At 36.1% G+C, this 68,323-nt stretch overlaps 10 protein-coding genes, 2 long non-coding RNA genes and 1 pseudogene across 21 annotated transcripts; 6 read left to right on the top strand and 7 right to left on the bottom strand.

The window, feature by feature from the left end:
* The first annotated feature begins 447 nt into the window (after positions 1 to 447).
* On the top strand, positions 448 to 3,371 carry LOC144557722 (THO complex subunit 4A-like). Its single transcript, XM_078306289.1, has 5 exons — positions 448 to 758; positions 840 to 986; positions 1,370 to 1,438; positions 2,285 to 2,514; positions 2,949 to 3,371. The coding sequence occupies exons 1-5, from the start codon at positions 594 to 596 to the stop codon at positions 3,127 to 3,129; spliced, it is 792 nt and encodes a 263-aa protein (XP_078162415.1). The 5' UTR covers positions 448 to 593; the 3' UTR covers positions 3,130 to 3,371.
* A 1,312-nt stretch (positions 3,372 to 4,683) lies between these two features.
* Positions 4,684 to 9,324, bottom strand: LOC144557693 (uncharacterized). 4 transcript variants are annotated; one of them, XM_078306260.1, is made up of 7 exons: positions 9,192 to 9,324; positions 8,294 to 8,526; positions 7,439 to 7,528; positions 7,100 to 7,207; positions 6,293 to 6,601; positions 5,863 to 5,952; positions 4,684 to 5,467 (listed from the first exon to the last, which is right to left on the bottom strand). In XM_078306260.1, the coding sequence occupies exons 2-7, from the start codon at positions 8,518 to 8,520 to the stop codon at positions 5,362 to 5,364; spliced, it is 930 nt and encodes a 309-aa protein (XP_078162386.1). In that variant the 5' UTR covers positions 8,521 to 8,526; positions 9,192 to 9,324; the 3' UTR covers positions 4,684 to 5,361. The 4 variants fall into 4 exon arrangements, with proteins under 4 accessions (XP_078162386.1, XP_078162380.1, XP_078162395.1 ...); XM_078306254.1 differs by lacking the exon at positions 9,192 to 9,324 and having other exon boundaries at positions 8,294 to 8,795; XM_078306269.1 differs by lacking the exons at positions 5,863 to 5,952; positions 9,192 to 9,324 and having other exon boundaries at positions 8,294 to 9,024.
* A 1,544-nt stretch (positions 9,325 to 10,868) lies between these two features.
* Positions 10,869 to 12,449, top strand: LOC144557801 (ATP synthase). Its single transcript, XM_078306402.1, has 3 exons — positions 10,869 to 11,070; positions 11,506 to 11,548; positions 12,210 to 12,449. The coding sequence occupies exons 1-3, from the start codon at positions 10,950 to 10,952 to the stop codon at positions 12,211 to 12,213; spliced, it is 168 nt and encodes a 55-aa protein (XP_078162528.1). The 5' UTR covers positions 10,869 to 10,949; the 3' UTR covers positions 12,214 to 12,449.
* Positions 12,450 to 13,852: 1,403 nt separating this feature from the next.
* BSH (transcription regulatory protein SNF5, putative (BSH)) lies at positions 13,853 to 17,035 on the bottom strand. 5 transcript variants are annotated; one of them, XM_078306381.1, is made up of 11 exons: positions 16,839 to 17,035; positions 16,661 to 16,749; positions 16,289 to 16,383; positions 16,081 to 16,152; positions 15,959 to 16,006; positions 15,782 to 15,865; positions 15,423 to 15,461; positions 15,245 to 15,318; positions 14,812 to 14,877; positions 14,633 to 14,719; positions 13,853 to 14,093 (listed from the first exon to the last, which is right to left on the bottom strand). In XM_078306381.1, the coding sequence occupies exons 1-11, from the start codon at positions 16,889 to 16,891 to the stop codon at positions 14,054 to 14,056; spliced, it is 747 nt and encodes a 248-aa protein (XP_078162507.1). In that variant the 5' UTR covers positions 16,892 to 17,035; the 3' UTR covers positions 13,853 to 14,053. The 5 variants fall into 5 exon arrangements, with proteins under 5 accessions (XP_078162507.1, XP_078162514.1, XP_078162481.1 ...); XM_078306388.1 differs by having other exon boundaries at positions 16,289 to 16,377; XM_078306355.1 differs by having other exon boundaries at positions 14,633 to 14,877.
* A 1,292-nt stretch (positions 17,036 to 18,327) lies between these two features.
* LOC144557754 (SEC14 cytosolic factor family protein / phosphoglyceride transfer family protein) lies at positions 18,328 to 23,050 on the bottom strand. Of its 3 annotated transcripts, XR_013512782.1 has the most exons (8): positions 22,907 to 23,050; positions 21,727 to 22,111; positions 20,964 to 21,100; positions 20,610 to 20,702; positions 19,967 to 20,223; positions 19,375 to 19,595; positions 18,443 to 18,999; positions 18,328 to 18,405 (listed from the first exon to the last, which is right to left on the bottom strand). XR_013512782.1 is itself a non-coding variant. In XM_078306334.1 (7 exons), the coding sequence occupies exons 2-7, from the start codon at positions 22,033 to 22,035 to the stop codon at positions 18,631 to 18,633; spliced, it is 1,386 nt and encodes a 461-aa protein (XP_078162460.1). In that variant the 5' UTR covers positions 22,036 to 22,111; positions 22,907 to 23,050; the 3' UTR covers positions 18,377 to 18,630. The 3 variants fall into 3 exon arrangements, 1 of the variants encoding a protein (XP_078162460.1); XR_013512788.1 differs by lacking the exon at positions 22,907 to 23,050 and having other exon boundaries at positions 21,727 to 22,114; XM_078306334.1 differs by having other exon boundaries at positions 18,377 to 18,999.
* Positions 22,421 to 23,554, top strand: LOC144557769 (uncharacterized). Its single transcript, XR_013512789.1, has 3 exons — positions 22,421 to 22,792; positions 22,912 to 23,189; positions 23,276 to 23,554. It is a non-coding gene; the product is annotated as an uncharacterized LOC144557769 (long non-coding RNA).
* A 228-nt stretch (positions 23,555 to 23,782) lies between these two features.
* Positions 23,783 to 27,485, bottom strand: LOC144557677 (vacuolar protein sorting-associated protein 2 homolog 1). Its single transcript, XM_078306253.1, has 5 exons — positions 27,347 to 27,485; positions 26,928 to 27,081; positions 25,733 to 25,863; positions 24,390 to 24,494; positions 23,783 to 24,297 (listed from the first exon to the last, which is right to left on the bottom strand). Exons 2-5 carry the CDS (start codon positions 26,962 to 26,964, stop codon positions 23,899 to 23,901), a joined length of 672 nt encoding a protein of 223 aa, XP_078162379.1. The 5' UTR covers positions 26,965 to 27,081; positions 27,347 to 27,485; the 3' UTR covers positions 23,783 to 23,898.
* A 6,029-nt stretch (positions 27,486 to 33,514) lies between these two features.
* Positions 33,515 to 39,657, bottom strand: LOC144565989 (uncharacterized). Its single transcript, XR_013515096.1, has 5 exons — positions 39,429 to 39,657; positions 35,759 to 36,541; positions 34,288 to 35,707; positions 33,799 to 33,864; positions 33,515 to 33,672 (listed from the first exon to the last, which is right to left on the bottom strand). It is a non-coding gene; the product is annotated as an uncharacterized LOC144565989 (long non-coding RNA).
* Positions 39,658 to 41,768: 2,111 nt separating this feature from the next.
* Positions 41,769 to 45,405, bottom strand: LOC144556253 (uncharacterized). The gene is made up of 2 exons (XM_078304714.1): positions 43,794 to 45,405; positions 41,769 to 43,036 (listed from the first exon to the last, which is right to left on the bottom strand). Exons 1-2 carry the CDS (start codon positions 45,403 to 45,405, stop codon positions 41,769 to 41,771), a joined length of 2,880 nt encoding a protein of 959 aa, XP_078160840.1.
* A 239-nt stretch (positions 45,406 to 45,644) lies between these two features.
* On the top strand, positions 45,645 to 48,394 carry LOC144557661 (heat shock cognate 70 kDa protein 2-like). The gene is made up of 2 exons (XM_078306252.1): positions 45,645 to 45,852; positions 46,459 to 48,394. Exons 1-2 carry the CDS (start codon positions 45,828 to 45,830, stop codon positions 48,195 to 48,197), a joined length of 1,764 nt encoding a protein of 587 aa, XP_078162378.1. The 5' UTR covers positions 45,645 to 45,827; the 3' UTR covers positions 48,198 to 48,394.
* Positions 48,395 to 53,931: 5,537 nt separating this feature from the next.
* Positions 53,932 to 55,894, top strand: LOC144557612 (dof zinc finger protein DOF3.6-like). The gene is made up of 2 exons (XM_078306213.1): positions 53,932 to 54,130; positions 54,353 to 55,894. The coding sequence occupies exons 1-2, from the start codon at positions 54,080 to 54,082 to the stop codon at positions 55,364 to 55,366; spliced, it is 1,065 nt and encodes a 354-aa protein (XP_078162339.1). The 5' UTR covers positions 53,932 to 54,079; the 3' UTR covers positions 55,367 to 55,894.
* A 1,915-nt stretch (positions 55,895 to 57,809) lies between these two features.
* LOC144556140 (uncharacterized) lies at positions 57,810 to 65,166 on the bottom strand (annotated as a pseudogene).
* On the top strand, positions 64,930 to 67,100 carry LOC144565982 (uncharacterized). The gene is made up of 3 exons (XM_078315844.1): positions 64,930 to 65,034; positions 65,478 to 65,879; positions 65,981 to 67,100. The coding sequence occupies exons 2-3, from the start codon at positions 65,491 to 65,493 to the stop codon at positions 66,846 to 66,848; spliced, it is 1,257 nt and encodes a 418-aa protein (XP_078171970.1). The 5' UTR covers positions 64,930 to 65,034; positions 65,478 to 65,490; the 3' UTR covers positions 66,849 to 67,100.
* Positions 67,101 to 68,323: the final 1,223 nt, after the last annotated feature.

The raw sequence follows: 68,323 nt of genomic DNA, 5'->3' as shown, positions 1-68,323 counted from the left end.
AAACGGTCGATCCGAACCGTTCATCTTATTCTCCATATTAATATCTGCTTGGAGACCAAATTTTATAATTTTCTGAATTTTTTTACTATTTATTAAGCCACTTTGAAAATCGCTAATCCAACGGTTTTACTGTTTTGTGCAGCCACCGTTGGATCAACAATTTTGTAAAATACTTAATAAATAGTAAAAAAATTCATAAAAATGTAAAATTTGGTCTCCAAGCAGATATTAACATGGAGAATAAGATGAACGGTTCGGATCGACCGTTTGGATTTTGAAAACTCGAATATTGAGCCGTAGCATAGAGGCCACTATGCTATCCATAGCAACCCAGCCTAACTCATATTATTATGGGCCGTTGGGTTATTGGACCGGTAGGCTGTTGGGCTTTTGGGCCTAAGTGGAGTGAAGAGCGGTATGAAATATGAATGTAGATGAGTCGAGACTCGTTGACGCTGATTTTCTCTCTATTCGGTATTCGCACTCGCAGTGGCAGTCTAACCCTTCCTCCGCCTCCTCCGCCTTTTCTTCCTCCTCTGCCGCGCCGGACTCAAGGCAAGAGAGGCAAAGAAGCAAGAGACAAGAGAGCAAAAATGACGAGCAACCTCGATATGTCGCTCGACGACCTCATTAAGAAAAGCAAAACCCCCACCACCACCAAGCCCAATACCTCCTCCTCCCACCGCCCCCTCAAGGACCGCCGCCCTCTTCGCCGCCCCGCTCCCTACCCCACCTCTATCCCCTCCTCCTCCGCCAAGGTACCCCCTTCCTTCTCCTCCTCTTTCCCTTCCAATTATCATGCTTCTCTACTTACTTCAAACCTTCTTTTATAATTACAGTATGGTGTCTACAGTGAGCAGCACATAGCAGCAGCTGCTGCCGCCGCAGCTGCCGCGGCTGTAGCTGGTCGATCTGGCGCAATTGAAACTGGTACCAAGCTTTACATCTCTAATCTCGATTACGGCGTCTCCAATGAGGATATCAAGGTTACCTTCCTTTCCTCGCTCTTCCATCTCTTTCTGTTATTTCTTATTATCTCCTGTATCTGCTTTTGTATACGAAATATATATAGTTACTGTTGGGTCCTGTTTATGAATTGCTATTCCAAACATCTTATACTTTAAACAACATTTCAAGGTTAGACATGAATGTACTTCTTTGTGGATCGAAATGGTGTTGTGGCTTAATTAGCAATTGAATCCATCATAAGGTGTGTTCCTGCAGAAATTTGATTGTTTGTTTATTGGGCTTAGCTTGATAACCTCAATTAACATCCCAGTATTCATCCTCTGAGAGTGCTCTTTTGTACAGTTTATCTTCATATTCTTTCTCTTCTCTTTTTCTTCCTTCTTAATATGTTTATTTACAGGAGCTCTTTGCAGAAGTTGGTGAGATAAAGCGTTACTCGATTAATTACGACAGAAGTGGGAGGTCAAAGGTATCTTATTGACTGCTTTATATTTTGATCCAATCATTATAGTAGGCCGCATCTTCATTTCATATTTGCACTTGTACCTTTTCTTTTGCCAATGTCGGTATTGGATTGAGATTATTGAAAGGATTAAAGTTCCAACTGAGTTTCTGTCAATTAATACCATCCAGAGCTAACAACCAACCTTTGGTCTACTTGCGAAGGGCAACACCCTCCATGTGGGAGGTCCTTGATAGACATTAAAAAAAATGAATTTGGAAGGTTAGACCTCCATCTTTCTATCTCAAATTACCATCCAAAGCTAAAAAAAAAAATTTGCTCAAAGAAAGGGAATTAAAAGAAGAATATTAAGTTTCCACGGGTACCTGATGACTCAGGTATAATGCTATGATAATTCTAGATTGATATTTTTCTAGGTGCACCAACTATATATAACTTGCAAGTCATCTGACATTTCTGGTATGATCTTATTTGAAAGTAACGAGCAGCATATATTTGGTTATTTCTAACATCAAACTGTCAAAACAATGTTTCAAATTGGCTAGCACCCCTGACTTATTCATAATGAAGCAACTGAAATCTAGTTCACATGAACCTACATTCTCAACATCAGTTCGGCTTAATCTGAGCTTTTAGTTTCGTATGTTCTTACAGAAAGACACATTAGAGTCAGATTTGCTGATATTTCTTGGAACATGACTTTTATGTGTTGTTGGGTGCTATTTTGCAAGTGATCTGTATCAGTTGAAATGAAAGAGAAATACATTGTGTTTTTGCAAGTACAATAGCATATTTGGTTTCGGTTGTTCGAACCAACTTTTAAAACACTAAAAAACTGTCAAATTTTACCAGGGAACTGCTGAAGTGGTGTATGCAAAAAAGGAGGATGCCATGGCAGCCATTAGGAGGTACAACAATGTGCAGCTGGACGGAAAGCCAATGAAAATAGAGTTCATCGGAACAAATGTCGAGGTGCCACCGCTACCACCTGTGCTTCCGACTCCTCCGCCTCTTTTGCAGTCGCCGCTCCCTCCTTTTGCCATGAATTGGAACCCTGTACTTCTCAATGGCATGCCCAAAAGGTACTGCAATCTTTTTAGGGAAGTTCCTGAGAGGCCCTAAATCCCATTTTTTAGTTATCAATTACCAATTTATTCCCAAACTGCTAGTTTTGGTCTTTAACAATAGTTTATTTTTTCACCTCAGAATTATTATTAACTATGAGAAAATTTAGTTAAAATTACCACTTGTGTCCCTCAGTTTTGCTTTGAATTTGCTTCCTTTATTACTCTATGGCGACGAAAAGGATGGCGTCAAGAGAAATCCTTTTCATATATTGGTGTGTACTTGGGAAATCTCTTCTGCTGTTTGTTTTGCATTTTGAATCCAATTGTACCCAGTTAATTTGTGCCATTGGTTTAACTGAGCATTTGCTTAGCACTTGGTTATTTCAATCTCTATGAAATCATCTAGTGTCTATCTGGAAGTTGCATGTAATGCTTTGGCTTACTTACAGTGGCCCTGGAAGAGGGATGTCAGCTGGTGGGCCCCGTGGTGGTGGTTTCAGTGGACGAGGGAGGGGACGTGGCCGTGGAAATGGAATTGGAAATGGAAAGGCTCGTGGGAAACCAGTTTCGGCTGCTGACCTGGATGCTGAGCTGGACAAGTACCATTCTCAAGCAATGGATGACAACTGAAAGCATCCACTGGCCCTGATGAGAAAATTGAAACAGAAACAAGGAATTTGGCTTAGAAATTTTTGTGCAATCTCGTGTTATCACTAGTAGTGTTGTTGTCGAATTTGTCTTATTAGTTTACATAGAAGTTGTTATGAGTGTACTTGGATTTCTATTTTCTCATTCTTCTTCTTCTTCTACTTAATTTCTTTCTCTTTGGTTGTAGAGATTATATATTCATCTTATTGACTTTTGTGCCAGAACTGGAGAGAAGAGTTGCTGCTACTATGATCGGATCTGAATTATGACTTTTGACAGTGTTATATATTAATACTATCTTTTGTGCTTATCATTCTTTCTCCTAGTTCTTATACGAAGCATGATATAACATATATTCTAGATAATTACGATCAGATAATTGATAGCAACATCAGTTATGTTCCATTTTCTGTTTCCTGAGTGGATTGATCAAGGAAGTCTAGTGTAAGAGCAGGCATGACTTGAATTAAGTACGATGATATGCTCCCATGTTTTAGTATTCTGTGAACAAAAATTAACAATAACCTAATTTTTATAATATCACAGTTCCCAGGCATGCATGATTTGAATCATCCCAGGTACGTACATGAACCCTGTTGGCCAGATCTGGGCCATTGATCTGCGTCAATATTCGCACCTTCCCGGATGCCGATACAGATGAACTGCCTTAAATCATACTAGTAACGTACATCTCGTATATGCTTCTCTGGAAAGGCTTTATTTCATCTCGACTCTTTTTTTTTTCTCCTTTTAATTTAAGGTTTTGCTGGGAGATTTAAGCATTTCTTTCTCCTTTGAGTTTGAATCTGTATGGAATTTAATGAACCTGGCACGAATCTTAAAGACCCCATGTGTTCCACCTCTGACCCGAAAAGAGATACTGTAAACGTTCATCAGGGTGTTTGAAATCCAAAAGAGACAGAATGTAAACAAAATAATATAATTTCATTGCATGAAACAAGTTCAATACGATTACAATTAAGAGAATCACAAGCATGATACCGCATTATTTTTCTATTACTTAAGAAGGCAGCAACGCAATACAGAGACATAGATAAGTAATTAATTACTGATTATAAAACAGAAATCGATCATAGCAGCCGTGGGATGTGCACAGATCGACTGAGACGGACCAATATTACCGTTGTAATTGGGGCTATAAAAGCTTCAATTCACACAAAAATGACGGAACCTATCAACCCAATCAATAGCAGCAAATACCCACCATGGAAGTATATTATATTACTGTAAAAATTACAAGAAAAGTAAGTGTAGCCCTCTTTTGAATTCAACAAGCACCCCAACTTTTTTCTTTTCTTTTGAATTCTTCAAGGAAGCTATCCGCATGTGTTTCTCTAAGAACATGAGTAGTACCGACCAAGTGCTTGTACTTTATTCTGTTTTGTCTATGAAACACAATTGAAATTGGGAGGAATCCAAATCCATGGTGCACAAAACAATAGTAAATCCCTTGTAATATTCATTGGAAATACCCCATTTTCCGGAGGAAACATGGAGATGAAGTCTCATCATAGGTTTAAAACAAAGTGAGGTTTGGTAGACATAATTTTGCTTTAGAAAATGGACATACAAAATCGTGAATGCATCGTAGTATTGTTTGTTTACTTTTGTTTTTATTGCCTTGACACGATCGTAGTCAGAATCTGAATCAACTGGGTTTGCAAGGCAGCTGATTCGACCTTTTGTGCAGTTAAATTCTCTGCAATCAAACAAGAACTAATCCTGAATTCCTGATGCAATGGAGATGAGAGCTCTCGCTAGGGTATATAACACTCAACCAAAGATCAAAAGTCAAAACATCAAAGTGCAAAAGCATTATCAACAAGAAAATCATTGTAAACAAAATGAGAGCATTTAATGAGTCAAGCATTCCTATTTTCTTAAGTCAAATATTCACAAACAAAGAGCTACCTAACTTTAGAAGCAGATCCATCTTTAGTTAACTTTTCAAAGCTAAGATCTTATGTCAGTAAACAGTGAGGAAAAGGATTGGTCCTACAAACTACCAGCAATTTATAGCCGCTGCACCAAAGGCTAGCAAGAACATCCAAAATAGCACCTAACATTTTAACATTTCTAAAATTTTGAAAAGATAGGCACCTCCTGCTTGCAAGCTTAAGAGATGTCTACCATTATCGATGAAGATTTATACAAGAGACTGAAAAGTTAAAAAGAAATTAAGACAAACAAACCCTAGAACCTGCGATACCCATGAAAACGATCCACACGTCTTGCAGATGGGCACTCGTATGACATGTGGCCCCAGCCGTCACAATTGTGGCATACAACATTTGCTGACCTGCAATAAAATCAAAATTCATTTACTCATAGGAAATTTAGCTGATAAGTGATAGTTGCGATTTTGAGGCTCACAGTAATAATATGTATCGCTGCTTTGATGCTGACTATTGAGCAGTAATAATATGCTGATATTTTAGAAGAAAACTATTAGCTGTTTCAGTCAGTATCCAGTACCAACCTCTGTTGTTAAGTTAATATTTTATTAACTTAAGTAGCTATTGCAGATTCATTTCTTCCTCTCCCTTCCTTTTTTGTCACCATTCCTTACATTTCCCAAAAAGCTCGACTATCTTTATTCAATAAAATATTTATCTTCAACTTTTGTGTGTGTAAACATTTCTGACTATCAACTGTCTTCATTCATTTTGTATTGAAGTTTACAGTAGTTCTTACCGGACACGGCTGATGCAGTCAGGCTCGCCACCTGTACGACACTGATTACCATATGTGATCGTGGTGCTCTTCTCGGCATAGCTCGAAATGCTGCAGAAGTTTGCACAATACATCATGGTCATGGCACACTCCCATACCTTGTGGTGCCACTTAGGGCACAGTACCTATTACATATCATTTATTTTTGTTTGTTGTAATGTGGTTTTATTTTCAATTACATTTTTCACATCGGTTCTATTCTTTTATACCTTCTTGTTTTTGTGCCGGAAGATGTGGGTCTTTATTGTATTTCCTAGAAAATCTGAAAAATGGTAGGCAGCAGACATTATGCCCACCAGAATGTAAGTCTGTCTTGATTTTGATCAAGAGTTTCTCAAGGTTGAGACAAAATCGAGCCCCGTTTGTAATCAGTTTAGTAAAGAGCACTCACCAATCCCGGCTGATGTGGCCAGGCTGGCTGCAGAGACGGCACCAGATATCGTGCTGGGCCCCGCCATGGACCTCAGAGGCAATCTTGGTCTTGGGACAGCTGCGAGCCATGTGCCCAGAAACGTTGCAGAGGTTGCAGACTGGGTCGTTGGGGCACTCCCGGGCCAGGTGCCCTGGCATGCGGCAGTTCTTGCAAGCCGTCTCATTCGTGCACTCTGACACAACATGCCCAGGCATGCAGCAGTTGTTGCACATCTTTGGGTTTCTCAATACACTAGCATCAGGGCAGTCACGCGCCACATGTCCATACCTGTATTATTGTTTAATTTCTGTTACTCTTTTTATGTTATTTTTGTTCACTACTCGCAGTTATGCATCACCAATCATAGTGAAAAGCTCCCAGTTCATCAAGCTAGAAAAGGTTTTTTGTTTTTTTGTTAGCAAACTACACTCAACTTTACATTTCTTACAGAAAGCTCTTCATAAGCAACCAAATGAAACTAGGATCCGGATACCCAGCTTGATTTTAGTTCAATTTTGGAGATGAAACTAGTAAGCCTGTTAGAAAGGATAAATTGTCAAACATTAAGCAAATGAGTGTTGTATGAAAAAAGTAAAAAAAAAACAATTGGACCTGGTTGGAGGTAATTTTGGGAAATGCTTGCAACTGTTGATTATTATTGGGTGAAATTTGCGAAAGACCGAACCAAAATACCAAGCCTCTAATAAGCAAACCAAAAGCCAAAACTCAAAGAAACTGCAAGCTAAAAAGTCGATCAAAGGAAGCAAATAGCTTATATGACTGTACCCGTTGCAGGTATGGCAGAGGGTCTTGTTGGTGCACTCGTTCGCCATGTGGCCATACTCCTTGCAGTTCCAGCACAACTTTCGTGTCGGGCACTCAGCTGCTATATGGCTGTTTATAATAATTTCAAACAGCAGCATGTTACATATCACCATACAAACCAAGGATGGCAACTTCAGCTAGTAATTTTGCTGGAGCATGACCTGCCCAGTCCAAAGCAGTGTCTCATGCTAGCATGCACCGACAGAAAGCAGTATTCTCCTGGTATAGCAATCTTTGTTTAAAAGAAACACTTGCTATTCCAATTTAAGAAATTAAAAGAGAGAAGCAGAGGAGCCATACCCTGTAAGAAAACACTTGTTGCAGACACCTTCATTGGGACATTCTCTTGCAAAGTGTCCAGGCTGCTTGCAGTTTATGCAGTTCAAATCCCTGAATGAATTTCAAAAGAAAAAGGAAAAAAAGGTCGTGAAAATTACATCATAAAAGGGCACTTTGACCATTGAAGATACTTCAAATTCTATTTCTGAGTTATCAGTAACAAAAGACAATTACGCCAATCTTATGGTAGCAATTTCAGCTAGATTTCTGATAACTCCAAGAATACATACCAGTATAGACTAGACAATAATGGGACCCATCGTTTTGAATGTGCAATCAACCTTTAGCTTCTGTACAAAAGCTGGCACTCCGGCATACATCAATTATTATACTTGACACTAATTGTGACAGAATTCTATGTTTTTATGATTCTTTTCAGTATTTACACTATGGAATTATAAAAAATAGTTCAAATAATCATATATTTTATGAACCAATAGTGTTGCAATAACACCGCTATCTGCAATCTGGTATACAAAATGCTCACCTGCTACAGACCCGCCATCCACTATTTAAACCTTTCTTAAAAGTGCAAAATAAGCACAAAAGCTGGAAAATAAAAGAAAAAGAAGGCGGAAAGAGCAGTCAAAGCGGTATGTGTGTAATATAATGCGATAATTCAGGTAAAAAAGAAATGCATTTGCCATGAAAAATGCAAGTTGTTACCAAGGATTTCCAGTACTGGTGCGTACCAGCCAGCACACCAGCAGTTTTCTGCTGCTAAAAAGAACCGCTGAAACAGTATGTACCAGTTACTCTCCAATAAACCTAACCAAACATATATATTGAAAGACTTGACTTAGCAAAGTCATGTACCTGTACTGACGGAGTCTACTTGTCTCGGCACGGGGATTGTAACGGTAAGTGAGGTGGCGGGGGCTTCTCCTGGTACGCTGCCAGGAAAGCGAGCTAGGGCTTCTACTCTTGCTTCTGCTCCTACTCCTTATAGGGCTTCTGCTAAAACTTTGGCCCGGGCTTCTATTCCTATTCCTGCTAATGGTCCGACTGAAGCTCCTAATTGGGCTCCTGCTCCCGCTCTTCATCTTCTCCTGCAGCATCCACAGTTAAACCAGAACTTGGACTTACTGTTCAAGGTCTTTCAACAGTACATAACATATCTAGGATATAACCAAAGTTAATAGCACCATTTGACAGTACAAGCAGATGTGTTCATCCTTGTAAACAAGTTTCTTTAGACTTGGATTTTAAACTGATCAAACCAATGATTGATCCTAAATATTTTTCCTTACCCTTGTTTAACATCTAAAAAAGCACTTCCAGATGAAAGGAAGAGTATTTTTTATTATTATTATTTTTTTTTTTTTGCATCAGCTCTCTCTTGAGCAAATTTGCAGCTAGCATTACATTTCTACAGGAGAGAAACTGATAGCAGGAACAGGAACAGGAACAACCAAACAGAGGCAACACTTAACACCTGTTACCTAGATGTACCAGCCGCATGGTTATCACTTACAACTTGAAAAAGAAAATAAATGATAGCACCAAAACACGAGCATCTCAGATAAATATTACCAGTAAGGTGACAGTATTTGATTATATTTTGTAAAAATTGGGCTTAGAAAATCATCCTAAAGTGTTGCTAGAATCTTGATATTCTTGATTCGATGGATCAGTTTTAACTCGAAAACAGTAGGAAAATTCGCTCAAAAATTAAAAGACAATAATGGAAAAATAAAAATACGATGGAGCTTACAACTTGAGACGGTAATGGTTTGTTAGGCACGAGAGAGAGAGAGAGAGAGAGAGAGAGAGAGAGAGAGAGAGAGGCGAGGTTGATTTCCAAATTGAGACAAAAGCTTTGAAGCGAAGGGGTTTTGATTCCCAAATTGAGGCAACCACTGTAGTTCTAGTTTTGTACGATAACGAGAGGAGACCATGCCGAGTGCATGAGTCCATCTCTCTGAGGTAACATGATATTTCTGTTTAGATCCAGACTGTCTGAATGCACACGACCCCTTTTATATTCGTGCAGATTATGATCGACGCTTCAGATCAAAAAATAAATATTATCTTACTTCTGTGATGTGATGTGATTTTCAAGTGCATGCCTTAGGCGTGCAAAAATTATTTGGCGAAAATTATAAGACTTTAGTAAAAACGTCTATTTTTTTTTTTTCCATTTACAAGAATTAGTAATCTTTAGCATGAAATTATAAAGACAAATTCAGGTAATATTATAGCAATTTTTGTTGAAGATGATTAATTCTTGTAATTTTCGTCTAATTTCATGCAGAAGATTACTAATTCTTGTAAATAGAAAAAGAAAAAAAACATTTTTACTATTCTTTTATTATTTTCTCCAAATTATTTCAAGGAATTTTTTTTTAAAGAGACATAAAAATTACCACCAAAAATTATTTTATTTGATATGTGATGAAAATGATCATGTGTGGTCGAAATAGGAATTCACTGTCGAGTTCAAGGAATATTGTGTCTGAACTAGTGTTGTAAAAAACGTCTGTTTAGGTTGATTAATCGGTCGATTAGTTATTGGCGATAATCAAATCATTATGGATTTTTCCAATCAATCAGTCAATTATTCTCGATTAATCGCTTGATGGTATCTTGTCCATCCGATAACAACATACCGTTATTTACAACACTGGTCCGAACCTGAATCTAATCCAGGTTAAGTTACAAATTATGTTTTGGATTTTAGTAGGTTAGCCCACCAAATTTTGGAATGCAAATAAAAAACTTTGGAGGTTACTTGGAAATAGGGGTGTTCAAATGGTTCGGTTTATTTGGTTTTGAACCGAACCGGTAAGATTCGGTTTAAATGGTTCGGTTGTTCGGTTGAATTGGTTCGGTTCGGTTGATTTTGTGACTTAGTTCGGTTTAAATGGTTCGGTTCGGTTTTGATTTCTCAAAACCGATTAAACCGAACCGACCGATTTTATTGATAGGGTCAAGACTTCTAGTATTATTTTGGTTCATTAATCAAAACCGAAGTTTAAATTGGTTCATTAATCAAAACCAAAGTTTAAATTGAGTATTATAGATGTATTGAGTTTTGATTTTTGAGAAAGTTCGGTTCAACCGAACAAACCGAAGTTTAAATCGGTTTAAATGGTTCGGTTTAATTCGGTTTGCTATTTTAGTTCGGTCGGTTCGGTTGGATTTTCAAACTTCGGTTTGATTATTTTAGTTCGGTTTAAACCGAACCGACCGTTTGAACACCCCTACTTGGAAATACATATATGATATATCCAGTCCATAGTCCGTACTAAGAAAAGAAAATAAAAGAAAAGAAAAGAGAAGGCGAACACCGCACAGCCACAGGAAGCGGCACAGAGGTAATGGTTACACAGAATCTCAACCCATTTTCTCTCTAACCCTAGAATTCAGAATCTCAACCCAACCCAACCCAAGCTTCTTCTTCCTGCATTTCTTTTCTTTTTAAAGTTTTCGCAGCAGAGAGAAAGAGAAAGAGAAAGAGAAAGAGATAGAGATGAGGCTGTTCGATCCATGGCCAGTGTTCTTCAAGCGGGAGTTCAAACGGACATGGCCTTTCCTCGTCGGATTCGCCATCACCGGCACTCTCATCACCAAGTTCACCGCCAGTCTAACCGGTAAACCCCTGCCCCCTTTTTCTTTCTCTCCAATTCGTTTTCGATCAGATCGGATCCGCCCCGCAATCAATCGCTACTCGCAACTTCATCTCCGATACAGATTGCTCTTGCAACAATACTATGCCCTGTCAGATCAAGCAATTCCTGTGCTTAATTCTCTTTGCCACAATTGTGTATCTACAGTCGTCAAACATCTCTATTGACACAAAAGTCATATTGCCGTTGTATTATAATTATTCTTTCATTTATTACTTCATTAATGTTGTGAATTACAATACAACGATTTATTCTGATATCACTACATTGACACCCTTTGAATTTTTGCCAAATTATTGTACTGAATTTTATTTTTTAATCTAAACTATGCCCCAAGCAAGGGGTACCTGCACAATTTTGTATGATAATAACCATTAATTTTTTTTGACATGATTGCAGAGGAGGATGCCAAGAACTCCAAGTTCGTGCAGTATCACAAAAAGTTAGACTCTCATTTCTTTTGTTTTATCTTTTCATTTAATTTTTCTCTTTTATGCATCAACATTATGTTTACCACTTTGTAGTAGAAATGTGCATTACATTGGTTACTCAAAAGTAGTTAGACATCATCAGGGAAATAAAGCAAATTTCTCATGGAATGAGGATCCATTTATTTATATATATCAGGGGGAAATATCAACTTTACAAACTTTTTTTTAGGGTTTTGAATGGTATTAACCTATTCACCATTAGGCACCATCAATATTTTAATATGCTGTGGTAGGTATTTTTGGGAACCCTTTATTTGCATATTTGCTGAAAATTGTCCTTCCTGTAGTCATATTGGTTAAATTAACTTTTTGGTGATTGAGCTGATTGCATACAATCAAGTATTATGTGCTAACTTTTTAATATAAAGTCTAAGATCTTCGAAGTTTGCGAAATCAATAGCTGTGGTCAAAATGTTGCAGAAAGCTAACATGCCCAGTGTCTATTTTGTGAAGTGAACACGCCCAGTGTTTATATTGTGAAGTATTTCGTACCCATTCACAAACTATATACTATGCGGAATAAAACTTTATTGCAGGTCTCTTGTGCACGTATTAATTTCTACTTGTAAACATTTACCTCAAAGTAATTTATATCAACTTTTGTTGTTGCAGGTGAACTGAGTATGGCAGCTATGGATGAGCTGTGAATGATTTAATAAATTTGGCAATTCAGTTTTTTTTTTTGTCTTGACTTTTGCAAATTAGAGTTGATATGTGCCTTGATTTGGCAGTTGAGTTACTTTCTTGAACGCAAAATAATTAATGGGTACTTAGTGCACATTACTTTTTAGTTTTGTTTCATATATGATACTCATTTACTGAAATTTCATTTGCTATGCGTCAATGATTCCAGTGGGTGTATTTATGAGTTTGAGCGGGCTATATTTGCAAATTGCAACTTTGCATGCTGTGTTAGTTTATTTTCTTTATTTTGATTCTTAGTCTGAACCATTTAATTGACATAGTTAAGTAAACTCAGCAAGTTCCAATCCAACCTTTTGTTACCTGTCAGAATATATCAAGGTTCTAAATAGCGATTATAGCGGCATAGCGGGGAGACAAAAAAAAAAAGCTATTGCGAATAGCGTAGCTATAGCGGAAGCTATCACATATAGCGATTTTCCCTTTTCAAACTTTATATTATATATTTCTACTAATTATCAACATAATCAATATTAGAGAATTGATGTAACAACTAAATGACAACTAATCTAAGTCTATACTTTTTATCAATTACGCAAATAAGAATGAAAAAAAATCTAAAAAGTAACATTATTTAATAGTTTATACTTCATGGTATTACATATTATAATAGACAAAGAGCAATTAATTTTATAAGGTAAATGAAGTCAATATACATATTTAAACATTTTATAATTATAATAATAATCAAAATCAGCTTCCAATTGAAACGAACGATAATAATTTTACAAACGAATACTATAAAAAGAGTAATAAAAATGAATAATTAGTATTTGAATATTTCTCGATATAGAATGATAGAATAAATCACAAATAAAAATAGAAGCATATAGTTTGGTTTAGTATACTTATCGTAGAAGACCATGTAGCATTAGAAATAAGAATAGAAGTACAGAAGTCCATATAAATTGCAAAAAAAAAAACATGTAGCATAGCGGTAGCTATAGCGGGTCTCATATAGCGGTAATAGCGGCCAGCTATTATAGCTATAGCGGTCGTAGCTGAGTTAGCGCAATTTTATCTCATAGCTTAGCGTTTATGGTCCGGAACAGCTATAGCGTAGCTATAGCGCCGCTATAGCTAGCTATTTAGAAGCCTGGAATATATTGATGTAATTGTGTTTTTTTTTTAAATGCTGTGTGTATAATGATATCAAATGCTAAAAGTATGCGTGATTGTAAATTGCACTTTGCTATCTTGGTATATCAAATACATATTTTTTTTTATAGCCATGATATGTGAAGGGTCATGTCTTTAATGTTGGATTTCAAATTAATTTGTAAGATTGTCAAAATATAAAATTGTCAAGTGATCTCTACTGCCATTTTAAATGTAGAGAAAAATGATACATTAATCATCCGATTAACATGAAAGGCAAAATAAACAAATTAGACAAATGAGAGTTGAGAAGATGTGATACAGTTGAATTTTTTATGTATTATAAGTTGTGTACTTTAATTCGAGAGAGAAGATGAAAATTGTAGAGTAGTGCAGTTCAAGCTTCGTTTAAATTGGTATTTTTGTGCATGGCTGCTTGGGTGCAGCACAACATGAAATCAAAATTAAGTTTCGACATTGATAAGGGTTGCTCATTTACATCAGAAATGAAAGGGAAAATGAAAAAGAAAACAGCAATTAAGCAAATGTCAACAATTCTGTTACTCTAAAACAACAGCAAGCATCATAAAGGCATTTAAGCTGAACAAGGCAGGTGGAAAATATAATCAAGCTTTTTTCTCCATCCCTAGTCCCTACTAAAAGCTGTCTTCTTTCTCATCAAGCTTCCTTTTCAACCTGTTGTTCAAAAAGCAAAGATATTTACTGAAGCACCGGAAATGAAGCTTGGCCTAAACATTATTTTCACATTGTTATTACTCTAGCAAAAGGAATTGCACCAAGTTTTATATCATTTGCTTTTATACTCCCAACTAGTTTAAGGTTTGAAAGCCAACCTGACCCATAATATAATTATTGGTTCAGGTATGGGCCAGAAATGCTGACGTGCTGGTCGGTCCAGTCAGAGCCGACTAGTTAATGCTTTGTTTTAACTTCTGATGATAAAAAGACGGCTGAGCACCACCTCAAACAAAATCAAACCTTTTCAAGCAGGTAGGATCCACATATAAATTATAATCCAACCAAAACTGATCCAGATTCTTAACTATCTAATAAAAGTTATAAAATTAAAAGGCAAAACAAGCAAGACATTTTCATAGGTCAAGTTACATATATCATAGAAGAAATTTGAGTGTTATCTCTATGTTCCGAGCTTAAAGTTGCGCTGATATCCTAAACATTTTATATGAAAATAACTTTGAACCAAATGGAATTACCGTGAATTAAGCTCTTCAAGAGTCCCAACTTCCTCATTTGACAGAATATCCACAGTTGGCCCATTAATGTACCAGTCCTTCCTTTTTCTGATATGATTATAGTAAATAAACAACTCCATGTGAATTCAACAATACTTGCGAGAATAATGCTGATACAACAGTAAAATAAAAAATAATACCGAATTACACCACTTCCTTTGCTCCCAAAGTACTTGGACACATCCAGGGCATTGTTACCTCCTTTGCTGAAGTACAATTTGTTTTGAAAGAAAATATAAAGATTAGAACAAGAAAAAAAAACACAGTACTGTACATATATATAACTTTGAATGGCCAAATTAAAAGGTTATCATTTAAAAGAGCTAAATGAGCATGTAGGCTGAAGCACAAATGATGGGTGTTTCAGCCCACATGCTCATATTATTTACTCAGGGAGCCAAATGAGCATGTAGCCTACATGCTCATGATATATTTATCATACCGTTTATGAGAACTCATGTTTTTCAGTTCATTTAAATATAAGAATATTATTCTATTATGGGTGTTTCAACAGTTCAAGAGTTTTTGGAACAAAAATATAGCAACAGGACAACAGTTGATCCAGAGAGGTACCTCAAATCGTATGTGCGGCGCCCCTTCTTACCGAGTTTAGCTTCTCTTACAGCAGAGACACTCTGGGCTGCTATCTGTTTTTTAATTATTATATTAATATAAAAATTACAATAACAACAAGCACTAATATTTCAGAAATTAAGCTATTTTAAAATAGAGGCATAAAACAGCAACTGACCTCAAACAATTGCTCTCTGATAGAGACAGCGATTGCTGGCTGTTAAAAAATACAAAGAAAACCAATAAATCAGCATTAAGCCGGCTTCCAATGTGATGCTATGCATAGAAGGTTCTTTATTTTTTCCTTGAAAAAGTGGCAAGCCACTGATTTCTTTTCTTCAGAAACAGCAACAAATTTTTACAAACCACCACAGTTTTACTTATCACTACCGATCCAAGTATCTCCGAAACATGGTACCTACCTAGATCTACTGAGTCAATCTAACTGCACATGAATCAGGATTTCTGGAAGCTATAACAAACATAAAATTAAGAGAAAAAACTATAGAAAAAAAAAGTTAGTTATGAATATCATACCGCCACTTCAGGATCTGCAACATCCAAATCATTGCATAAGGTTCTGGCGAACTCTTCTGGGTCGCTTTCAAAATTGCTTATGTCCTAAAAAATTGCACATGCATCAAAATGTACAAAAGTTGTTGAAAAAAAAATGTTTCTTTGCCATTGGGGAACTTTAAAGGCAAGTGCACGTACCCATAAGAAATGATCTCTTATTACTGTGTTATTTACCCGCAGATCTACCTGCAAGACGACATTTGTTAATTCTTACAAAATTGACGCATGTAGGGGGAGAGAGAGAGAGAGAGAGAGAGAACCTTGAGTGGCACAATTTTCTCCCTAATATACATATCTTGACCTCCATAAGAACGGAATTCTGCCAGTTGGGACTTAAAACCAAGGAAAATACAGAAGCATTATTCAAAAGAAAATGAAAGCATAAGAAACGATGAACAATATAAAATAAAACATAAGAACATAAAATTGATTGATGATGAATAACATAAGTTAATTATTTGTTCTTACCTGAATAGATTGGGAAATCTGGGTAACAAATGTCGGAGGTAATTTCAAATCCTTCACAGTCCGTTTAGCAAAAGTCAGAACTTCTGAATCTGGATCTTAATCACAATTGAAAGAACAAAAATCAAAACAATATTATACAGGATAGCTTAGTGGGCACATTAGTCGCTCCTATATTTCAATATCAACAGAGTCGTTGAACAAAATTTGGCCGGTATTGGTACCAAAACAGTACCAGTAGCGAACTCTACTACTGGTCCTACCTAATATCCAAAGAGTATCAGTACCATAATGGTACCAGTACTGAGCAATACTTGTGGTATGAATTAATTGTGAAAAATAAAGAAAGGAAAGAAAGAAAGGGGATGCAAATACCATCAGGATTCCAAGTGAAGGCATCTTTATAACGATGGCCATCCACATCAAGGTCCAGACGTATCGGTATTAGACTTTCTCTTGTCGGCCTGTTCCCAATTAATCAATTTAATTCAATTTAATTAGGGTGGATTAAGGTGTGATTAGAGAAGGGAGAGGAAAAAGGGGAAAACCGCACATGCAGAACTTGATGGATGCTGCTTTGGAAGTGCTACCCGCGAAGGACTTCATTTCATGCTACTATGATTTCTTTCAAAAATTTGGATTTGAATTTGAATGGGATGCGATCAGTGGCGAAGCTAGGAATTTTGTCAGGGGTAGGCGAACATATATAGTTGCAAAGAAAAAAATTCATCCCCTGTACTGGTCCGCGCTCGCATTCTTCCCTATCACCAGCCTGAAGTTTCCCGTTGTGTTGGTCTCTGTACAAACAAGAATAGAAAAAATAAACTTGAGTTTATTACGACAATTCTGGTACCATAACCATCCCATCTCACTTTCTCCTAGAAGTTCATGTATAAAGAAAGCAAATTTAGTGCCTAAACTGTCCGAAGGGCTTTGAAACAAGGCTTTTCCTTATCCAAAGCTGGATCCAAACCACCCGATCGACATCAAAATTCACGCGGATGGTTTAGATACATGAAGCCGTTTAAATTTATTAAGTTCCAGTAGAATTATAAAGAAAAAAGACTATGCAAAGATAAAATCAGTTTCGAAGTCGTGACTTTTTCTTGAAATAATTGACAAATTTACAGATAAAAGAATATAACCCAAGATATAAACAAAAAATGGATCCTCGAATTTGTATATGGCATTACAGTCTGCAATTAGCTGATACATACTACTCATTCTTACGTATTTGATGAGTTATGTGAGCAGTACCAAACTAAAGCTTATCATTTAAACAAAACAAAACAAAACAAAACTAATTGGACCTTTATTGGACAGGTACAGATTTGATACAAGACAGTCAAATTCATACTTGTAACTATTCTAGAGCTCTAATAGCATGTGATTCACAAGCAACACTGATTCTGAAATTGGTATCGTACCAATAGCAATTTAGGAAAACAACCTCAATTTCAATTTCAGCAGAGAAGTCTCTTGATTTCGGAGGCGGAGGCGGAGGCGGAGGCGACGCACAGGCGCTGCCGCGCTGGTTCTTTTCTTCTTCGCGCAGGGGCTGCTCTCAATAGCGGAGGGTTAGAGAATTTTTTTGTTTTATCTGGGCTCTGAACTCTGGGGACTGGGGTAGGACCAGTAGTCTAGTGGGCCAATGCACTAGCAGCCCAGCCCAGCCCAGCTCAGTCTAGTGGGCCAATGCCTCGCTTTTTCTACTCTTACCTTCTTAGTCCTCGGACCTCTATCACTCTGAGTCTCTGAATCTAACCAACCAACCAACCAACCATTGCTAGATGTGAATTTAACAATTGATTTAGCATTAGATGTGAATTTAATTGCTCCAGTGTTTTTTTTTTTTTTTTTTTTTTTTTTGCGTAAAAAGTTGCGAGGAGAAATCAAAATCTCAATATTTAAGTAACCAATAATTCTAAAACTTTTTTCCCAACAAATTGTACTGCATCCCCTTTCTAATTGCTTTAGTGGAAATCATCAAATTTCTGGCTTGCACCACCAAGTGCAATACTAATACTGTCTCTGACATAATATAAAGCAGAATCTCTCTGCACCGGATTTCATGCCATATGCCACTTCATCTCATACCAAAATTTCTATGAACCAAACAACTATACTTACAAAGCTTTTACAACTTTTATTGATTACTTGTACTTACAAAGCTTTTACAGCTTTTATTGAATACTTGTACACGCATTCAAAAAAAAAAAAAAAAAAATACAAGAGTCACATACCAAAATTCTAGATGAATCACAACACGGAAACGTAATTGCTAAGAACATAAACTACATATTATACATGCTCGACAAAACTGATCAGTAATCACCTCACTGAGGCTAATATAGCGCATCAGGTTCATTTATACCGGCAAGAAAAGCAATCACAATCCACAGCATCAGAAGCCCTATTATAAAAGCCCTCAACACATGGTTGGAATCATTAACCGCAGGAAGTTCAGTTTCAATCAGGTCAATACACGCTGTGCCGTCAAGCTCCAACTGCAGCTCTTTCTGACGAGGTTGCATTTTGCTACTAGTGCAGATCTCTTCTATCTTGGTTTCAACCTTCCCTAGAATCTTACGGCATTGTGGGCAATTGCAATCCCCCCCAAGAAAAGCTGGTATTGTTTGGAGAAATTCAGTTAGGGTTTTTTGGTATCCTTCTCCTTCGAACCTCAACTTTTGCCGAGTTGCTGGCTTCAAAACCTACAAATATACACCGCATATAAGAATGAAAATACTACAATAAGTGAACAAAAGAAAGTGCATACAGAACAGAAGGCAAAAGAAATAATTACTGAGTTCAGTAACAGTCACACAAATGTGCACCTTTAAAAAAAGAACCACACATCAGATGGTCATTCCAAGGCTGTAGCAGCACCACATACCTTTAGATAAGATGGCTTTCTTTGCTGGCCTAACTTATGGCCTTAAATTCAAGTATTCAAATTTATTTCTTTTGAGAAAATCTATGATATTAAAACCAAAAAGAATAATTACCATCTCCACCTGCCTCATATAACACAGTACTGTGCCAGATAGACATAAATAAAAAAAATAAAGGGCTTCTCAGGGTTGTACCTGCATGAAAGTCTGAGCAATAACTCGAACAACAGGAGGGAGACGGACGATGAGCAATCGACTGAGTCGGTTGGGGTAGTTCTCCTGTACAAGAGTCGTCACAGATCTCAGCATCTGCATTGGGAACCTGAATGGAGACACCCCTTTGCAATCCATCAGAACTGAGATTGTTGGCTCCTCTTCTTTCACCAAATGCGTGACCCCATGTTCAATCTGGGAAACTATGAAACAGGTAAAGACGTCTTTTGAGTATGCTTCAGAGCAATTAAGTCTCTATGCAATTAAGCCGAGACTAGATATTCAACCTTTTTCCTTTCTTCTATACTGATGTAAGGGATAGGGTAGTAGATAAGATCATTGTATTCAACCATTGTTTCGTTAATGAAACAGATAGCTTGGCCGAAAAAAAGTCTTGACTAAGAAGCATTGAGCTAGTTATCATGGAATCAACTATCTATCTCATACCTACAATTTAAAGCCTTGATACATCCTAATTTCCTAGACAACCACAAACTAGAGGGGGGGAAAAAAAAAGTACAGAAAATGAAAAACTACTACGATAAATCAACAATAATGACAAAACAGAATATACCAATTGCTTGGGCAAAACGCGGCCGATCCTTGGGGGCCAAATGAGAGCATGCAAATCCAAATCTAATGACAAGACATGGCCGCAGCATGACATCACAACCATGCCAAAAAACAAGGTGGGACCACCTCTCCAGCTCTTCAAGCGAAAGTATGTGGTAAGTCTCCCTCCAACGGATTGTCTTCTTGAGTGATGACAGCAAAACAGAAAGGTCGCCATTAGCTGCACTGTAAAATCTCTCGAGTTCACCCTTGTCAAACCTGAATTTTTATTGAGACCTTAACGTTAACATGTAAATTTTGTTGCGTACAAGTTCAAATTTTGATTTTCGTATTGGGGTTCGACTTTCTTGTGAGCCTTTTGATCACTAATTTATTGAGGCCTTAACATTAACATCTAAAACCTAAAAAAGATAGTAAAAAAAAAAATGAAAAGAGTAAACTGTGCACTTGAGCTGATATCTTATAGTGAAACCGATACCTCATGAACTATGGCACAGTACTAATATTTTTATTGATATTTGTAATTTTTATATTTTGGATCTTGCACACAGGCAACTTACCCTTCTATAGCATAATACATTGTTTAGTACCATACTGTTCGCAAATCTAATTGTTTCGTGTACAAGAAGAAATATGTTTAGTACCTTTCTGGCAAAGTAATGCATTCTTTCTCTAGCTCTTTGAAAAGCTGCACCAACCAATTTTCAGCTACCGTATTCTCAATAGTTTCCTCAGATCTGGATTGACAAAAGAGTACATTTCTTCTATACTAAGTTATCCAAAAGCAATGATCAACATTCTCCTAAGATCTATTCATGAAGTCCCATCTTTTATACCTAAGATGACCCTACAAGAATTGAAAACTAATCCTACCATGCCACTAATATTCCAAACATATGTTAATTGGTAATACAGATTTGTTAGGCTCATGATAATGTGAAGCATTGTTAAAAAATCAGTATATTATCACAGGAATTCATAGAAATGAGATTGCTTACCCTTCTGTGTCTAAATGCAATGAAGTTGCTGAAGTTGAAGTAGCATTATCTCCCATCTCGTTAGGTTGGTCAACATGTTTTGAGTGATCAACTAAAGCAGTTGTAACAGAGATAAGCAATAGAGGCTTCGAAATGTTCTGCATACATATAAGTCCGACAGCATTGAAAGTATTAATTACTGAAGCCATTGACTACCTCTCAAAAGTATCAAAACATGACATGGAGACCTTTCATGAGAATTCATGCAGACCTTGAAAACGAGGAAAATAAGATGCATTCTACGCTTACAAAAATATGAACAACATCATTGATGTTCCTCGCTTCCCTGAATTCTTCAAGGGGCAGTTAATTTACCACTTGTTTCTTTTTGTTTCTCATGGCATGCTGAGGGGGAGTGGAGGGCTAATTCAGGTACTCTTTTTCTAATAATCAGGAGAGGAGGAACATGGTCGACATTCCAATATTTTTAGGCACATAGAGTTATCCTCTCTTTTCAAGATTATATGCATAATAATCTTGTGCTTTTAGGAGTGCACATCAAATTTTACCCACCAAATATGCACAACAAGAAAGAGATATAGGGACAGTGAGTAAGAGAAGCAGAATATTTAGGGCAGCTGAGGTTAATTAGGGCTTAAGTGAGATTTCTGGCAAAGACATATTACAAATACGATTAACAATGAGACTGAAGAATCGAAAATAAAATTCAAACTTATGGACACTCCAGTACACTCAAAAGTACAAGAAGTTTGGTTTCTTTTACCTGAATTCCTCTGATGAGAAAACCAAGAGGAGTCCAGCGCTGAGCCAACTTGAAAGGAAGGTAGCTGAGAAGTTGTAGAGCCTGAACCGCATTCCACATGACGGGGCACCGGGCGCTCGAGATCCTTCTCGCCACCTCCAAGGCCGCCACTTTCGCCAAGAAACAAACCGCCTCATTCGCTCCTGTCCCCAGCTTCAGCTGTCTCAAAGGCAGTACATGCTTCAGAGGCGCCAGAACCATTGTTGGTTTCTTTTCATTTGACACTTTCATTGATGCATGCAGGTTCTTACTTTTGCTCGATCTATCCATTCCCGAGTCAGATGCAATTTCAGAAAGCCAATCTGGTGCAAGACAGGCTATATGTTGTTTTGTCTATTTGTCAAATCTGCTTTTTAAAATGAAGGAATGAAGTTAGCTCCCATATGAAAAAGAAAGAATAATGAAAATAAGACAATTGTTCATACTGCAAATAACCATATGTACTTTTTCATACTTGCTCGAACTACATTTCTTGTATGTGCAAGTAACACCCAACAATTCTTGACATATTTGTAAACAAAAACTGAAGGAATTGCGATATTGACAATTTAGCCCCTAGGCCCTAGCTCCAATTAGGTCCTCATTTACTGAAAGACATGAAACTAAAAGTTGAAGCCTTGAGGGCTGTAGGACCTAGAATTAGATGCAAACAAATACAAATTAAATTGCGAGTTTTGTTCTGATTACTTTTTTTTTTTGATGGTCAACTGGCAAGAGCCAAGTTAACAAATATATTATAAGAAAAAGTTTTTTACAGAATCACAATTTACTTTTTGTTCTGATTACTATTTTAATGTTTATCTCCAGTTCAATTATTTGGGATACCCAGACAAAAAATCCCAAGTAAACTGACATATGAGTTTAAAAATGGAAGTCAGGGACCAATGGTTAAAGAGGCGATGCCACCGTAAAGAAACAAAAATTGAACCTGAGAATTGGGGTTTAGACCCTGTCAAAAGCAAAAGCACAAGCACGGGGATTTAACAATAACACAAGAGTTCGATGCAGAATGAAATCGCAATTACAAGTAATTTTCAACTTACAAGTAAATGTTATTTCCAAAAATGAACCTGAATTTGAGATTTGAATATAGAAGAAGAGCGATCAACAATCTAATTAAGTTTGCTCAATATTTGCTTACCGCAGTGAAAACCGAAGAGGAATTTGATGCTGGAACCTTCAGGCGATTTAATGGATTATTTTATTTCATGGAAGAGAAGAGAAGAGAAGAGGGAAGTAACTGAAGGCTATAAAATTTTTACTCGAATAGAAAGAAACAGAGAGAGAGAGAGAGAGAGAGAGAGAGGGGCGAGTAATTAGGTGGATCGGTTGGCAAATACGTATCCTCTGCATTAACTCAGATTTTGAGCTAATTATTTTGACCGGGCAATCAGGATCCGGACCAATCCGGCTCGAGGTGGAAGGTACGGGATCTCTTTAATATTCGTGCCAACATGGATCGGACGGTCCGGATTCATTCTTTATTAACTCAAATTCTAAGTTAATGCAGACGAAACGAATTCTTGGCTTGCTTGAAGACTTGACTTAAATGAGTTAAAAGACCTGGTCCACACGAGAAGATGTGATGTCAACAAAAAAGTATAATATGGGTCCCATCTGTCAGTATCCTGGTGTTAGTTTGTCGGGTGTATGTAACATTAAATGAGTCTCATGACTCATGTGAGCAGTCCACTCCTTACCCCTAACCTTACAAGTAATCCCTGTTCCACTGTTGTGTTGGTTGTCTCATCTCATCATCTTAAATTAATTCAATTAATTCCTTTGAAAATGAGATTTCATTTTTATATAGGAAGAACTTCAATGATCGATTATGATTTATGAAGCGTAAAAATAACTTTTACTTGCTTTGTCGCGGTCATTTTTGCTGAATTATGGAAGCATACATTTCTGATGTCATACATTAAAGTTATATAATATAGAGAACACAAATAATCTAGCACAAGAAATAAAATCTCTCACACACCCAACAAAAGCGAACTAAGTGAGAGCAGAAGCATCAGTAAAAAGGATTTCCATGGCATCCATAAATTTACAAGAAAGAAAAGGATATATTCTCTCAAGTTGAAATGTTATTATAATTGTCATAAAATAATTCTACAGGTGCGTGTTACACTACATCTTTCTCAGGTTGTCCAGCCGTGCCTGTAGGTCGGCGTCAATTCCACTATCTGCACCTGATGCGCCTTCGGGTTGAGCAACCTTGCTCGCAGCTGCTGGTGTGCTGACAGCTGTGGTGGGGGCCTTGACGAGCTCCGAATTGATGTCGATGCCAATCTCGTCGAGGACCTGGCTGACGAGTTCCTCAGTCTCCTCCTCCTCCTCGTCACCCTCGAGGGCGTCGTCAATAGCATCGCCCATCATCTCACTCGTCATCTCCATGCGCTCGTTCTGCCTCTCAAACTCCATCATTATGCGCTGCAGTGCTGGCAGGTTCATCTGTCGGTTCATCTGCGACATCGCCTTTGTCACCCCCTTCATCGCCTCCCCCATCGCTTGCGTTGATTTCAGTGTCTATTAAATTATATGTAAAAAAATTTCATTTCCTCCTTTCAATAAAAAAATCAAACTAAAAGATAGAAGGTGGTGCATGGTGGTGTGTGTACCTGAATTCTCAGAGACACTCCTTGGAGCTGTGACTTGAGTGCATAGAACTTTGTGATTTGGTGTCTTGTGCGAATCAAGTCCTTTGCCATTACCTTAACTGCCCCCTACAAGACCATAAATCAACAGAGAAATTTACAAGATTAAGCCAACTTGCAAGATAGATAGTCTACCTTTTGCATAAGGTACCAATTTTAGTTTTGGTTAGTTTAATTTTGTTAAAGACTTGTTAGCCGAAAGTAGGGTTTAGTTGAATTTCTAAACATGTCAGCAAACACTTAATTAAAAAAAAAATTGTGAATAAGCCAGATGGCTTGTGATATATCAGGGAAAGCCTGAACAGTACAACTACAGTAAAAAAATAAGCTAGTTTGATTAACTCAGAAGGAAGAAAGGCTTGCTAGGTCTATTTCCTAAAGGGTTATTTGGTGAAAATGTTGTATCTAATGTTAGAATATGAACTAATAACTCTATCCTTACATCCTAAATAAGTCAACAAATAATAAGCCACCACATAGTTTTGATTTGGAGGTTCTGAAACAAGCACTGTTAAAATACTCTAGTAAATTGGTTTTGTACAATGTCTTTAATATTGTCTTTAACAACGGCTGAAACCCAAAACATGCCAAAATGTAAGGGAACTGCAAAAGTAGAGATAGGTCAGGCACCCATTTTTTTTATAAACCATCATAAAAAAAATAAAAAATCGGAAACCAGGTTTGCCTACTTTTTTACAAAAGCCATCAATACCGAAAATCATTTTCAGTACCCACTTTTGATTCCGAAATTCAATTTCAGTATCCAACCTCTCTACCCGGTTCTCCTCTATTCCTCTTTGCCTTGAATTTCGGTATGAGGCTTGGAATTCTGTCTCACACTCTCTCCAGACTTTAATTAAATAAACTTGGATTTTAAAAAAAAAAAAGACTTCAATGCAACACGTAAATTCAAGGCAATTGGAAACTTAAAGACTTCAATGCAATGTCAAACTTCATTTTCGGTATGGAAAATTCAAACCAAAAATGAATTTCAGTATTGGCTTAGAAGAGTTGGAACGGATTGTATTGTGTGGCCATTTGTGCAAAGTTGTATACCGAAAATCATTTTCCATGATTTTCAGTATGAAAATTGGATACTGAATTTCATTTTCGGTATTGATCATTTTTGTAAAAAGTAAGCAATAAATCCAGTTTCCGGTTTCCGATTTTTAATTTTTTTATGACGGTTTATAAAAAAATTCAACAACATGGGTCATATACGGACTGATATGCGCACTAAAATCAGAGACTAATCAAGTTAGCAATGACCAATTAGAAAAGATTCCAAACTCAAAGAAATAAAATACCATTTGGCCTTCTTTAGCAGTTTTCTTGATCTCTGTTATAAGCTTTTTCTCTTGGGTTTGCAGTCCTTGCCTCTCCCTTTCTATTTCTCTAATGGATCTGTCTAACATCCTCTTATTCTCTCTTAGTAACTCTGCAGTGCAGACAAGAAACAGAAAATGTGCTAAGTTTGTTACAAATCAAACCAAAAATAAAAAAAGCAAAGAAAAAGAAAAAAAGAAGCTGCTGATATGGCTCAATAATGATGTTTGAAAACTCATCCTTAAATTTGTTGTTAAAACATGATATTTGGTTTAATCACCTACACCAATTGTCTTTTATTTTTATATTAACATCAGTGCATGTCAGCAGAAATGAACATTACATACCAGGACATGCAAATTTGTAATAACTAAGGCATGAATAAAGATATCCAGTTTTCCAAAATACCAAAACGAATTGATTCATTAACCTAAATAGAACAGGTAGTTAAATAATCTCACAATAAATATTAAATAAGAATCAATAGATCAATCAACAGTAGGAAGGATAATATGTGACATTTAGCATTATTTTATTTAATAAAACTGACACTATCCAGCAGCCTACACACAAATTCACTATAGTACACAGAATACAGCAGTAAACATCATCTCTCATAAAATTTACTGTTCAGGAGTCAATCTACATACTTACAATTGATAGAATTTACAATAACTGTTATCTTACGGACTTGATTAACAATTAAAAATTGCATAAAAAAAGGGAAAAGGAAAGGAAAATGCTCAATGAAGCATGCCAGTGAGAAAATGTCAAAGTAACCAAATACCAATTTACTTGAAAAAACCAATCAGAAGCTAGTTGAGTAATGAATGACACATTAGCACTGACTGAAGTAGAGCGAAGTTATACCATACTACAATTAATGTAATCAAACAACTGATCCGATCACACAACAAGGAAGCATCTTGAAGCTTAACAACTCAATTAAGTTCTAAGAGTTGCTTTTCGTATTTTCTGTGAAGGCCAATTTGTATGGTATGCAATGAATTACAGTATTAGATGGGAACCTCTTACCTCCCTAAAGGAGGTATTCAAGTAGTTGGTAATGGATCATGTCTTCAAGCAAATAATTTGGATGCTCTCCAATATAAAAAGAAAAAAGAAAATGTAAAGAGGAAAGGTCAATTTGAAGGAGATTGGTGATTAAAGCGTTACCAGCAGGGGTTTTCTTCTTGCCGAAGAGAAAACTCATCTTGAAATCGCTTGGAGACCTTTAAATTCGCAAAATTGAAGAGATTGAATCGAGGAATCAATCGGATTCAAGCTCTCCCACTCTCTTCTTCTATTTTATGTTCTGTCTCTACTAACACTGTGATCGGAAACAAAATAAGTAAGAATTCAATAGCATAGAATAGCCATGATTTTAAATTGAAATTTTAAGATCAGCTAAACTATTTTCTCAGAACGAATTCATTCTCAGTAATGATATAACTACCCGCAAACCTCTTTCAATTTACAAATAATGCCATCAATACCTAACTTCTAGGGTTGAAGTTTGTAAAAGAAAGGAAACCAAAATATTTTTTTTGACAGTGAATACGAAGAAGAACGGAGGAGAAAAAGTAGAAACACACCTCGTCGGAGCAAACGGAGAGAAGGGGAGTGGATTTCTCGACGGGATTTCGAAGGAGAAAAGTCGCGCGAAATCTTCTCGTTTCCTTCCTCGCCTTCGCTTCCGATCAGAGCGTTACGTCTATCTGCTTTTCGTTTTTTTTCCTTTGCGCCTTCCCTTCCCTTCCCTTTCCCCAAAATAAATAAAGGAATATTAATATTTAGTCTCCAATTGACTTCTCCCGATATAATCCGAATCTGGTTCCCACGCGCTTTTTGTAAAGTAACTTAACTCCTCTCTTTTTTCAGTTAACACTGGAGACTGGAGAGCTCTCTTCTCAACAGTCAACACCGACCCAACGTCAAAATCCGGTTCGGATCGTAAATACAGTTTTTAACCCAAATAGATCCAAAAGCAAAAAGTTCCCGAGTATAAAGCGTGTGTAAATACGGCCCTCTTCACGTAAAAAAAAATATACTAGTACAGTATCCGTGCGTTGCAACCGAGTTATATTATAAGATTGAATATATAGATAAATAATAAATAGCAGTAGAAGATAGCATACACAATTTTTTTTTCAGAATTATTTGCAACACAAATAATCCATGTATACTAAATTTGAAGAAGGAACAAATAATTGTTTTATTTCTTCATTCAACGTTGAATACATCAGAAATACCCTTCTGCGACCGGCCAAATGGGTCGCAGATGGGTAAGGCGCCTGTAGTGTTAACACTGATGGTGAAAACATATTCTTATTTATTTATTTATATCAAACAAGTATTGGTTATTAAAACTAACTTAATAAAGATGAACATAAATTGTTGTCAAAATAAAATTAGTGAAATTATAGTAAATTCTATCATTTTCTTCAGATTATTTTATTGCATTGCGAGATTTTCAATCAAGACCCCTGCAATAAACTTAATTTGCTTACCAAATGATATGGAAAGAGAGTTGATTCGCTTTTTAGAGGACTTAATTTTTTCCATTATGCCGTAGGGATATGTATAGAAACAAATAAAGAGAAATAATAATGGAAACAAATAAAAGTTCAATTATATACAAAAAAGGTGAAATAAGAAAACATGAAAACTAATAAAAAGTCACTAAAAGGCAGTGTATTTAATTTTAATTGTAACATATTGTGTAGTTATATGTGTAGTGAGTATATTTTTAACTAAATTTAGACTTCTACACGTAAAAAATATGTATTTAATCAAAAGAAGACAAATTATTTGATTGGAGAACAGAGATTAAATATGAAATTTCATCTTTCAATCATGGCCGTTGGCAGATCGGACACCCAACGTGCTTAATAATAGAATGAAGAAATGAAGATATCACTTGAACTGAATATTTTTTTTCTATGTGAACAGTAAAAAATAGTTTAAAAAATTTTCAATTCCATTCCTATATTCATTTTTATACATTCGTCGAACAGGGTCTAAGTTTTAGTGATATGCAAATGGGCCAATCTAGTGCGGCCTGGTCCAAAATTTCTCGGTCTATGGGTCTCTTCAAATCACAGATTCTCTCGATTTATGGGTTTGCACAGTCTAAGATTAGACGGACTAAATTTGGAGAGGATAATCCAAATTCGTACCAAGAACCATGGTCCAGATTCATACAGGTTCGTCCGATTCATAATTCGGTCAAGTCCGATCTATCCTGACAAGTTTGGATTGGTCTAGTCCAACTTTTTTTATTTTTATCAATTGTTTAAAAAACAGTATTACTTTAATAAAAAAACGCCGAATTACTTTAAAAAGAATTGTTTTAATCTTTAAAACTGAATTATTTTAATCTATATATAATTTATATTTTTATGGGTTTCTAACATATAATTCTAATTTTGAAGATAATTAAGTGCTAATTAAAAATAAATCTAAATTTAAAATTTAAACTAAAAATATAAATTTAAAAATAAATCTAACATATCTAAGTTTCTAACAAATTAAATCTAACATATAGTGTTATATAAAAAATAGATCAAAAAAAGAAAGAATGAAAAGATCTCTTCAATGTCTCGGGTTAAAAAAAAAAAAATTCTCCACACTTCAATTTGAGATCTATTTTAATCTAGTTTAATATTGTTGCTAGAAATACTATAATGAGTACATCTATATACAGTTTAGTTTGCATTTTTATTGGTTTCTAATCTATTTAATTTAAGAATAATTAAGTTTTAATTAAAAATAAATTCGAATTTAAAATTTAAGTGTTATATCCCGAAATTTTAAAACATGATTTATTAAGCTAAATTAAAATTTTCTCTCAAGTAAATTTTTTATTAACTTCTTAAGCGATCGATTAGAATATATATATTTGATTAGGATAAAAACAAAAATTTCGAGATATAAACGTGTGTTTGAATTTATGAAATCCAACCGAGGAATTAGAAATATATTATATAACTTATAATAAATTATAATTATCTGTGACATTCGTATATCGAAAGTTCGTCAAGTTTAGAAAAGAAAATAATTATTTCGTGTAAATAAATAAATAAACCGAGTTTTAAATTATAACATAAAGGTACAAACTACAAACTACAAACTCTCAATACACATAAATTATAAGAAAATTATAAATCTCGTTCGTTCGTGAATTTTAGAAGTTTAATCTGATAAATAGATATATGTATATATAAATTAATACCAAATTAATTGTTCAAGGTTGTGAAAATTTACGGAAACTCGATTCGAATTTTTATAACCATAACGGAGTATGAAACAATAAATGGGAACCAAAGTAGAATTTCAGAAACTTGTAAACCATTGATCTTGAATTTGCACGAATTTTGAAGCCATCTCATGCCTTGATATTTGAATTGGATTTGAGGAGAGGAGTTAAACTCATTTAATAAAAATTTCGGGTCCATTTCCTCATTCCCTCCATTTCCTCTCCTGTCTCCCTCTCTCTGTCCGTGGAGCACCCGAGAACGCTATTCTCTATGGAACTGTGCGGAGTTTTTAATCTGGTTTGTTCGTTTTGATCGGACGGACCAAATCAGATCTCAAAATTTAAGCCCCCTTTGATCTGATCCGTCCAATCAAAATGAACGGACCAGATTAAAAGATCCGCACAGCTCCGCAGAGGATACTCTCCCGGAGCACCCGATCCCCTCTCCTTTCTCTCTTCTCACCATCTACTTCCCCTCCGTTGAAAACCCTACTTCGCCCCTCTCTTCTCTCTATGAAACGCGGACCCCATTGCCGAGATCCCCTCTTCCTCTCTCGTTCCTTCAAGGAGAAGGATCCGGATTTAATTTCCCCGCTTTCTCTCTCTCTCGCGCGCTGTCCCATCGAATGTCAGAGCACCTACGCCGAATTTAATGCGAAACGACGAAAGTCGCCGCTGTCTTTCCTTTGTCAGCCGGCCGTACTAGCTGACCCCTGTTGCGTATGGTTTCTCTCTTATTTCGGGTATATAAACCCTCCCCTCTCCCCTTTGGTTGGTTGCTCTCTCTTTCTCTTGCATCTCTCTCATGTGTTGAGAAAAACCCTCATTTGAATTCGATTTTCTGTTGTGATTGTGAATCTGTGCTGTTGGTTGTTCTTGAGGCATTTCTAAGAAATGGGCATTTCAATTGTGCGAAAAAATTGATTTAGACGGGCGAGACACGAGCCGTGCTTGGAACCGACTGTTTTTCTTCTCCATCTCTTCCCTTACTTAATCGGGTAAATTCTGAAATGCTCGTTTATTTGATCGGATTTTGTTCTTTGCTTGAGTTGTTGATTTTCTCGACAAAGTTCTGACCTGGGGCTGTGCTGCCTTGTCCCCATGACCGGCTGCCTTTTTTTTGTCTTTGCTGGCTCTGTCTTGTGTGTTGTTCTTGTCCCTGCCTTGTATGTGTGTTGTGTTGCTTTGGCTTGTGCCTTGCTATTGCCTTGTTGATGCTTGTCTTGTGCATTGTTGAATCTGTGGTGTTGTTCTAATTACCCAAAATTGGTACTGTGACTAGGGATAGCAATAGGCCTAGCCCACGGGTATTTTGCCAAGCCCAGGCCTGGCCTGCCCGTAAAAAATTAATGGCCCGCCTGCCTGGCCCAGTCTGACGGGCTTGAAAATCTAGGCCCGGCCTGCCCAATGGGCTTTTCCTCCAGGCCTAGGTCTGCCAGTGCCTGCCTGCCTGTGCCCATGGGCTGCCTTACCCGGCCCAGCCCGGCCATGCCCAATTCATTTTTTGAGGCCGAATTTCTCCAACTTTTTATTTTCTTTCTCATAAACTATGGCCTGTTGCACTATGCATTAATTCCAAATACAAGTATAACTGTAAAGATATTTTTTACGACGAGAAAATTAGAGACAACTAAGGCAGAAGCAATTACACAAATAAATAATGCTATCAAGTAACAAGTCAAAATAAAAAGAGAAAGGCTGGCACAATTTGTTAGATTTGTGTTCTAAAAGTTATCATTTGTTGATTATCTTTTATATATGTTATATTTATGAATTGAATGTGATTTACATTTTGTTCCATGAGTTTTATATTTATATTTAGAAGTGTTCAAGAAGATGCACTTGGTCTTGAACTGCAGGACTTTAAGTAAATAAATATACAACACTAAAATGTTCACAGGTCTTGCATATTAGCAGGAACACTAATATGACATATAAGACTGTCGTGTTGTTTAAAAGTACGTTGTAGTTCTGCAAACGTTGATAAAAGATTATCATTTAATAACACGAATATATGAAATGCTTCATATATTGAACAGACCTAATAGATGAAACATTATATGGATTGTGTTAGTGTCATTAATGTTTTCATCGTGTCTCTGATTTCAAGATTGAGACATATATTGTTTTCACATGAGGATTGTACAACGTAATTATTATTAAAAGCTACTTGCAAGAAGTGGTGATAAAAATAATAGTTCTTTATATGTAACTTGTGCGGGAAAATGATATATGTCAATAGCATCATTGCCACTTATTAATAATGAGAAATGATATTTTGGGCCCCTTGGTAAAGTAGAATTATAAATGGATCCAATATAACTGATGTGCAGTTATAATTTTATAATTTGCTTAATAGAAATCAAGAAATGATTATAATACAAAGATGACACAGTCCTACTTTGTATATTAATCAGAATATCATAAGGCAAGAAATGGACACAAGTAATGACAAATGTTACATTACTGTAAGGATCGCGTTTCGTAAAAGGATTACTAAACGTCTATGTTATTTGGGTAGCTGTAATGTATAGCTAGAATACCGCTTACATTTTATGAAATTAAATATTTTATTTCATTGCCAACATAATATAGATCCTCAATATAGGTCACACCAACTGAACGGAAAACAAGAAATAAATATTATGTCACATGATGTGACTGACTAGCAGGGAAATAAATATATATTGTAATGTGCATATTATGAGAATAATATTCGTTGCACATATCATAATATGTGAATATTATGAAATATAAATTTATTTCAAGCTCAAGCCCAAGCCCAAAACATATTTTAGCAAATTGAGAAGAGAATAAGCCCAAACAAATATTGATTATGACCATTAAATTCGGATTACAAAATGAACAGATTTTAAGGCAACTTTGAATGAGCATTTGAAGGGGCAAACATTAACCAATCTGGGCATATGATCTATGAATTCTATAGCCCTTCGAATCTAGAATCCAACGGTGAAAGTTTCAAGTCGTTTGGAATTCCCTACAGAAAGTTATGATAGTTTTAGTAACAAAAGGTCAGAAGTTGATGTGCTGTTTCGAATTCTATTCATGTTTTAATACGAATTTAAAGAGTCTAATTATATTTTTAATGGCTGTAAATAATAGAACTAAATATATACATCAGGTATGGCTTTTCTCTCTCTCAAGTGAGTTTAGAGTTTTTCTTCCAAAACATTTTGCTAAAATATATATCGATTGATTATACAATCGATTAATAGATGGGTGAAAAGCTAGACGCGGAAGAGAGTTCGCTAGCACGAATTCGACACCGTTCTTGTTTCGGATTCAAGGTGAACCTCAGAGGAATCAAGCTACGTAAAAGATCATAGGTATGATATAAAATTCCCTCTTGTAGGAATATGTATATGATTACGACATGGATAAATTAGCAATAATAGAACGATCTTAGATGTTATCGGATTAATTTTTATTTTATTTTATCCGATTCGCATCATGAAATCCTTCACAATTACACAAATAAGTCTAATTTAATAGCAAAACAGCAACAAGATGTAATTTAACATAACAAACAACATAGTTTTCCATAATTCAACAGAGTATAATTTAATAATAAGATAAAATAAAAATTTAACACAATTACACAAATAACAATCGCTCTTCATCTAGTACTTCTCTTGCTCCAACCTGCTTTGTCATATAATGCAACAAGCAGTACCAATATCATGATATAGTACAAAATGCTAATTACTTTACGGTTTTACAAATTATAAGAAATGTATAGTTTAGTAGTTCATAAAAGAAAAAAGTTACCTCAACATCATTGGTAATAACAAAGCATTGAACCCACTACTCTTCCTCTTCTTCTATTGCTCTCATCTGCAATAATTAATAAAAAAAATAGCACCAAAATAAGTTTATTTATACTAAACAGCACCAAAAAACAGCACATTTAATAACAACACCAAAAAAACAGCACCAAATTAAAATAAGTTTTATACTAAACAGCACCAATTAATAAAAAAACAGCACCAAAATAAGTTTATTTATACTAAACAACACATTTAATAACAACACCAAAAAAGCAGCACCAAAATAAGTTTTATACTAAACAACACAAAAAAAGCACCACCAATTAATAAAAAAAACAGCACCAATTAATAAAAAAACAGCACCAATTAATAAAAAATAAGCACCAATTACTAAACAGCACCAATATATATATACCCTAAGAGTTATATATCTATACTTATCCAATTTTTTAATAACATCAAATTAATAAAAAATAAGAAGAAGAGTTACCTTAGCATTTACATCTCCATCTCCATATAAATCATCATAATATGTCTTAAATGGATTACCCTCTCTCAAATTTGAAAAAAAAAGACAACTCATAGTTAAATGAAAATATGAGCATATTTAATTAAAATACTACAAAAATGAGACTATACGATATTATACCTTCGAAATCAGCCCTTAACCAATTTTGTGCGCATGCTAGAGCTTCAACAAGTTGAGGATGAAGTCTATTTCTTTGTGGACTAATTATTCGTCCGCCCATGCTAAAAGCTGATTCGGATGCAACTGTTGAAACAGGTATTGCATATATGTCTCGAGCAATGTTTCGTAAAGTTTGAAATTTGTATCCATTAGACGACTTCCACCATTCGAGCACTTCAAAGTTGTCGTCGTCAGTTGGAACCAAGCTTTCTTCTAAGTAAAGTTCCAACTCCATAGTCATGTTGTAATCCTTCTTCATAGTTTCGGCAAACATGTTGTAATCCTTTGGAAAACCAAGTTTTGGTTTCTTTGCCCTTACGATTGTTGGTTCCTCAACTTGTTGATTCGAATCTCTTATTTGATACTCCCGAAATAATTGACGGCACGAATCAAGAACTTTTTCAACTTCGCTCGCATAATTATTATCATAAATCTTCTTATAGTAATAAGTTATGAGAACTGTCTTAGACCTTAGATCCAAAAGAGTGGCAACCCCCATGATACTATGTATGTTACCCCAGTATTTCTCATATTTTTCATCATTCTTGATGCCATAATCGCAATGGTTAGGTTAGAATCTAACATTCAATTTCGCAAAGCCAATCTTATTTCACAAATGTTTGAAAAATAAAGGTTGGCTCTTGTGTATTTTGTCCTGAAAAACAATTCTGTTGTAGTGTAAAAAATCTTTAATTTTGCACTTATAATCCTAGCATTCTCCCAATCTTCGTCCGACAGCACGGTTTTGTATTACTTATCACATATTTTCAAACGATGGAAAACATCCTTGTATGTTAGGGCTGTTTCTAACATATTATAGGTTGAATTCCATCGTGTTTTAACATTATAACATAACTTTTTGGTACAGCTGATTTTACATTGCCGTGCCGTCTCTTCAAAAATTTCTATTTTTTTAGGAGTAGAGGACCAATATACACAACTACCATGAATTTTTTCTAAACTTGGACCAATTACATCTAACCCATCCTTTACGATTAGGTTCAAAATATGTGCGCAACAACGCATGTGCAAACAAGACCCACCTAGTAAGAGTTGTTCACTTTCTAATTTATTAACCAAAACCTCAACTGCTCCATCATTAGTACTACAATTGTCAACCGTTATAGTTGACAACCTACTATCTAAATTCCAATCTAAAAGAACATTTATTAAGTGCTCCACGAGTACATCTATAGTGTGGGGAGAATGTATGTATTGGAACCTACAATTAATACTTAATTTCAGCACATAAGTAAATAACAATTTTCAATACCTTAACAGTCGCTGCTGTAGATGTCATGAATCATCCACAAAATGTGCAGTAACCGCCATATAGGACTTCTTTTGGTTGTCCGCTATCCACATGTCGGTTGTAATTGCCACTCTCCCTTCATTATTCTCTAATTGCCACATGACTCTCTTCATTCGATCCTTATAAAGTTTAAGAACATCACTTCTCACTGTGTTATGGGTTGGAATTTTGAACAATGGTTGCATGCTATTGCAAAAAATCTTGAATCCCATTTGGTCAACAAGCAAGAGAGGATGCTCGTGCAACACTACCATCTGCACAAGATCTTTCCTACAAACTCCTTGATCAAATTCATAATTTGATAAGATAGTTTTCCCTTCTGTTTTTTAGTGACTAACAATTTTTGAAAAGCTTGAGGAAATTTTTGTTGTCTTTTCTTTAAACAAGACTCTATATGGGATCTGAGATGTCGTGTACCACTGCTGACACTTGCTGCATAATTGTTATTACAGTATTTGCATACCGCCCTCATCTTGCCACCAACCATCTTCTTTGTCATATGCTCCCACACTTCATATTTCAGTTTGGATGTATCAATAACATCCGGCTGATTAGGGGTACTTGATGACGGTGTTGCGGTTGCAGCAGCACCTGATGCCGCACTTGTTGCCGGAGTTGTATTTGCAGCATCACTTGTTGGTGGTGTTGGAGCAGAGCCCTCTCCAGGAGTAGAGGTTGTTTCCTCTTGATTAGTCGGTTCTTGCGGGGTTGCCATGATAATATCTATAGGGGTTGCCATTTTGCCTATGATATCACCATATTTGATCTATTGTTCTGACCAATTCCCGTACCAAAATCTGCATTTTAAACCATCAAATAGCGTCTATTACATTGAATATCTATAGAATGTGGTACTGCTACACTTTCATTCTTATTTTGCAGAAAACGGGCGAAATCAGGGAAGTTACTGAATTCTGAGACTCTGCACGCGACCCTCATCAGACTCGATGCGGGTAGCATCAGACCTGACGCGGGTAGCATCAGACCTGACGCGGGTAGCATCAGACCTGACGCGGGTAGCATCAGACCTGACGCTGGTAGCGTCGGACTTTTCCAGAAACAGAAGACGGAGGCCCAATGAAGGCCCAATGAAGGTCCAATGAAAGAAAGATCATTTGGAAAGGCTATAAAAGGCCATTCCCTGCCACAAACAGAGGGGGATTCTTCCACAAGCTTCTACTCCCTTGTGGAGTAGGGATCAAGAAAGGAAGTTGAGAAGGGAAGATTTTGGAAGATCATTCATAGATCCATCTACATCTTCGGTTTTATCATGATTTCTTCTCTTATCTCTTTCTCTATGATGCTTGAGTAGATCTATCTTGTTTCTAGGGTTGATGTAATCTAAAACCTTGATTGTGATGTATTGAATTTGAATTTGAGTTGTTCTTGTGTTCATTTGATTGAGTATTATTCTTCCATTGCTTGATTGTGATTGTTTGATTGAATCTTGTTGTCTATTGTTGAATGTTTCTTGCACTTCTTCTAATATTGAGACCTTGATATTTCTTGCAATTTGATCAAGTACTTGAGGTAGGTCTTGGATCTGAAAAGATAGATCAATTGAACCGAGAGGTGAGATTTCCATCTATTGAGAGATATTGGATACCTTTAGCAAACCGATCAAATGACTTAGATTGAACACTTGTAAACGAAAGTTTGAGGTTGTAGATCTAAGAAGGTGAAATTGCAATTCCTTACTAGGTTCATTAAGCCAATAAACGAGAGTTGAGGTTCAGGAACTTTAGGTACGGTCAATAGATCCTTACACAAGTAAATACCTCAGAAACGGGTTCAATGCTGCATTCACTCGAGGACCACGTGGGTCGCATGGGAGACCATGCAGGTCGCGTCACAAGGGTTGCATGCGAGAGCATGCGAGTCGCGTGAAGGTCCAGAGAGGCAAGGTTGAGGATGAAATCTGAACCCTGGAAACTTCATTTTAAAATCAATTTAAACAAACATTTACTTTCTGTTATCCTCTGTTATTGAATTTAGAAAATTGAAACAAACTCAAACCAAACTCTTTACTTCTAGTACCTAACTAGGATAAGTAGTGATCTAGACTCGAATTGTACTGTCCCTGAGGATCGATACCTGATTGTACCATTGGATAAATGTTGTGCACTTGCGACCTAATACGAAAGCTCAATCACGGTTTAAAAGGGTACAGCTAGCTGTACCTGAAACTTTGTGTGCACGCTTTTGTGTGAACAGCCTACAATAAGAAGAGTATAGTATTAGACCAAATTGCATTCATTTAACACAATATAAAAATGTAAGCTTGCCTAAGTATACAATATAAACATAAAATTTGCCAATTTTGCAAAAATCACAAAGATAAATGATGTTACCTTCTAAAGATACAATTCTCTCTTGTTGCCTGTGATACGGGCTATCTGGGGATAATGGGCCGTATGCTGAAATGGGCTTAGATTAGGCTCGTCCTGCTTGGAATCGCAGGCCAAGTAGTGGTTGTGCTTGGGAGATCTGAGGACGATCTCTGATCTCGGAAGTTGCAGGGGGGCTTCGGAGACTGAGGACGGTCTCGAATCTCAGAAATCAGGGACTGACCTCAGAGACTGAGGGAAGATCTTGGGGATATCAGACTCTAACCTGTACGATATCTTCTCCGAGGTGGTGCGCTTGGCCTCTGATGTGTTAGAAGCTAAGGAAGAGGATGACCTCGGGTCCCCAAAGCAAGATGAGAACTTGGGAGCCTAAGGAGATCTCAGAAATGATTTAACTCTAACCTGTCTTATTCCCGATATGAGTGTGTGTAAGCTTGAGCAGCTTGAAGTTCGCATTTTCCCTGTGGAAGGAAGGGCCTTATATAGTATGACCTACATACCGCCTTACCCCTGCCAGGGTAAGCCAGAACGTGGGTTAGTTCTAAGGTCATGTGATCGTGGCCACGTATGATCGTGTAATTGTGGCTGTATGGGCAGCGGCGAGGTCGATAGCCGACGTGGCTGCTAGTTATAATCGGTTATTGACTCAGGGGCGACTTTGTGCTTTATGTCCCGAGATGTAGGCTATCTTGACCGTAGCTGGGCCGGCTTATTATGGGCCTCAATCATGGACTTTGTATTATGTCCCGGATTGGCCTCGCAAAACGAGGTCCTAATCCTAGCTTTGTTCATGATCCAGATTAAGGCTATGAGGGCCTTGGGAACACAACCTTATCAGCCTGCTTATTTGATCGATTAATATCAGCAACTCACTCACACATTTGTTTTTAGCCTAGTCCTGATTAAGAAAAAAACATAGTACCTAAACATATTAAGGGAATGAAAACTAGTAGTAAGAAGGAAATATGAGCATATTTATTTCATCTATAAACTTTTTACTAAACATAATAGTCTCTATTGCTACATTGAAAAAAATTCAGCACAATTTCATCTATAAAATTTAGCACAATTCAATTGATATACTCACTTTAGCACAATTTTTATATGGATGTTGGAACAAATTTCAACACAATTCAATTGATATACTCACTTCATCAACAAAATTAAAATCAGAAAATTAAAATCTATGCTTACCCAAATAGTATTTAGCACTTAAGCAACAACCATAACACCAAGTTCAAAACTGGTACGGACACAAATAAAACAAGGAACCAACTTTGTACCTGAATGCGGCACTAGAATGTTGAGGCTGTGAGCAGTGAGCTAGACTTCTAAGTTCAGGTCCTCTAAGCTAGACTTCCAAGTTCCATCTATCATGAAAAATTATTAAGGAAAAAGAATTTAAGTTCTTATACTCTGATTCTCAAGTCTTGAAAATGTGCACATAGATAAAGCAGAATAATTTTAGCACCAAGTAACAGTCAACTTTAAAAAAAAAAAAACAGATTTGACTCCACTACTCGGCCTGCGATTCCAAGCAGGACAAGCCTAATCTAAGCCCATTTTAGCATACGACCCGCTATCCCCAGATAGCCCGTATCAGTTTGATTAATTAAAATTTAGAAGGCTAATGAGAAATTCAGTGGCTGCGCGGGTTTGTGACAAATAAACTTGAATAAGAATTATATAAGTAAAATATATAATTTGATATTTGTGTCATTTTCTTTGAATATATTTACAAGAAAAATTTATTTCTCTCTTACATCCCAAATTGTGAGGAAAATCAATTCTATTGATTACAATAATGCAAGATTAAATCATTTATCTTATGTACCATTCACCTCCGATATACTTTTGTCAACCAAATACAATTCAAAAATATTTTTTTATTACCTCCCTTTCTCTACTCTACATCCAAACAAGATGATAATCTTAAGTAATGTATATTATTTTGTTTAGTCAAAAGTCAAAACTGATTTAAAATTCATTCGTATTAATTTTTTCAATGTGTTGAACCCTTTGTAATTATTATTTCCATTCAGTGGTGGCCAGAAGTTAGGATATGTTTGAATTGATAAAGGAAGAAAGAAAACTACATTTTATTTGCATTCAAATAAGAAAAACAGCACTATTTCTGATTCGAGCTATTCTTATATATATTCTTAAACTGTTAAGTAATTCGTAACAGTAAAATACTAAATTAAAATGACAACGATAAATTAATATAATCATGATATGATATGGAGTGTTTCCTTAAAATAAATGAATATGATTTAAATTTAGGTATGGACAATTTTGTAAAAATGTCTCTTAATTTATCACACCGACAAGACAAATTATGAGAGTTGCAATTATTAGGAAGCATATTCAGATTTTAGCGGATACGGATATTAATATTGAGAAAATGAATCCGCATCCAATCCATTTGCTTCGTCTTAGTCTCTTAGATATTGATTCCCACGTCCGCGTGGGACCCGCGAACCTAGAATTATTTGTTATAAATAATTAATAGAATAGATATTTAGGTGGGACCCACATAAAGCCGGCTTCAGCTTTCCCATTTTAACTTCTTTTTATTATATAAGTTATAGTTTTGAAATCGTGCAGTTTTGCGGGTCGTGGAACGGTGGAATCTGTCATCTGTGCACCTTCGGATTGCATCCAACAGTGGTAGGCATGACCATGGCCGGAAAGGGAGAAGGATGAGAAATTTTAGAATAATTTATATTCTATTTTCTTAACATTTACAGGGATACAATGTAATCTTATATATAGAACCTTTCTCAAATAAAGGAAATAAAATAAAAAAAGAAATATATTTTAAGCAAAGGAAACAAAATAAATAGAATATGTGCCAGCTATCATTGGTACATACGAGCTGTATCATTGATGCAAATCAGCTGTGGTACCAGCTGTAATACTCCCCCTCAAGCAGGTGAGTGCAGTGCCACAACACCTAGCTTGCCTACAAGGAATTGGAACTGAACTTTGCCTAACGCCTTAGTAAATATATCTGCCAATTGCTGTGATGTTGGCACGTGTGCTGTAGCAATATCCCCTGCTTGAATTTTATCTCGAATTAGATGGCAATCTAGTTCAATGTGCTTCGTACGCTCATGAAAAACTGGATTAGAAGCTATGTGTAGGGCAGCTTGATTGTCACAATAAAGCTGCATTGGCCCTGATCGAGGAACTTCAAGTTCATCAAAAATATATCGACACCAAGTTAATTCACAAGCTGCATTCGCCATTGAACGATATTCAGCTTCAGCCGATGAGCGTGAAACCACATTCTGTCTTTTTGTGCGCCATGAAATAGGGCTAGCCCCAAGAAAAGTAACATAGCCACTGGTAGATCGTCGGGTCATCGGACAACTCGCCCAATCTGAGTCACAATAGGCCTGAATTGATAAAGAGGAAGATCTAGAGAGTAAAATTCCATGACCAGGTGAACTTTTCAGATATCGAAGAACTCGGTAGGCTGCCTCTAGATGAGGTTTGCAAGGCCTTTGCATGAATTGACTGAGAATGTGAACAGAATAAGTGATATCGGGCCTAGTAATTGTCAAGTAAATGAGACGCCCAACCAAGCATCTATAGATACCTGGATCATCAAGTAACTCTCATGTATCCTGAGAAAATTTGTGATTTTGCTCCATGGGAAAGTCACATGGCTTCACACCAATCATTCCTGACTCACCCAAAATATCTAGTGCATACTTCCGTTGATTGAGGAACAAACCCTCAGGTGAATGGGCAACCTCAATACCAAGGAAGTACTTAAGTCGCCCTAGGTCTTTGATATGAAAAGAGGAACTTAAGTACCTTTTGAGCCACTCAATGGATGCTTGATCATCACCAGCTATAACTACATCATCCACGTACACAAGAACAGCCACAAAACCTGTACTAATGCGTCTAGTGAAAAGAGAATAATCTGCCAAGGATTGTGTATATCCTACAGATTTTAGAGATGTTGAAAACTTGTCAAACCAATTTCGTGATGTTTGCTTAAGCCCATATAATGATTTTCGCAACCTACACACCATGTTCTCCCCCTTTCGTTCAAGCCCTGGTGGCATTTTCATATACACTTCTTCATGAAGATCACCATGTAAAAATGCATTATTCACATCTAACTGATACAAGTGCCACCCTCGAACAGCCGCCACAGCTAGAAGGCAACGCACGGTCGTAAGTTTGGCAACAGGGGCAAAAGTTTCATGATAATCGATACCCTCTTCTTGAGTATATCCTTTGGCCACGAGTCTAGCCTTATATCGTTCAATAGTTCCATCAGAGAGGTACTTGATTTTGAATACCCATTTACACCCTATAGGGTGTTTACCGAGTGGCAAAGGTTCTATAGTCCAAGTTTTGTTGAGCTCGAGAGCACCAATTTCATCTGCAATGGCTTTCCTCCAATTGGGGTCCCGAATTGCTTCTGAATAGCTTTTCGGTTCAGTGTTGGATGTGATACTAGATAGGAAAGTGCGGTGTGCAGTAGAAAAATTGTCATAAGACAAAACTGAACTTAATGCATGAGCCATACCTGACGAGTCTGAAGCTGATAGAGGTCGATTATGTTTGGGTGGATTTGCAATGGCACTAGTACATACATAATCATCTAATTTTGTTGGTCGCTTGGTTGGCCTAGAAGATCTGCGCAACTCTATAGGTAATGGTGTTGTATGATTTTCTATTGCTTTAGGTATATCATGAGTGGTGGTTTCATTGTTGTTTTGGATATGTAAAGGAATTGGGTCTTCATAGGTTGTTTCATTTGAGCTACTGGTATTTTCAATTGGAGGGATTTGTTGAAGATTATTTTGAAATGGAAAGGTGTTTTCATGAAAAATCACATCCCTAGATACAAAGATGTTATTTTTATCTAAATCATAGACACGATAACCTTTTTGTCCTAAGGGATATCCCACGAAAACACATTTTCTAGCTCGGCTGTCAAATTTTTTTTTTGTGAGGATCTCTGTTTCTTGCATAACATAAGCAACCAAAAACTCTTAAGTTTTCATAAAGTGGTTTAGTTCCAAAAATCATTTCATGTGGTAACTTTCCTCCAAGGACAGGTGTGGGTAATTTGTTTATCAAATATGTTGCAGCAAGGACACATTCTCCCCAAAAACTTAACGGTAATGATGCTTGAAATCTGAGTGCACGTGCAGTGTCAAGGATATGACGGTGCTTGCGTTCGACAACTCCATTTTGTTGTGGAGTGTAGACACAAGACCTTTGATGTAAAATTCCATTTTCTTGAAACATGGTTTGCATAGAGTTTGATAAAAATTCAGACCCATTATCAGATCTTACTGCCTTGACCCTTTTATTGAATTGGGTTTGTACAATTTTAATAAAAATTTGCAAAAATTTGCAAAAATTTGCAAAAATTTGCAAAAATTTGCAAAAATTTGCAAAAATTTGCAAAAATTTGCATGTTTCAGATTTAAAACGCATTAAGTAAACCCAAGTGCAACGTGTAAAATCATCAACAATTGTTACAAAATAGTGTGCTCCAGAAAAAGATGGAGTGTGGTATCCACCCCAAATATCACAATGAATTAAATCAAAAGCACCACATGTATTAGTCAAACTTGTTTTGAAAATTAATCGCGTCTGTTTTGCAAGAATACAAGATTCACATGGATCAATTAATGGCACATTATTAAGAGGATATGGTGAAGTTTTGGAAAAACTATGTTTAGAAGGATGACCAAGACGACGATGCCACAAATTAGAATCAGTATGACTAGAAACTGCCGCAACAACAGCTGCCTTGCTGATGTTATATAATCCATCTCGCATATCACTGACTCTAATCAGCTTCTTCGTTGTCAGGTCCTGAAACACACAAAAAGTAGGAAAGAATATTACCGCACAGTTTAAAGAACTTGTAATTTTGCTCACTGATAGAAGGTTGAAGTTAAACGAGGGGGCACACAACACATCTTTTAGTTGAATTTCTGGTGATACATAAACATTCCCAATGTGTGTAATCGGATTTCTTGAACCATCTGGTAGTACCACTGGCTTGTAGTTTTGAGTTGAGGTGGAGTTTGAAAGTGATAAAGGGTTAAAGGTGAAATGATCAGATGCACCTGAATCGATTACCCAATTAAGGTTATCAGTTTGACAAGAGACTTTACCAGTAAAATTAGCAATAGAACCTTGCGAATCAGGATTTAAAAGAGATAGTAATTGCTTGTATTGTTGTGCAGTGAGATGAGGCAGCAAATCCTCACTGTGACCTTGACTTCCGGATGCACCAGATGCCCCAAACACTTTGACTGAAGCATCTGATCCATTCACGGCCTGTTGGTTTCTTTGTTGCTGTCGTTGTCCAGAGGGCTTTGCTACTGTTCCTTGTCGCCAATCACCAGAAGGGTAACCAACAATCTCATAACATCTGGGCTTGATGTGACCAACCTTTCCACAATGATCACACACTGGCCGCGGTTTGAACTTCCCCGTGCTTGGCCTTGTGTCACCTGATCGACTCGAGCCACCATCTCTAGCAGCAAGCACAGCACTTTCCATGCCTTGAGATGCCCGAAGTCTTAGATGCCTCTCCTCTTGTTGAATAAGAGAGTACACCTTTGCCAAGCTTGGCAACGGCTCCATGGCAATGATTTGGGTACGAATTGTGCTAAAAACATCATTCAAACCCATCAGAAATTGGTAAATCTGTTCAGTTTGCCTTTCTCTGATTATCTCCTTCACAGAACCACAGGTACAAACCGGTATGTTCGAATAGGAGTTCAATTCATCCCAATTTTGTTTCAACTTAGAAAAATAGGCAGCAACACTCAACTGTTCTTGTCTAGTGTTAGATATAGCACACCTAATTTCAAATACTCGAGGTCCATTACCTTGTGAGAACCTCTCTTCAAGCTCAGCCCAGAGTTCTTGAGCCGTGTCAACGAACACCACGCTCTCACGAAGGTCTTTACTTAGAGCATTGATCAGCCATGAGAAGACCATGTGATTGCATCTCTCCCAAGCCTTGACCAAATCTGATGGTGTGCTCGGTTTTTGCAAGGATCCATCAACAAGGCTGAGTTTGTTCTTTGCTCCTAACGCCACTGTCATGGATCTTTTCCATGATGCATAATTGTCTCCAGTAAGTGTTTGAGAGACAAGAATAGCACCGGGGTTATCTGATGGATGAATATAATATGGTGAAGACAACTCAATAACAATTGTTGCTGGTGGGGGATTTGCTGTGGGGGAATTAGTTTCAGCCATGATTGATTATGGCTCTGATACCATGAGAAATTTTAGAATAATTTATATTCTATTTTCTTAACATTTACAGGGATACAATGTAATCTTATATACAGAACCTTTCTCAAATAAAGGAAATAAAATAAAAAAAAGAAATATATTTTAAGCAAAGGAAACAAAATAAATAGAATATGTGCCAGCTATCATTGGTACATACGAGCTGTATCATTGATGCAAATCAGCTGTGGTACCAGCTGTAATAAAGGACCTGCGATCGGAATCGATCTCGGCACCACTTACTCTTGCGTTGGCGTATGGCAACACGATCGTGTCGAGATCATAGCCAATGACCAGGGAAACCGCACCACTCCCTCCTATGTGGCTATGTCGCCTTTACTGACTCCGAGAGGCTCATCGGAGATGCCGCCAAGAATCAGGTCGCCATGAACCCGACCAATACTGTTTTCGGTGAGTGTTCAATTTTCTTTTTTCTTTTATTTATCTGGATACTCTAGATCTGTACCGTTTAATATTGAACCTCTCGTAGATTTTCTAAATGCTTAGATCTGTTGGACGTTGGCTCTTTTGGATTATAGGCTACCTATCTATACACGCGTGAGTCTATACTGAACAATTCCTTATCATTCTAAATACTTCAATAGCCTTGATTTTCTATTTATGATATGGTATGTCTACACTGAACAATTTTTTCTAATAATATTAAAAATTAACAGAAAGGTTCTCTGCTGAAATTATTGTACCTACATATGCCTAGACAACCATGACCCAGTACTATAACCAATTTTGGGATGTAGCATTTTTTGAATTTTGTATCAACAGTGTATCTGTAGTGTGGATATATATGTCCGCACACAGCAACAATAAGCTAGCCTGATGTTGTTGCTTTGGTGGTCGAAACTGTATTGCATGTACTTCAATTTTTTGTTCTAAAAAATGCAAATTGCCCGTTTCATTAGAAAAACTTGGAGAAATATGTTGCATACTATCAAATATACTTCTTGTCAGTACAATCATATATGAATCCTTACTTACAAAACATTGCATCTCATGCAGATGCCAAGCGTCTTATTGGCAGGCGTTTCTCTGATGCCTCAGTCCAGAGTGACATGAAGCTATGGCCCTTCAAGATCATTCCTGGACCTGGTGACAAGCCCATGATTATTGTGCAGCACAAGGGTGAGGAGAAGGAATTTGCAGCAGAGGAGATTTCATCCATGGTCCTCATGAAGATGCGTGAGATTGCTGAGGCTTATCTTGGTTCAAAAATAAAGAATGCCGTGGTCACTGTGCCTGCCTACTTCAATGATTCCCAGAGACAGGCTACCAAGGATGCTGGTGTGATTGCTGGCCTTAATGTCATGCGTATCATCAATGAGCCGACTGCAGCTGCCATTGCCTATGGTCTCGACAAGAAGGCTATAAGTGTTGGCGAGAAGAATGTGCTCATCTTTGACCTTGGTGGGGGCACCTTCGATGTGTCACTCTTGACCATTGAGGAGGGTATTTTTGAGGTCAAGGCCACTGCTGGTGATACTCACCTTGATGGTGAGGACTTTGACAACCGCATGGTCAACCACTTTGTTCAAGAGTTCAAGAGGAAGAACAAGAAGGACATCAGTGGCAACCCGAGGTCTCTCAGGAGGCTCAGAACCGCGTGCGAGAGGGCGAAGCGCACCCTTTCTTCCACTGCCCATACCACAATCGAGATCGACTCTCTCTATGAGGGTATTGATTTTTACTCAACCATCACCCGTGCCAGGTTTGAGGAGCTTAACATGGATCTGTTCCGCAAGTGTATGGAGCCTGTGGAGAAGTGCTTGCGGGATGCCAAGATGGACAAGAGCACTATTCATGATGTTGTGCTTGTCGGTGGATCGACCCGTATCCCCAGAGTGCAACAGCTGCTGCAGGACTTCTTCAATGGCAAGGAGTTGTGCAAGAGCATTAATCCTGATGAGGTTGTCGCATATGGTGTTGCTGTCCAGGCTGCAATCCTGAGTGGGGAAGGCAATGAAAAGGTGCAGGATCTGCTCCTTTTGGATGTTACACCTCTCTCCCTTGGTCTGGAAACTGCTGGAGGTGTCATGACAGTTCTGATCCCGAGAAACACCACCATCCCCACCAAGAAGGAACAGGTCTTCTCTACCTACTCTGACAACCAGCCCGGCGTGCTCATCCAGGTGTACGAGGGTGAGAGAACCCGCACCAGGGATAACAACCTCCTTGGCAAGTTTGAGCTCTTAGGCATTCCCCCTGCCCCAAGAGGTGTGCCCCAGATCACAGTCTGCTTTGACATTGATGCCAATGGTATCCTGAACGTGTCAGCTGAGGACAAGACCACAGGACAGAAGAACAAGATCACTATTACCAATGACAAGGGAAGACTGAGCAAGGATGAGATTGAGAAGATGATCCAGGATGCTGAGAAGTACAAGTCGGAGGATGAGGAGCACAAGAAGAAGGTTGAGTCCAAGAATGCCCTCGAGAACTACGCCTACAACATGAGGAACACCATTAAAGACGATAAGATATCGTCCAAGCTCGATGCTGCTGACAAGAAGAAGATTGAGGATGCTATTGAGGCAGCCATCCAGTGGCTAGACGGCAATCAGTTGGCTGAGTCTGACGAGTTTGATGACAAGATGAAGGAGCTTGAGGGTTTATGCAATCCCATCATTGCCAAGATGTACCAAGGTGCTGGTGCTGACATGCCTGGTGGAATGGAGGAGGATGGCCCTGCACCAGCAGGTGGCAGCACTGGTGCTGGTCCCAAGATTGAGGAGGTCGACTAAGTAATTTCTATTGTTTTGGTTGCTTGTGCGGTGGGTTGGTTTTTGAATTCAGACAGCTTTTACTTACTGCCTTGACTTGGATATGAGGTTCAGTTATCTATTTATGTTTTAGTTAGGTTTTGGGTTCATGGTTGGTGTAGTGACGGCCATGTAAAAGACACTTATTATTTTGATTAAGACTTTGTGATTTTGGTTAACCTTGTTTTGATTATGACTTTTGTGTAGTTGCTGATGCTACACGGTGTCATATTATTAAATTTTTTTTGGGTTGAAAGCCCTTAGGCGATTTCATTGCTTATCAAATTACAGGTGCTATTACACAGGTTTCCTATTATTCTAATTACATGATAACTGAAAACCTATATCCGAAGACACCTATAAAAAGCTTAGAAAGCCATGTCCAGGAAGGTTGGGAAGGTGTGTCCTTATTAGTTCACAATGAATGAATGAATGAATGATATTAATTAGCTACTTTCAGGTATCCTATTCAGATATTAATTAGACGATTGCTTCTCCTATTAGCTGGTACTGGATTTATTGTTTGGTCGATGTTATTTTATGATTTGTTGATATGATTGTGTTGCGTGGTATGACTGGTCCAGGTCCAGTTTCATACGTCCACTGGCAGATTATCTATTATATATTTATATATATATCAGGGCAGTTTAAATAAATAATATTTGTAGGTAATTTCAGGTCACAAATAAACAACAACAATTAATGCAACTTACATTTGAGCACTTCACTTATTATAAGAATTTTTCTGCGCTCATCAGCCTTACGTTGTGTTCGCGAAAGGGATTCCATTCTGACTTGTTAGAAACCAATTTAATTTATTTTAAAATAGTTTCGTTCGTGCGTATCTCCGTTCCGTTCGCTGCTTTGAATAAATAATTTATTTAAAATGGTAGCGTGATGGTTGCTATCATATATAGGTATGCAATGGCAGCATCATATGCATGTATTTTAATTAACCTTTACAAATTATATATGTATGTATGCAAATGAAAATGACTTGAGAGAGAGGAATGGGCCTCCGCTGTCTCCGATTTTGCAATTGAATTGCTGCTTTTTGCACTACAAAGTTAACAAGATGTAATTATTAATAATTAACATGCTCCTCAGGCCTCAGCTGCAGCTGCTGCTGTGTCATAGTGTCAGTGTCCCTATCACTAAATTAATTACCTATGTCACTTCATCTGGACCACTTAATTATATTCCTCATCACCTCATCAACGTACCATACATATTTTTTTTTTCTTTTTTTTTTTTCACTTTACTTTTAAGCTATTATATGTGCCCGGACCCACAAGGGACCCACCAAAAAATTAACTGACATTTTCGTTTGTGTGAATCTCAGATAAATTAATCGTACAACTGAACATTCCAAATATTAAACGCGGCTCATTTTCTGTTAATATTGGCCCAAAAATATATTGCAGAGGCCCATTAAATTGGCCTCCTGTCCTGTGACTAACTTTCTTAGAGCCTCAGAGAAGAAATATTTTTATGAGCTTTCTCAACTCCATGTTTTCCTAAAGAAATTGGTGATTTGATAATGAAAACATAAATATATTTGCAGATGCTAAAATTGTAGCAAATTTGTTTTTTTTTTTTAAGTATACAATATATTTCAAGTCTAAGATTGAAAATCTTGATTGTATTATTTAAGATAAATTTGTAAAAAAATAATATATCTGTGACCGCGCGTTTTACTTATAAATCTCTATGCACATGTAAGAGATCGTTACATTCTCATATTGTTTCAATTAACATCAAGAGCTTGCAAAAAAAATTGTTTTGATTAACATTCACCTGATCCAATAATCACTTCATTAATCTAGATCATTGATATATACGCCAATAAATTTATTCTTCACACTGAGATCACCTGTGAAATTCATCTAAGCTAAGATCCATTTACCCCTGCGAGCATTCTTAAATTTCCCATCCTTCTAATTAGGGCTGGATAAAAAATTCGTAGTTCATGATTGAATTTGAGTTTCATTCGAAAAAGTTTGTAAAAAATTCGATTCAAAATAGTTTGAAATTAATTCAAACGAAATTCAAACTGGATTTGGCTCGTTCGAAATAGATTCGCGAACTATTCTAGTTCAAATTTCAAAGTAACGTGAACCGTTGATTTTCGCTGATGACTTAAAAGTTAAAACATAAAGCCACCAGCCATAAATAATAACTCGTAAGTCGTAACCCTCGCTCTCAGTTCTAAAACCCTATACAACTTTCACCTCTCGCTTTCGGCGACTACGCACTCTTCCTTGTCGTAAAAAAGTTCGTAAAAGATTTGAAATTGAGTTTGTAAAAAAATCGATTCGAAATTAATTCAAACCAAACTCAAACTGAAGTAAGTTCGATTCGGTTCGATTCGTTTGTAGCCCTACTTGTAATAATTTTTTTCGTTATGTTTTTATTAATCTGTCCTAAAATACTATGCCATATATGCAACCCCTCAACTTCCAATCATTACCTAATTTATTCACCTGTGAGTGGAAAATTCAATAAATTAACCACTCCTGGATCAAAGGTCCTTAAAACCTTTACAAATTTAATTAATTTAGTGTGTCCTACCTGATTATTTATTACGTAACAATAAAATAACACAGGTAGAACTATGTTGTTTAGCAGTTAAAACCTACATGATTAACTTCAAACGATGAATCTAAATCATTGAAACCGATGTACTTCATAATTAATGCATTTATAGTTAAAAATTTCAAATCTTCGAATTAATTTAATATAAAATCAAATGGTAAAAAAATAATAAAAATTGAATGTATTAAAATTAACTTATAAACTTTCTTGTTTTTGACCGCTTAACTTAATTTATACTAAATTAATTTTAATTATAAAATTAATAAATTTTACATGTAAACGCATCACTTGTGAAGTAGATCGGTTTAAACAGTTTGAATTTATCTATCGAAGTCAATTTGATAGATTTTGGAGTTAAGCTCACCGATTGAGTTGAACTCGATCGGTAAGCTTAAAACACCCTAGTCCTGCTCAAACAACATTATGATATGATTGTACTCTAGGAAGAATTTTAAATGTAATTAAAAGGAAATTCCTTCTCCCAATCATCGATATGTACATAATACCTATTTAATTGAGCAAAAGATGGAATTGCTCCTAAATTGGTGCAAGTATAATATCTATCTGTGGACTTTAATTAGATCTAGCAATTGCAAATCAGAAATGAAAGTTTTAAACAGCTTGTTGGTAATTGTATGATGATAAGTACAAACTTTATTTTCACAACGAAATCTAACTTTTTTTTTTTTTTAAAAGTGGTGAGCCACCGATTTCATTAGAAATCACAAAATTATTTTGGCTTCAATCTCCAACCAAACTGGAGAGAGAAATGCATATAGTGTAAAAAAACCACATAGGCAATACACAGTATCATGCATAGCCAAATATTCAACACAACAAAGCTATGCTAATGTAAGCATTTAATAGCAAGAGACTGTAAAAAAACCACAAACTAATCATTGAGGAACTCTAACCCAAGCATATGGATTAAATCTTCCTGTGCCAGCAGAGGGTGCTCTACCTTGAGCGCCGGATCCCCCTCTTGAACCATTGCCCTTGGGCCTACTATAATCAAATCCTGAGAAGACAAGTCATTAGTATCAAAAGGCATAATTAAAGATATGTTAAGCAAATAACCATTATTTAAAGTTTTACACCAGAATGTAGCTAAAGCAATAATTTTGGAGCCAATGGCCTTTAAAGTAGGCATACGAGATTGTTGAAAACAAAGCTTATTTCTTACAAGCCATAAACACCAAAGCACAGCTCATCGAACAAGCTCTACCAAAGGTTTATCCTTAAGGGGAATAGAGGCATTCAGAAACCATATATCATCCATAGTCGAACCCTCAAGCAGAAAGTTATTATGTTGAGCAATCAAATTCCATATTTGAAAAGAGAAGGGGCAATGCACAAATAAATGATCAGTAGATTCGAACGAACCACAAAAATGACATGATGTATTACCTATCCAACCTCTATGAGTAATATTTTCTTTTGGTCAGCAGTTTATTTCTTTTGAGAAGATAGAGAAAAATTTTGATCTTTAGAGGAATTTTGGATGACCAAATAGATGTAAATTCAAAATTAGGAATACCTTCATATTCAAGCCACATATAATAAGAACGAAATATAACTTAAAATCATAAAAAATTAACCACGACATCAGAGAGTTGTATTATTCCTTAATTCAGAGCAAAATCATTAAGGTTCTTAATGAAGCCCTCGTAGAACTATACACTGATGTGAATAACCATTCAAAACCAAATGCTTTATATTTAATTAAGAACCTATCTTTACAAAACATGATTCTAGATTTCCAATTAAATGTCCTATCTTTAAAAATTTTCTTTATAGTTTGTTGTAGACTAACTAATTAAATCAATATTATCGATCTAATAAAAAAAATCTCTAACTAGCTAGCTAGCTAGCTAGTCTACTTCTTTTAGATTTATACGTACAAACCCTGACGTTAATTAGTTCCAATACAAAATATTTATTTATTTAGTATGTACGTAACGTACGTAATACCCCCAAAAACATGAGTACTAGTTAATATATATTCAAAATTAAGCTTAGTATTATCTATTGAATTTAATTAAATTATCTAATGACATTCATATAAGAGTCGTTGATATTAATTTCCCTATAGCTAGTAAATTAAACTTGTAAATTTATGCACGTACTAATTGGAGACGATCGACTAGAACCAGTACGTACGTACTGATTAATTCCTAATGAAAGACCACTAGTCTCTCTCAAATATATATTATTTTAGAGAGTACTTCTTCATCAGTCAAAGTGTCAAACGAACAAAAAGAAAATTAATTAATTAGCTAATATAAAAAATAATTAATGTGACTATTATATTAATTCAGGATCGAATTAGTGCTATCCTCGTTCAATGACTTAAGGATAGAATAGAAACGTTTGAGAGTTTGACAGGAAATAGGATCTTAGATGACACAAGGCTAGCTGTACAGTACTAGCTATATGCCATACACATCAGCGAGAGAGAGAGAGAGAGAGAGAGAGAGAGAGCTACTAAAGGAGCTAGGCAAGACCAATCTTTTCTTCCTTTTTGCCCCCTTGGCTCTTTTCTTTTCTTTAATTCTTTTCTTTTTATTTATTTATTTTTGTATTTGACCCCTTAATTCTATTAGCTAGCTAGGTCTTTGCTTACTCCAGTCTCCGGCCTTCATTTGTTACTATTTGGAAGAGTGACAGTGGTGCGGTTTTAGGGTTTCTTAATTAATTTGTCCTCTACAAACTGTTAATATAAATATATATATATATCTATCTATCTAGGTTAATTGCCACATCATTCATATATTGCTCAGTCACGCTGTCTCACATTATATAGTTGTTACTTAGTCTTTAAGGAATTGATGTTGTCTCGCTCTTCATCTCTTCCTATCTCTCTTCTCTCATCTCATATCCTCTCCTCAACTCACCTCTCCTCTCCTCTCCTCTCCTCTCCTCTCCTCTCCTCTCCTGTAGTTAATTAGTTGTACACCAACATATATGATATATATCCATCCATTCACACTCATCCCTTTCTTTCACATAAAATATAACAGACGCCACCAATCCCCACTCAGACCAGCAAAATAAAGCAATTCATGATATATGCCAGAAACCTCTCCTTTTCTTCTTCATTCCTTTCTCTCTCTCTCCCTCTCTCTCTCTCCATCTCTCTCTTTCTTAGGTGCTTCTAGCTAGCGGATCTTATTCTCCACCTTCTCCCAATCACCATATCATACTAGCAAGTGTTTTCAAGAATATCTTATCACAAATTATAAGCACGCGCTCTCCATCGGTCAAATACAATGGTTTTCTCTTCGGTACCGGTCTACCTAGATCCCCCCAATTGGAACCAGGTAATTAATTTCTTAATTAATTCTCTCTCTCTCTCCCTCACTAACTTGCGCTCCTCTCACTCCAAAAAAGCTAATTAAAAGCAAAAGAAAACAAATATTCCTCCTTTCTCAGTTATAATCTTCTTGAATATACTACATATATAAGATGTAAATCATTTCCTTTATATCTATTTATTGTCTAATTATTCTTTTCTTGATTTGGAATCATTATTTAATTTATAGCAATTTCAAGCCAACCAACAAGTTCCAAGTGTTACTGGCGGCATCGAGGCACACCAGCTGCCCCCACAAGCACTGGCTCCAGCACCACGGCCTGAGTCAGGCAGTCCGGGCTCGGTCCGGCCTGGATCGATGTCAGAACGGGCCCGTATGGCAAAGATACCACAGCCAGAACCCGGCCTCAAGTGTCCTCGCTGCGAGTCTACCAACACAAAGTTTTGCTACTTCAACAATTACTCTCTCACCCAGCCACGTCACTTCTGCAAGACCTGCCGCCGTTACTGGACGCGTGGCGGAGCGCTCCGCAATGTCCCTGTTGGTGGTGGATGCCGCCGCAACAAGCGCAGCAAATCCTCCGCAAGCTCCTCAAAATCTGCATCATCTGCTGCAGCTAATCGCCAGGATGGTACCTCATCTACATCATCAACAGCCACCGGCGGTGGCGGCAGGAGCTCCATCCCGAGCTCGCTCTTCGCTCCGCAGTCCCAATTGCCGTTCATGGCTTCCTTGCAGGGCCTGAGTGACTACCCTGGTGCTTCCAATCTCGGTCTAGGGTTTCCAGGGATGCAAACTCTGGAGCAAGTTGATTACCAACTCGGAAGCAGCAGCTCTGGTATGGGTTTGGAACATTGGAGACTGCCGCAGATTCAGCAATTCCCGTTCATGGGTCGGGTAGAAGCATCCCCGGCAACAGCTGGTCAGCCAGTTCCCGGACTCTATCAATTTGAAGATCAAGCTAGTGGAGAAGGGGTTTTCTCTGGCATGGGGCTACCAAAGGTTACCAGTGCAGCATTGATTACGCAGATGGCGTCGGTTAAGATGGAGGACAACGCACACTCACAGTCGCAGGGTGCAAATTCTTCACGTGAATTTAATTTAGGCATGTCTAGTAATGAGCAGTACTGGGGAGGTGCTGGAGCAGGAGACGGTGGTGGAAATAATGGAAGTGGTAGTTGTGCTGGATGGGCAACCGGTCTTGCTGGTTTCAATTCAACTTCATCTGGCAATATATTATGATTTATTAGTTAATTTGTTTCATTGTTGCTCTTCGACTTGAAGTGTGTAATTGTTGGTAGTCAGTCCTATCTCCTATGCCTAGCTTGAAGCTCAGTTTTTGCAATGGCTTCATCAAAGGTACATTTCTTTTACACAGATCAGTGGGAAGAGCACAGCGAAACCCGGCAGGCCGGCCGACTACTGAATATGGAATTAAGATTGCTAGTTACATATTATTATGGTAGCTAGGCATGTTTCTTTATGATCCTATTATTAATTTGTTTTCTTTTGTTATCTTGATTTTCTTCTTTAGTTTTGTATGTTATATAGCTAGTATGGTGGGTGTAATGTGGTACTTTTTATGATTTTATGGAGAGTAGGATTAATTAGCTTTGAGGAGATAGTTGTTAGCATGTGAACTCCGTTACTCAAATCAGAATGTATTCTAGTTTTATTATAATTAAGATCGATGAGCAGCTTCTACTGACATGAGCTAGCACTTAGTTAATTTAATTAACCTTTTTCAATTCCAAGTTGATGGATTCCTTCTGTGTTTTTTTCTCTATTTTAACTTTGATTCATCTTCATTCCCATTTTTGATATCTCATTCGCATACATATATATATGCTATATATTTTGCATATATATATATATATATATATATGTATCTTAGTATATAGAGTATATACACATGCATATACTCGATCGCGCGCGCGGTGAACGAAATTAATTGTTATATATATATTTCTCATTCCCATGTAGAGATGTCATCAGCATCAAGATACTATTTTGGCATCGATCCCTGATGAAGCCCTTTTTCTTTTTGACCTTATTTCTGAGAAATTAACATTTGACGCAAAAGGAGCTAGCAGTGCTAATTAAAGAGCTCTGGTAGTTAATTAATTAGTAGACACACCATGACTAATTACTAGAATAAAGAGAGAGAGAGAGAGAGAGATGGAGAGATGAAACACTGATTAATTATGTTTTAATCAAGTACCATATACTCAACAAATTAATTAGTTAATTTGTTAAGTTTGCTTTAGGTCTTAACAAGTCTGAAGTTTAATTTGATATTTCGACCACGAAGTGCGCAATCAATCATAAACATATATAATATATAGTGTTAAAATAAGGTTAAAAAGCTGAGAAATTACTTTTTAATCAATGTTTCATCCCTCATTTAATCCAGAAATGTCACCATGACAATAGTGCAATTAAACAAGCATCAATGAACTAATTAAAATGGATCAAACAAATAAGGAGACAACAATATGAGGTCATGATATTCTAGTAGGCAGTAGCACAATCAAGTTGTAATTAAGTTATTCTGCAACTTAATCTTGATGTGAAACTTTAAAGATTTCTCAATATAATTAGAAAAGGGAAATATATAAATGAACTCTAATAAACTTAATATATATATATAATTCTCCCTATGTATAAAGTTGTACCCCAAGTCTCCAACTTTCTCAAAGAAAAAAAGATGTGTTTGTCTGTTATATATGCAAGTAAATAAGTAATATAAATAAACATGTACTGTGTAGTACAGTTTCGCTACTTTTAAGAGATCAACTGAAAGATCAATCACTCAGGATTCAGGTACAATTACCGAAACATACTCTAGATACTTGAAATTTATTTTTACTATACCCCTTTTAGTTTTCCCAAGCATATGAAATCTTTGTTACCGTCGTCGGTCATCGATTGCCATTGTCCCCACATATGTAGGCAGAGAGCAGAGAGAAGAGAGAGAAGCATGCACCGATCGATGCACGATGCACCCAAATTTAAAAAAATATATATATAACCCGAGACAGTTGGAGAGAAAAATAATTGGCCATCTCCTTAGTTGCACTCAAAGAATTTTCTCTTCATGCGCATTTCGAGGAAGCTATGCTATGCTATGCGCTCCTTTAGAATTCTAGAGCTTTGAAGCCTACCCTTGACTGTGTCAGTGTCAGGGAAGAATATATTTTCAATTATAATATATATATATAGTTACATAGATACATAATGATTGGTATGATCGATGCTCATATGATCTTAGAATGCAACAATGATTGTAATTGTATTAAGTAAATTTTGATCATTTTTTTTTATGTCGGTTTGCATCATTCATGCTATGATTGCGTTGTTGTTAAAAAAATCTTAAACAGTAGCACTTTTGTTGTTGATAGTTTAATTTTGTTAATTACTATTATTTTAGAAAGATATATAGTTATATGATCTATTAATATAGAACTCAAAAAGTAGTTCGTTATTAATTTGTGGCTATGTAATGTTGTATTCTATGTCGACAGAATTATTATGATAGTATAACAGAGAACATGAACACAATATCACTTTCATGAAGCTCCCTTCCCTTCCTTTGCTTTATTAATTCAGAATAAAATTACAGAGTATTTTCGTATATTTTTTTTCTAGGCAGCCCCCCTTCATGTATAATATGATTGCCAATCTATTATGCCATAATTGAATATTTCCTTCTCCACATTATTTTTTTAGTATAAGATTGCCTAAATATTACATTGAGGGTAATAAATTTTCTGCAATCTTTTGTCTTGTTCGCCAATCTTATTTTGATCTTCTGTGACTCACGTCAATGTGTCAGTATATTCCGACATTATAATTAGTATTTGTTGGTTACTGTCTTTAATTATTTGATTAGGCTGCTAAACATTGAGTTGTAAGTTGGGAATTGTTACTGCTAATACTACTATATAGGTGCTTCTGTATAGATCGAATTATAAGAGGATGCATGGCTTCAATTATTTAAATTAATAGTAATGCTTTTTGGTACATTACAGTGTAAAAAATGTTTCACTCTATAGAGCTCTAATTAAAGAGCAAAGAAAAGATTATTAGTTAAGAGTAAGGATAACTATCCACTAGAGGTGGTGCACAAAAAGTTAGTAGCTCGTAATTCAATTGAGTTCGATTAAAAAAAAATTCAGTTAAAAAAGAATCAAACCAGCTCGGTACTGAAATGAATCAAACCCAATTTGGTTCGAAATTAGTTCGAATTGAACTCGAATTGAGTCTGACTCGGTTCAAAACTCTTTTTTTTAGTTCTAAATACTGCTTCAATTTCGAACCAGATCGGTTCGAAACCGGTTTGAATCTTACCGAATCAAACTCGAACTCTTCTTTTCAATTGGTTCGAAATTGGTTCGAACTCGAACTCGAACTGAGTTAAGTTCAATTCAGTTCAATTCATTTGCTGCCCTGCTATCCATTGTCAAGATTTTCAAAAAAATAAATAAAAGATGGAGTAAGGATAGCTATGCAATTAAGGTTTAATTTCTTTTGAATAATTTTGGTATTGATCATGAGGCTATGGAATCCGTCATTAAGTATGAAAAGGCTATTAATTAATTAAGTCAATAATCTTAATATAGTGGTTAATTTGAGTTACAATAATTTTGGGAATTGAATTTGTAATTTATTAAAGTGCTCGTAATATAATATGCACATTAATTGGCTAATGGCAAACAAGCTAATATGTGCTTTTGGTTTGAGATCCTGTGCTGGTCCCGTTGTACTAATTATTAGTGCACTGATATTGCTGGCATGTATACATATATGTATGGTGTGAGACTACATATATATATAGCTGCAGGTGCATGTGAGAGACAAAGAGACACGCACTTTATTTGCGAATATGCTTGCCAGATTTGATTTGGTTTAATTATGCCTCGAACCAACAATTAAGAGATTAATTATTTACCTATATATATAAATATTGTGTTCAGCCCGCATTTACATGTGTTGGTTATATATATATATATATATATATATATTTCAGCAAGTTCCACACATATTTAGGCAAATGGAACTGCCTCTGCCTCTTCCTCTCAGATAGATATAAAATCATAGATCGATAAAGATAGACATCATCATCATTCATCACATATATATATATTACATGTAATATATAGCATAAAAAAGGGAAATAAAATAATGTAAATTTGTCCTCCGGAGAGTAGCTAGTGCTCAGCAACTCTGAATAAGAAGCTGCTTAGGAACATGGAATGAGATACAAGATATATATATAAATGAAAATATATATATAAAGGACTAGAGGAGATTTTTTTTTTTAATCTAAAGAAAAATATATAAAGCAGATGAGGGCCTGAGAGAGGGACAGAGAGAGAGAGAGAGGAAAAAGCAAAAGGGGAATAGGGAGCGGGTGCCCAAAATAAAAAAAATAAAAAAAAAAAAATGCATCAATGATCCATATACTATTACCATGTATCTAGTTGTTTAATAAATTGTTCAGCTGTCACTGTCTCAGGGAATCTCAATTTCGTCTGCTTTCATCACTCCCGATGCAGTCAGACCTCTCTCTCTCTCTATCTAAGAAGACTCAGGAGAGAAAGAGAGAGAGAGAGAGAGAGTGTGAGAGTGAGAGGGAATAAAGCGCAGTTTATGTAAGTGTGCATGAGACATCAAATAGATTAATAGATAGCAGTTTTTTTATTAAATATTAATTGATTTGTAAATACAGGATGAGAATCCGTTTTTTTTTTTTTCCTACCACTCTCAAAAATCAGAATTAAATGAATACGAATAATCAGATTTCAGATTCTGTCACGTTCGCACTGTGGATCTGCGGACGGATTGCCAACCCGTTCGCGGAATGGATCGGCGAACTGACTTGCTCGCGCCCTGACCCGCTCGCGTGACCCGTTCGCACCGTGGATCTGCGCATCGACCCGTGGATCTGTGCACTGACATGCTCGCTTTGACCCGCTCGCGTCATGACCCGCTCGAGTGACCCGTTCGCACTGTGGATCTGCGCACCGACCCGTTCGCACCGTGGATCTGCGGATGGGTCAACCCGTTCGCAAATCCACAGTGTGAACGTGGCGGAATCTGAATTTCGATTTTTCGGATGGTATTCATTAATTAATTCTGATTTTTGAGGGTGGTAGGAAAAAAAAAACGGTATGAGAATACCGTATTTTTAAATGTACTACAAAAACAGTGATGATGTTATAATTTTTGTACAACTTATAAAGAAACTAGTTCTAATTTTTATTTGTTCTTATGATTTTGCAATAAAGTTTTGAAATTTACAAGAATCGTAGCAATGTTATTGTTCGTTTAGGGAATATATAATTAATGACAAAAGGCAAGGAATGATATAGTGTGAGGTTAATAAATATTAAATAAACCATAATATTACCACAATTTCTTAGGAGATTTAAAAAAAAACCCCTTAATAATATGCTTTTCCTTCTAGTGCATTGATATATATATAAATCATATTTGTTATTTAAAAATAAATTTTGAATCTCAAAAAAGAAAGAAAGAAAGGTTGCTTATATATATAGATAGCCTGGCATATGCATCCCCACAGCAGTCTATATATGTTGTGCTCTCAATTAATTAATTAATTAATTAATTAATCATACTTCCCCCATGCTTGCCAATAATTATAAAAATCACACACTCCATATACAAACATACATACATACATACATACATACATACATACATGGTGAGAGGTTTATATAAATGATTTGGTGAGCACACAGGCATGCATGAGATCGACATTAGTCGGTAGTACAGTAATTATCAATTAATACTAATTGAAATTTCATGGTTCCACTTCCAAACTCAAAGGAGCCCAATTAGTTCAAGATTTGGATCAAACTTTCACTGCACTGGAATACTGGATCCTTAGCCACTAAGGCTTACCTTTCTAAATTAACAAAATATATATATTTATCTGCGTTTTATATGTTTGATTAAACGAGAAGGCATACCGGCCGGTTTTTTAATTTGTTAGAACCATGCATGCACCAGTTTTAAATTATATTGCATTGTTAAATGCCAAGAGAACAAACATATATATATAATTAATTAATCTCTTATATATGGTGCATGCATTAAATATCATAAAAGAAAATCTTGTTCAAGTTAATTACAATAATATTGTAGACGCTCTTCGATCATCATTTTAATGAGATATATACTTAGAGCGTATGTTTTTATATACAAGTATTTTTTTTTTTGAAAATCTTCGCAGAAGCTGCAAAGTCGTGAGCGAGAATCGAACTCTCGACTAAATGTTATATTGTTAATTTAACGGAAGTTAAACAATGTTTTATATAGAAGCAGGTTGGCTAAACGATGGCACAAAGTTCAAACATATATATAGAGGTTGGCTAATATTAAAAACGTTTGTTCCGTAGTCGTGATGCAACTAATTACTTTTCCGATATTCAAAGTTCAAACGGTCGATCTAAACCGTTAGATATGATCTCTATATTAAAATGTGCTCGTTGACAAAATTTTACATTTTTTGAATTTTTTTACTATTTATTAAGTCAGTTTTAAAATAACTGATTTTAATAAATAGTAAAAAATTTATTAATGGTCCAAAATTATCTGAAAAAGAATGATTTTGTACTTATCTAAAAAAATAGTTAAAGTTCCAAAAAATATAAAATTTGGTCTCCAAGCACATTTTAATATGGAGATCATGTTGAGCGGTTCAGATCAACATTTCGGACTTTGAAATCGCAAAACTGATTCGTTATAACTTAGGTTGGAATTCTAACGTTATGAAAAACACAACGACATTTTTAATTGGAATAATATTTTTAAAGGTATCAAATTAATACATGTATATATATATACTAGTATTGTGCCCCTGCGTTACAACGGGGACATTATAAGATTGAATATAATATGAAAAATATTTTTTATTGACGTTTCACCCATAATTTAAAAATAAATAAATAAATGAAAATAAAAAACATAAATGACCAAATGAATGGAGAGATAAATAATAAATAACAATAAAAGAAACAAAAACAAATGAAAAAAATGGATCAACTATAACATGAAAAAAATCTTAAAGTATCATTGCTAGTGTGATCCTCTTCGAAGTAGTCTAATATTTTTGAAAATGAAAAAAAAATGAGAAGTAGCTCCAAATGAGAAAAAAATATAATAATAAAATTAGAAATGTTAAATTAATATGGTTCGTATCTTATTCCTCACTCAAGACCTCCCGGTAAACTATATTTATTGTGTACACTCTGGGGGCATCAATTTCCTCCTTCGTTTCAGCATGACTTTTGTTGTATATCGTGACAGACCTCTTAACAATGCGATATATAACTGGCCATGCGAAAAAACATGTTCAAGTAATAGATGCCGACGTTAGGAATTGTTTGTCTTTGTGCTTTATTGATTGTTATGGCAAAACTCAGGTGAATAGAGAATTGCTTTCGTATAAACTTGAAAAGGAACATCTCATTATCAAATGGACACATTGGAATTCTCGATAGAAAAATTATTTTTCCAGCATATTCTCCAACAACAATCTCTACATATATTGCATTATTTTGAAAATTTCGGCATACAAGCATTGTACCATTACATAGGCCATTTGATGGATCAAGGTTCCGTAATAAAATAATCGGACAACCCAGCTTCAATTTGAGGAGATGTGGAGGCAACCCACTTGGAGTCAAGGAGTTCAAAAATTCCGTGAAAATAGCAACAAAAAAAATAGGGGAAAGGGTTTCTTCCTTTTCAATCTATGAAAATAGAAAATAAAATAATATAAAAATAACATAAGTAGAATAATACAAGTGTTTGTTCACAAATAGTTTTCCCAAATTGCACAATGATGTAAAAAGATGTGTTTGTGTGAAATTTTCTCTATCAAAATTCTATTTGGTCTACATAATAATTGTTTTATAGAAAATTCTCATATTCTAAACCTAAGGGCTACTGCACCACCTAATTAGTACGTACAACAAGCTTCTCAAATAAAAGCAATTCATAATAATTACGGTATATAAGATTTACTCAACATCAAATTATGCAAATTTGAGCTCATTGAGGGTTCAATTACAAAATATCTAAAAATTACCATCCCTTCCCAATTATTGTACGAACTCTAAGCGTCTTTAATTAATTCCCAAAGCTAGCAACTAAAGTTAAAATTTAGACAACATCAATACAGAAATAAGAAGCTTACAGTCTAAAAGAAAAAAAGGGAAGCTTACAATTCGAACATGATTCGAAATCCTAATCCATTAGACAAATCGAAGCTGGCAAAAAGAAATATTTTTTATTAATGCAGATGAAAAAAATGACGAAACAAGTTAATTTGAAAAGCAATCTTTATATTCTTAATTTTTTCGATCTAGGCAGTGGGGTAATTTGCATAGAAACAACTCCAATCAAATATATTCTAGATTTTTTATCTATATAGAAACAAACAAACAAAAAATGGAAACGAAAAAGAATTTTGATATCCATTCTGTCGGGAGGAAAAGAAGAAAAAGAGAAGAAATTAAATTGTTTCCTTTCCTTTTTTTTGGTTTACATCAATTTTAATTGTAATATATTGTGTGACTGTATGTGCAGTGAGTATGTTTTTAACTAAATACAAACTTGTACATTTAAAAAATATGCATTTAATCAAAACAAGATAGATTATTTGATTAGAGGGCTCAGATTAAATACGAAATTTCATCTTTCAATTGTAGCCATTGGCGGATCGGATACCCAACGTGCTTGATAATAGAATGGAGAAATGAATATATATATATATATATATATATATATATATATATATATATATTTTTTTTTTTTTTTTCTGTTAGTATTATCTTAAGTGGTAAGGTCATATCTACTAACAGATAAAAGATGGCCTGCAACTAGTTAGAATTTAACGAGGAGCGGAGACAAACATCCAGTTTATAAGGGTCAAAGAGTTATTAATTTTACGATCCTATTTACTCTAACTATATAACAAAATCAACTACTTTTAGAAAAAAAAAATAGAGTTAATTAATCTCATCTCTCCTTATATAAATCCGCATTGAGTGTAATTAATTAAGGGCAAGGCCATAGTAATCAAGCAATCAAAATCCAACATCATCCGTAAAAACAAGTAGAGTGTTAATTAATTGAACCTTGGTTAAGCCCAGCCCAGCCCAGCCAAAGCGCTCTACGTACTTTGTCACTAATTAATAGAATAGTTGAGATGTATATATGAATGATGAATCCCATCCGTTAGAACTTAGAGCAGTTTAGTTGATCCACCACATGTATGGGCTGGGCTAATAAATAAAAAAGTGATGGTGGATTTCATGGGCTTATGGGCTAATACAAATAAATAAATGTGTATATGGGCTGGGCTGGGCTTGGCATGGCTTCAACAGCAGCGATAGAACCATTAATTTAAGAATCTGTTATTTGGTCAAAAGAGAAGAGAAGAGAAGAGAAACGCGGAGGGAATCTCCAAGGAGTTTGGAGGAAATTCCTATTGCATTTGCTTTGAAGGATAGTCATCAGAGCAGTTATTGACTCTTGAGTCTTGACGTACTCTAGTTTACATCCACACAATTGGATATATATTTTCCAATAATGTACCCCTGCTACGTACTCAATTTCGTGGCCGGTGCATAAATAACCAGATAACAATAAAATAAGACTTCTGTTTTGAACAGGTCAGTCAATACTCCTTACTTTGTTACCAAGGCTCTACCAAAACATACGCCTCAGCATATACAAATACATGTCTTGTTCCCCAAGTTTCTATGCCTAATAAATATACGTACAGACCTTCAACAATTTCATAATCTCTCTCTCTCTCTCTCTGTACAATTGTCCTGATCACAAAGCAAGTTCATATAGCATCTCTGTTCAGAAAGGTAACTCTCTTTATTCTAATTAAGACAATTTTTTTTTTTTAATTTCTATCCATCACTTTTGATTAATTTAGGTATCTTTAGACCAAACCTGACCCCACCAGAGAGCGTCCTAGCCTTATCATTGCTTCTCATTTAATAAGACAAGTTACAACACTACCTTTCTTCTGCTTTAATTAAGTACTCTTTGTTTCTAAGATTTAAGTTTATATGAAATTATGTACAAGTCCATATGAATTTTGGATTTGAAAGACTTCCCTTAATTATGCGAATTACTTCTCATATCCTCTTGTTATTTGCATTTCATTTCAATAAGTACAATTAATCATTTCATTGGCAGGATTGTAGCCTTCCAAATCGCCTGAAAATGAAATTCAATTCTTTAATCTATCTTTCTATCTTTCTTGCATACATATTTAACAACTTTTGATTTTGAATTATAACAGATAAACGGAATCAATGGGATCATCACTGGTGCTGTATGGGACCAACATGCCAGGCTTGGGGAATCAGAATCACCAAAAAAGCAATCTCCTGATCATATTCAACATGGGGACGGCGTTCAACTGCGACATGTGCAAGAACACCATAAATGACGACTGCATATGCTTCTGCAACACATGCAGGAAATGCCTGCACCCGAGATGCGCAGGAGTCAAGATAGGGATTGAATACGACACCCACGACGGGAAGAAACAAATCGTGCTTCCTGCACCTGAGGTGCTACCGGAGAGCTGTCGTGACTGTTTGAGAAGGCAGCCGATGGGAAGTGCGGTCACTGATCTATTATTGTATGACCATAGGGGAAGCTCTGCCACGGCCCTCGCTAGCAGGAGCAGCATAATGAGGTTTTAATTAATATTAGTTTGTTCTAGCTAGACATATATTAATTTGTTTAATTCTTTAATGTCTGTGTGTTTCTAATCTAGTAATATATATATTTCTGAAGGATTATTGAATCGACTAATGAGTCTGCGCACAAGCTCACGGAGTGCAAGTATGATGATTGCTTGATTCACACAAGCGTGCTGGGTCATGAGCTTGAGGAAAAGGATTACGGAACTGTCTATAGCTGCTTCGGGTGCAAAGAAAAAGGTTTCGGGCCCCACCATGCATGCCAGAGCGCGTCTTGCTCCTTCCGCCTCCACAAAGAATGCAAATCTCCTCGTATATCCATGATGCATCCATTCTTTCCCAAGTTGAGCTTTGAATTCTCTTCTTCTTCGCCGCCTAGGAAGTATTGCAAACCCTGCAGGAAATATGGCAGCGAATTCAACTGCAACGCTTGTGGAATGGGTGTGAATGGTTACTTCTACCATAGCCTCGATGGGAAGAAGCATTTGCATCCTTGTTGCGCAAATTTGCCGCGCCAGATCAATTGTGGAGAGAGTGGAGCCACCTTGGTGCTTCAACCGAAAACCACCTCAAAATGCTGCTATTGCGATCATATAAGAAAAACAGTGGGTATGGGTCACGAAAAAACTGATCAGATATGGTCGTATGTGTCGCAGAACGGGGAGTTTCACCTGCATGTAGCATGCATCATACAGATGTTATCTGATTTGAAAGATGATCCAGTGGATGACGGTGTTATTGGCTACAGCAGTCGAATAACATTACGTAGGACAATTGAGGAGAATAGGATGACTAAATTGGAGCTCCAGATTGCAGCTCCTGATGCCAAGAAGAAATGGGAAAAAAAGTTTAAAACATTTATGAAATATGCAAAAATTGCTTTAGGTGCGATAATTGCTGCTTTCTTAGGCGATCCGACAACTTTTATCGTCAGCTTGTTTGTGGCATTCATTCCTAATTAAACGGCTTCGATTGATCGGGATTCTGTTGTAAATACTGTATGTACGTGATTTTCCTTTCTCTTTTCCATGGACAATTAGTTATCCGTTTGTATTATTTAGATTGTAGAGTGGTAACTTACGATTGTATAGTATCAAATTTGAGGCATTTGTGGGTGGTGATAGATTTGGTTTGTATTTGGCAACTGTTACGGTGAATGCCTTTTATTTGTGGGATTCATCTATTGGAATCAAAATCTACTGTTATTCTTGTGCATGAACAGTGTTCCTGTTATCTCGATCTGTTTTTTTAAATTTAGTCATTGAATTATTTCGAGATGCGTGCACAGAAAAGTTTTGAAAAAAAATACTTTGAGATTCGTTCCCCCAAAAAATTGAATGACTGGATTCGAAAAAACAGAAATAGCAGAGTTACTGTTTACGGGAAGAGAATAGCAGCGGATTTCATTCCCATCTCTTGCAGCACATGTACTTGCATTAATACTGTAAAAGATGTTTGTTCAATTTAAGAATAATATTGTTATATTGAGTTATATTGTAGATATGTTGTCTATTCTATAGATATATAAAGCGATCAGAATCCAACATGATCCGTTAGACTAAAATAACTACGGTGTTAACTTGAGGAATGGGCCTTAGTTAAGCCCAGATAAAGAATCCAATCTCGAAATGGGCTTGATTAATGAGCTGGGCTGGGCCCAGACATACTTTTGACTTTTGAGGTCTCCATGGTATAACAATTCCCACGTCACTGGAGGTGACAAATGGAGAAAATACGAAATAAAGGTAAAAAAGTTTTTTTATTTGAAATATATAATTGGTTGTCCCTCTATCTATGATGAGGAGGGTTTAAATGCCTCCATTTTTTGTGTCTCCACCATGTCTCTATTTTTTAAAACATTAATAACTCAAAATTTAAAACTTAAAAGTTAAAATAAAACCGTTAGATGCGATCTATGTTATTTTCTCTATGTGCTCATAAAAAATTATGACATTTCAATTTTATTTTTATATGAATCAATAAGTTCAAAAATCAACGTCTAGAAATAATCCACATTAGTAAGTTTTTAACAAGCTCTTGATGACAACCCAAATAAAATTAAAATGTCATAATTTTTTACACGTGCATAGATAAAATGATGTAGATCATATCCAACGGTTTTATTTTGACTTTTAAGTTTTAAATTTTGAATTATTAAAGTTTTAGAAAATGAAGGCATGGTGGAGGCACAAAAAATGGAGGCATTTGAACTCTCCTCATCTATGATTATCAATTTTAATATAAAAGAACTTTAATTGAATTTAAAATGATAACGCATTTTTGAGCATCTTGTTAAATCGACAGCACAATTGGTTGTTGAAGGGTTGCCTCGTTTGATCTTCATTTTGTTGGACCGGATTACTTTGACCCGTTACACAACTTTTTGCAATTTCCATCCCAAATGGAGCCTTCCATTTTCTTCTCCAATGGAGTGATT

Source organism: Carex rostrata, chromosome 1, assembly GCF_964058835.1.
Source record: "Carex rostrata chromosome 1, lpCarRost1.2, whole genome shotgun sequence".
Classification (NCBI taxonomy): domain Eukaryota; kingdom Viridiplantae; phylum Streptophyta; class Magnoliopsida; order Poales; family Cyperaceae; genus Carex; species Carex rostrata.
This window is presented reverse-complemented; position numbering and strand designations above follow the sequence as displayed.

Excerpts from the sequence above, each read along its gene's own strand:
- LOC144557722 (XM_078306289.1), top strand. The coding sequence starts at position 594 with ATGACGAGCAACCTCGATATGTCGCTCGACGACCTCATTAAGAAAAGC. Across the intron at positions 759-839 it reads TCCCCTCCTCCTCCGCCAAG|TATGGTGTCTACAGTGAGCA; the intron begins GTACCCCCTTCC and ends TTATAATTACAG. Across the intron at positions 2,515-2,948 it reads CTCAATGGCATGCCCAAAAG|TGGCCCTGGAAGAGGGATGT; the intron begins GTACTGCAATCT and ends GCTTACTTACAG.
- LOC144557693 (XM_078306254.1), bottom strand. The coding sequence starts at position 8,535 with ATGCTGCAGGAGAAGATGAAGAGCGGGAGCAGGAGCCCAATTAGGAGC. Across the intron at positions 7,529-8,293 it reads AGTAGACTCCGTCAGTACAG|GGATTTGAACTGCATAAACT; the intron begins GTACATGACTTT and ends AAATTCATTCAG. Across the intron at positions 7,208-7,438 it reads AACAAGTGTTTTCTTACAGG|CCATATAGCAGCTGAGTGCC; the intron begins GTATGGCTCCTC and ends TATTATAAACAG.
- LOC144557801 (XM_078306402.1), top strand. The coding sequence starts at position 10,950 with ATGAGGCTGTTCGATCCATGGCCAGTGTTCTTCAAGCGGGAGTTCAAA. Across the intron at positions 11,071-11,505 it reads GTTCACCGCCAGTCTAACCG|AGGAGGATGCCAAGAACTCC; the intron begins GTAAACCCCTGC and ends ACATGATTGCAG.
- BSH (XM_078306355.1), bottom strand. The coding sequence starts at position 16,891 with ATGAAGTCCTTCGCGGGTAGCACTTCCAAAGCAGCATCCATCAAGTTC. Across the intron at positions 16,750-16,838 it reads GCATCCATCAAGTTCTGCAT|GCCGACAAGAGAAAGTCTAA; the intron begins GTGCGGTTTTCC and ends AATTGGGAACAG. Across the intron at positions 15,319-15,422 it reads TCAGAGAGCAATTGTTTGAG|ATAGCAGCCCAGAGTGTCTC; the intron begins GTCAGTTGCTGT and ends ATTAAAAAACAG.
- LOC144557754 (XM_078306334.1), bottom strand. The coding sequence starts at position 22,035 with ATGGATAGATCGAGCAAAAGTAAGAACCTGCATGCATCAATGAAAGTG. Across the intron at positions 20,703-20,963 it reads TTGCATTTAGACACAGAAGG|ATCTGAGGAAACTATTGAGA; the intron begins GTAAGCAATCTC and ends TTGTCAATCCAG. Across the intron at positions 19,000-19,374 it reads TTGCTCAGACTTTCATGCAG|GTTTTGAAGCCAGCAACTCG; the intron begins GTACAACCCTGA and ends GTATATTTGTAG.
- LOC144557677 (XM_078306253.1), bottom strand. The coding sequence starts at position 26,964 with ATGAGTTTTCTCTTCGGCAAGAAGAAAACCCCTGCTG. Across the intron at positions 25,864-26,927 it reads CAAGAAGAAAACCCCTGCTG|AGTTACTAAGAGAGAATAAG; the intron begins GTAACGCTTTAA and ends TCTGCACTGCAG. Across the intron at positions 24,495-25,732 it reads CTGCTAAAGAAGGCCAAATG|GGGGCAGTTAAGGTAATGGC; the intron begins GTATTTTATTTC and ends ATGGTCTTGTAG.
- LOC144556253 (XM_078304714.1), bottom strand. The coding sequence starts at position 45,405 with ATGGCTGAAACTAATTCCCCCACAGCAAATCCCCCACCAGCAACAATT. Across the intron at positions 43,037-43,793 it reads AATTGATCCATGTGAATCTT|ATAAAAATAACATCTTTGTA; the intron begins GTATTCTTGCAA and ends TCTATGATTTAG.
- LOC144557661 (XM_078306252.1), top strand. The coding sequence starts at position 45,828 with ATGAACCCGACCAATACTGTTTTCG. Across the intron at positions 45,853-46,458 it reads CCCGACCAATACTGTTTTCG|ATGCCAAGCGTCTTATTGGC; the intron begins GTGAGTGTTCAA and ends CATCTCATGCAG.
- LOC144557612 (XM_078306213.1), top strand. The coding sequence starts at position 54,080 with ATGGTTTTCTCTTCGGTACCGGTCTACCTAGATCCCCCCAATTGGAAC. Across the intron at positions 54,131-54,352 it reads ATCCCCCCAATTGGAACCAG|CAATTTCAAGCCAACCAACA; the intron begins GTAATTAATTTC and ends TTTAATTTATAG.
- LOC144565982 (XM_078315844.1), top strand. The coding sequence starts at position 65,491 with ATGGGATCATCACTGGTGCTGTATGGGACCAACATGCCAGGCTTGGGG. Across the intron at positions 65,880-65,980 it reads AGCAGGAGCAGCATAATGAG|GATTATTGAATCGACTAATG; the intron begins GTTTTAATTAAT and ends ATATTTCTGAAG.